Source organism: Dermacentor andersoni, chromosome 8, assembly GCF_023375885.2.
Source record: "Dermacentor andersoni chromosome 8, qqDerAnde1_hic_scaffold, whole genome shotgun sequence".
NCBI lineage: Eukaryota > Metazoa > Arthropoda > Arachnida > Ixodida > Ixodidae > Dermacentor > Dermacentor andersoni.
The window spans coordinates 143340832-143412920 of record NC_092821.1 but is presented as its reverse complement, the minus strand read 5'-3'; positions in this window follow the sequence as shown (position 1 = coordinate 143412920).

Sequence of the window (72089 nt, the reverse complement as noted above, 5' to 3'; positions counted from 1 at the left end):
ACACTGAATGTGGGCGAAGTTTGCCTATAATGGCATAGCAATGGCGGAATCGTTTTCGTCGTTTAACGCAGCAGCACAGTGCTCTAGCAATTACGCCCCGATCGCAAGCATAATTTTGCAATGCGAAAGTCGCTCTTTGAAAGATCACGCACGTTGGTGACGCTCCAGTTTCTCTAACACTTTCCTTGTGAGAGCTATCTTTTTGAGACACTGTGTTAGACAGAATACTGGCTTCAGTCTCAGCCATTGCACTTATGCTAGACTGTTATAAAGGTGCTTCATTACAAGTTATTAGGGAATTGCAGTTAGGACGGTAATACATTTTATCGCTTGCGACAATTTCGTATCAACTCGAGTGGGCACATTGTCAAACCTGCAGGCGATGTGCTAATGGAGACGATGAATGCACCTTTTGGTAAGATACGGTAGCATAGAAAACCCCCCTGCTGCTCGAGGTAGAATTTGCATTTTATCCAAATTATTTACTTATGTTATCCGCAGAGAAAAGTGTACACTACAGGCGATGCGACACTTCATGCCTTCTTTATTATTTTTAGGCTTACGTTTTCTAGGACAAATTCAAGAATGCGTGATGATATGATGTATTATTTCAGTCTAGATATTACCAAAAAGACCTGAAAAGCACAAAAAGGACAAAAATGCCTGAGCGACTGAGCAGAATCACCGCCCAGTTTAGAGCAAAACTATTTCTTTTAAAAACTTGCATTACAATCTAAAATGTTTGTAGAGATCTTGCACAATTATTGCACTTTATTGCGAAATTTTGCGGTTAAATACCTCTTTTCCCGAAGCCCTTCGCAGCATTGCGTTCTACGGAAACTGCGTCATCGACGTAATCTGTCCACCCATGACCGCGCACACACAGCCATCTATACACCATGACCGCGCACATACAACCATCGATACGACCACTTTAAATGAGCCGGTCACTGGATGTGTTCTCTACGGAATTACTGTACAAAAGAACAAACTCTACCTAATTATTATGACTGTAAGTAAGAACGACGACTTCAGCCACGTCTTACCTCACTTCGTTACTCTGGCAGCAGCATTCTTCCACAGTGGAGACTACAGTCCTACTTTTCCTAGCTTGGCTTCTTTCTCAAATAATTGTGAGCTCCGACATTGGCAAACTAGACAAGAACCCAGCGATTACACGGCAGGTCTTTCAAAGGGGAGAGTTGCAGTTGTTTATTATTGCAATAATATGATGTTGCAATAAGAAGAACAATATTATTATTCTTTTGGAGGGTATACATAACTGCCTCGTACTTTTTATGTGTATCTGTGGTGTACTCAACGTCCTTTAGTATGATGTAATAGTGCAAGCTCTGGAATTTGAACTACCTATAGATGCAGACATAACCGCTTTGAAACGCCCAGCTATAAGTCCCGTCTTCTATTTCCCCCTCCCTCTCTCTCTCTCCGCTCTAAGTAGGGTAGATTTACTTTAGTAAAATGTAAATCATTTGGGAGCCATTTATTAGCAATGGTCGGGACAAAGGCTTATTCTGATCATTTGCTCTTTTTAGGTAGATATGCACTTAATTATTTGAACACAATATTTCTCGACAATTGTTTCGCATCATGGTTATTTTTGTTCCCTTTGCGTGCTACCAATGTGAGGTGGCGTTATGATGGCAGCGTAACTAGTTTTTAGCACTTGTGTAATACATAAACATTTCTATTGCCATCGTTCTATGGAGCGAGCTTCTAACACAAACCCGACGGACATGACGGCAGCGCGGTACTTGAAGAAACCTGCCAATTTTAAGTCCTCTTACACTACTTTTTTCCAACCTAAGTTCTAGTATGAATCATTATTTAGGGTCCCAAGTGAGGAGGCATTTACTGCGTTAAACAATTTTTTTTCGTTTTAGGCTGGACGAGTTGTTTCGAAGGTCTCGTCAGGGCATCATAACCCTCTAAGATCCAGAATTCTTCTAAAACGGACGTAATGAGAGCAATGAATCAGCGTCATGTACCAAATTAGAGCTATTTCATGTTTGCTGTACATCTCCGGTGCAGCTTTGCAAAGCACATTGCGGTTCACCATTCTTTGAGCCATAGTGTAAAGTAACTGGTGTTGTCGTTCTGAAATCGCCGTTGCGATTGATGTTTGAAATTCTTTCGACGTTGTATTTCACCAACGAGTCTATTCTAGGCATTACACCTTTATGGGCATCTTGAATGTTTGAAGCTTGTCATCATCGCTGTCACGTACACATCTGCTAGAGCGCCTATGCTGTTTCTGTGAGAACGATAGCGAAGAATTTCACCCATACACACCGCCACCTTCTCAGCAAGGATTGCGAGGCGGTACGCGTAATGTAGTGCCCGTCCAACAAAGTGTTCTTCAGTTTGGACACTGGATCTTATGTGCAGAAGCCACTACTCTCGCAGCCTATGTGAAGACCAAGCCTCTCAGTAAATTCCCTGTACGGTTCACTAATATAAAAGCCCAAAAATAATCAAGCCAAGGAGACCGTAGGGCAACTTGTTTGTCGGGGTAATTGATGTATAGAAATGGTGAAATGGAAGAGAAACTAAAGTGAACGAAAAGGCAACCTTCCACCGGTGGGAGCCAAACCCAAAACCTTAGCATCACGCGTGCAATGCAAAAACATTTCAGTTCTTACTAAATATTTGCATAAAGCGAGAATAGTGCGTTGGTCTCGTTAAGAGGTGCTGTTGCCAGAATGCATTTGCAAGGCTAAATTCGCCTGAATAGTTCACAACCTGTTCCTCCTCTGTGCGGGTGCTACATACTTGGTTTCGTCTAACTTGGAACAGTAGAAGAATGGTTGATGCTCTATTACCCTGAACCAGCTGGAGGAGTGTTGTTGGAGCCACAGTTAATAAGTTTTTGCGCGCACTCCTCCTCTCATGCTGACTTGGCACTGAATCACAGTAGTTCATCGATCGAAAGTATAGTTCTATCACTCATTTGGAGGGCATTCCTAGACTACGAAGATGCCGCACGTGAACTCCTCCATGCTCAAGGCGATAAGTATTTCGCAAATAGTGGCTAATTTAGTTTGCACAGCAAAGAGTGCGTTTAACGAGCGTGTTACTTTGCACTATCGGGACGTGAACCGCGATGCAAAATTTTGGTAAGGCTATAGCCGCACTTAGCGGACATTTTTTATTTTTTTTGCAATTTGAGAAAGAAATGGGGGGGGGGGGAGGCACGTCCCTGTACTTAAATGTTGATATCTGCAAATCTGAACCCGTGTGCGCTCTTCGCAAACTCTCAATTATCTGAGCCACCTGTCTACACCTTGCATCTCTCACAAAATTTCGCTATCGCGCATATTACGCTGCTCGTTCAACACACCTCAACTTTTGTGGTAGATACAGTGAAAAGTAGGAGACGCGCTTCTGCATTGGTAAAGGCAAATTACCCGAGCGGAAGTGGAATCGTTTCTATTTTTCATCGCAGCAGCACAGTGCTCTATCTATTATGTCACGAATGCAAACGTGCATCTGCCCCGCCGAAGTCTGTGTTTTTAACGTAAGGCGCCTGCGTCCTAATCTATTTTTCAGAACTCTTTCCTCGTGAGAGCTTAGTGCTTTCAGTCGCTGTGTTCGACAGTACTGCCTTTGCACCACCCCGTTATTTAAGCCAAGCAGTTATACGAATGTCCTTTATAAATGCTTATACGTCTCAATTTGGTAAGTCCACCTACGGCGCTAATGCATATCGCTATTAAAATTGCGACCATATCATATAAGCTTGACTGGGCACTTACGACTCAGGAAAGAAAATAAAAAGGGGCACACGACGAGGTGCTAATACAACCTAAACACGTACGCTCTGCTAAGATGCGGTAGCTTAGAAAACCCACATAACTATTCAATGAATCATTGAACGTTTTTTTTTTGATAATTGCTTTATAAAAATGTCTTCACCAGAAAAAATGTGTAAATGGCTAATGATGCAGTACTTTATGCGTTCTTCGTGCTTTATATTCTAGCGTTTACTAATGCAACCTGATAAATACCTGAAGCTGTGATCTATTATTTGCCGTCTAGATATTACCAGAAAGGACGGCTGGCCTGTGAGACTTAGCAGAATAACGGCCCAGTTCTCAGTGAAGCTGTTTCTTTATTAAAGCAATTGCATTACCAGTTCAAAATATTGGCAAATATCTTGCACAATGTTATTCGTTACCCGTATATACCACTTTGGAGCATTTTATTCTGGGATTAAACTGCATAAAACATCTCTTCTTGATGTATTGCGCAGATTTCTCTTTTAATGAAGCTACGTCATCGATGTTATCGCCCACCCATGATCACTGAAATGCAGCCATCTGCGCTGTACAGAGAAAGATGTGTCGGACACCGGCTGTCTTCTCCGCATAAATACTCAACCAGACAACAAATGCAACCAAAATATTCTCACCGTCAGAGAAAGGCACGACTTCAGCATTTGATTCAGCAATGAATTCTTTACTGCGACAGCAGCATTCTTTAAAAGTGTAGATTGCCGTGGCATTTTCGCCAGCTTGTCTTCTTTCTCATATCAATTTGTTCGCAAACTACAGCAAACTGGACAAAAGTGGTTTCTTAGATGGGGGGGAGGTTGCAGTCATTTAATATTCTATTAATAAGGATTACCTAACAATATGTAAAAATACCATAATAATATTTATGCGTATATATTTGCTTGATAGTACAACATTAATACTGTGAATTGGATAAATCGGTTTCATTCTCCTTTCTCCTTTTGTGACGTATTGAACATCAATTAGAACGATGTAGTGGTGTAAGTTGCGGAATTCCAACTACCGATATGGATAGGCATTAGCTCACTCAGACTGCCCCAGTCTAAGTCGGCTTGATTTATTTTTTTTAAGTCTATATCTTAGGGGAACTATTTATTCTCTGTTGCTCCGAAAATTGTTTATTCTAGGTTTTTACTTCTTTTAGATTGTTGTTTAAACATTTTATTATTTGAACGTAATTGCTGCACGTAGTCCTTGTGCATCACGTTTATGTTTATTTAATTTGTGTGCCATCAATGTGAGGCGGCTTTTTCGGGTCAGTGTAACAGGTTTTTTATAACTTGTGTTAAAGACACTTTCGTGTTTCCATCGCTTGCTTGGGGCGATCTCCTAAGACCGACCCGACTAACATGACGGCAGCGTAGCATTTGAAACTACCTTGAAGCTTCCAGTCAACTTTAATCGCTTTTCTCTTCAATTCACTTCTAGTATTGATGATCCCCTCGCACGTAATTTGGTGGTAGCTGTGTTAGCCTCTCCTTCGCTTCCAGGACAGACGAATCTTTTATGAAGGCCCCGCTGCAAATTAACCCAATTTGAGACCAGAACTTCTATAACGATTGATATTACGAGAGCATTCCTACAGTGCCAACTAGAATATTCGTGCTCTTTCATGTTTCCTGTACATTTGCCGTTGGTGCTATACAGAGTACTTTGCGACTCTCAATCCTGTGGGCTACTGTGTAAATTAAGTGGTGTTGGTGCTTTGAAGGCGCCGTTGTGATTTATGTTGTAGAAGCTTTTTGACGTTGTATTCCACCAACTAGTCTATTCTCGGCGGTCCCTCCTAGTGGGTATGTGCCTAGTTTGTAGCTTGTTAGTATCCTTTTCGTGTGGATTCTTTTGCGCCGCCTGTGCTGTTTCACGAGCCCGACAACGAAGAATTGCACACGCACAGCCCGCCATCTTGTCCAAGAGAACTGCTATGCCAGTCAGCATCTATAGCACGAACAGGAGTACATTTATCTAAGTACACCTCTTTAGGTTTATCTAGGGTACCCACAGCGGACCCTCATTAGAAGAAGGAAATTTAGAGATGAGTAAAAGTGGGTTGGAGACCATGCGGCAGGCGTTATCAAATCTTGACTAATGATTACCGCTTTCGTTGAAAAGAAACGTGCGCGCTCAATGCATTCCACCGGTGCTAACATACCGGGCAGAAACTGGGAGGATTACGAATAATCTAGAGGACAATTTAAAGGCCTTGCGAAGAGCGGTGGAACGAAGAATATTAAGCGAAATGTTAAGGGACAGGAAGTGAGCAGTGTGGCTCAGAATGCAAATGAGTATAGCCAATATTCTAGTCGACATTAACAGGAAAAGACGGAGTTGGGCAGGCCACGAAATGCGTAGGGCACATAACCGGTGGACCATTAGAGGTAGAGAATTAGGGCTAAGTGAAGGGAAGCGTAGTCTAGGACGGCATAAAATAAAATGGGGTGATTTAATAAGGAATTAGGAATAATAATAAAAAGGAATACATCGTTAAGCTGCATTAGCAAGTTACGCGCCTACGTAACCCCAACTGGCACTCTTTGCGTTAGCGGGCGCTTGGTACGCCTGAGAAGACACAAAATTGAAACAGGTCAGGTTACTCCACCCGACAGCTTCCGCACAAGGTTACCTTAAATTAATGCGTCTGATAGTATCTAGTGGAGTCCAGATATTTTCTTTTCTGTTACAAATAAAGCGGACGCTACGCTGTATTGAAGCCCCAAAGGAAGTAGGTTTTCAGAACTCTTCTCGCGCCAGAATTACTGAAATACTTTAAAATCCGTCAAACGCACTGTTGTTCCAGCGTGGAACTTTCCGCGCGGTAGCAACCAAAGTGCGATCACCCTTATTTTGATTTGTCAAATCAAATTCATATCTTGTATTTCTTGTACACGCCTTAGTGGGTTGGTACACGGAATAATTTTTGCCCCTGGGATTTTTAAACAGGCACATATATATATATGTACAAGAGCATTCTTGCATTCCATCTCAAGTGGGGAAAGTTGACAGAAACAGCGACCTAATAAGCCCAAGCTAAACGCGACGGCTCCCAAACCGCCAGAAGAGTGTAGTAATCCACGTTTTAATCAGCGTACAGAAATATAATAGGCTTCTGAAAAAGAAACGCCCCGCAATCTAAACTCGATAATTGTTACACTTACTGGGAACTGTTTCACTGGTACTGTGAAGCATTCAAGCTACTCTCAATAAACTGCATTTTTAGAGTCGCTAATTCGGTACGTAAGGAAACTAAGAAATAAAGATTGATGTGATGTGATCTGTAGCGTCCCAGTGTTGACGACATTGGAATCGACGCGCGATTGAACTCTGCATGTGTGAGTATCTGATTACTGCAGGTATTTAAAACTGCTATTATAGTAACGTAATTTCCGGTGGTTACCGTGTCACTCTGAAGCTTAGTTCTAAATATTATTATGCTTCATAATTTTTGCTTGCATTCTCATCCGGTATGTCCTACGCTGTGCGAATTTCGCGTCACCGACGTAAACCAGGCCTCATTCAAGCCTTTATATCGGCATCTCACGGGCGGCCGTAACATATTCTGGTGATGCGCAAGTACAGTTCATTTTTCTCTGCTCTAACTTCACTAGACTTCAAGTACGAATAACTGGCTGTGCTGGTCCTTACTTTATTTTTTGTATTATAAATATTGGCACTCCGATAGCTATTTATTATCGTTCACTCTACAATACGGTACAAAACAATAAAATACAGAACAACTTCGTTTCCATCAAAAACGATGAAAGAGACTGTGGGTAAAAGCTGCCACCGACAGCAGCTCGACAGGAACCCCCTCAGTTCATTCCTATCGGCAATAGCAGCAAACGTGATACACTTCATTAATTACCTATCAACCAAATGGCCGAATTAAAAAGAACGTTCGCAACCATTTTTACTAAATAATAATACGATTCCGGGCCAAGGTAGCGCGTGGTTCAGCAGTAGAAGCGAAAAAAATTAATAAATGCTGCGCCGAAAAGCGGAGCTGACGTGGCGTGTACCAACTGGTGTTCAAAACGCGCGCGCAGAAAACCGAAACAGGAGGGTGTAAATACCATCCGCTTGGAGCGCCACTGTCACCTCAGCCGCTGGGATCTATGGGAGTGTCCGCTCTTGTTGCCTTTACTGGGTGTGGGTTTAGCCTTTGTCTAGTACATTCGTAAAGATGTGAAAAGTGGCAGAATCATACGCAGCATGTCGCAGTGCTCATGGAGCCAAAGGTTGTAAACTCTGGTAACATACGGTAGCTTTCAAAAGCCCCATTGTTGCTCCAGATACCCTTGAGATTGTTTCAGTTACCCAGTAAAGATTATCTCCCGTGGAAAGTGTGATGATGAAGGCATGCAATACTTTATGCGTCCGTTGTTTTTTTTAGGCTAGCGCTTACTAATACGATATGATAAATGTTTGAAGCTATGCTGTATTATTTGCCACCTCTATATCACCGAATAGGAATGCAGGCTTGAGCGACTCAATAGAATCACAGCGCAGTTTTCAGCGCAGCTGCTTCTTTTAAGCAGTTGCTTTACGAACGTAAAATGCTTGTAATCACCTTGCACAATTGAATACATCGCCCGCACATGGCGTTTGGGCGCAACTGTTGCGCAGATTTTGGTTTTACGGAAGCTACGTCATCGACGTATTATATCCATACCCATGACCAGCACACACAACCATCTATACTAAAACTATAGATGCGCTGTCCACCGGTGATGTTCTCTGCGAAATTACTTCACCAAAAAGAAAAAAACCGTTAACTAATTATTCTCACGGCAAGAAAAAGACATAACTTCAGTCACTACTTCACGGACATCTTAGCCACCGTAGCACCATTCCTCCATTGTGGAGACAACCGTCCTATTTTCGCTAGCTTGCTTTTTTCTCGAAGAATTGCGCTCGGCCAGTACATCAAACTGGACAAGAACTCAGGGGTTTTGGGGCGGTTTCGTAGACCATGGGAGGCATATTCATTATTATTGTATGATGTAAAGTATGAATATGAGAAAAAGTACTGTTATGTTTAAAGGACACGAAATACAAAGAGCAAGTCAAGCTAAATAGATATAGTCATGCTCCAGAAAGCTTGCGTCATTATTATCGCGAGCACGGTTTTAGTAACTCAGAAATTGAGGTAAATGTAGAACACGGTTTGCGATTCGCCTGCGACATTCAACTACAAGGCCGATCACAAAGACAGTCCACATTTTATTTCTTTCATCGTCACTCAACCTCTCTCAATAAAAAGATGACTGCATTGCGTTAAAAGACGAAAAAAAAAATGCTACTTGTAGAGTTCTATTCGTGTTTAAGAAAAAGGACTCATTGACGTTACTCTTGACAACAATGCGAGCGGTCGAAATGTTTCGCTTTCCCTGGACTCTCTGCCGCCCACGTGTTCGCGTTTCAGTTGTTTCACAATCACCTAGTACTGCGCTGGATTTGTTGGCTCGCGAAACTCCCACAAAATGTAACCAGAAAATATTTCAATGTCCACGTGATGTCGCGGGATGCCCGAACGGTCCGCGCCAGTTGACCAAGTGCAGCTACAGCGCAAAGCTGTGGAAAAAGTAAAAAAAAAAATAAGGAGAGGCCCTGCCACCTCCGCTCACTAGCAGAAAAGTGTGGCGGAAATGACTTGGTGGGCTTTCCTCCTTTTTCTTTTTTCTTCTTTCTTTCCCTGTAGCGGTTATTATTTCAGGCCACAATGGTTCTGCGCGCTGCCACGTGTTACGCATTAGCTTTGGCATCGTTTCAAAGGCGTCGTGTGGGCAAGCTTGCGTTTGTCTCCGTGTTTTCTGAATCGTGCTCTCCCGGATGTTGCTGTGGCCAGGCGGGAGAGCAGGAACTGCAGCTTCTGAAATGAACGCACAGGCAAAGCTGTACGCAATGTAGCTGGCCACGTCACTGGCAACGGACGAAGGAATATCCGTGGGAAATTTTGCCCTCTTCGGCGAAATCATGATAGCGTGCCATCGCAGGTCAAAAGGGATCCGTTTCTGAATCGGTCAGTGAACGCCTTGGAGGTCAGTGATTCCTGCTCTTGACAGGGCATGGTGCATTTGCGGTACGTAGAACGTACCGTATTAAAGAATGCATAATGCTGGTTTTAGAACTTCGCGTTCAGTAAGAACTTTCTTTTCTGCATATTAAAAAACATGTTGCTCAACTGTTGCTTGTTTCTTGCAATACTCGCGACAGCACGAAGTATTTTAAGCAGCGCACGTTCGAGGGTCATACACACCTGCACAGGTGTACAACAAACGTGCTGCTGATAGAACGTTAGGCCGAATATGTGCATTTTGCAACCCTCGGCACCGTGCGCCGGCCAGTCAACGCTTCATCCGGGAAGGAGGGGAAGAAGCGGCTGCTTTGACGTATTATGGAACGAATCCTTCGCAGGGAAGTGAAGATTAGCGGATCCGCTGCAAGAGTAAGCAAGACTCCACAGTTTGATGTGCTCCGCCACTGAGCACATCAAACGATGGTTCCATGATGGCACGTAGGCCACGTCTACGCGCGTAGGGTTCTGCACCGTGCGCCAACTATCACAAAAATGTGGTTCCGTGAAGCTTCACGTGCCTTCGGAAGAAGGCACCTCAGGCTGCAGTCACTGAATCTAAACGCTTAGTCAGAAATGACATTCTGCTTCGTCGGCGGCGCGCTGTCGTAGTGATGTGCGGTCACCGGAAATTTGTTCAACAAAACACGACGATACCTCGAGCCACAGCGAGAATACGTGTTTGTGCTCATAAACTCCAGATGGATCGCAAGTGGGTCAGTGTGTCGTACGTGTCTCCAGTTTATTCTTGTAATTCAGTGGGAATGCGTACATTTTTCCCGTATCGCCAGACGTCTAGCACGCTTGTCCGCCCGAGAATCCCACGAATTTCAAGCAGAGAAAAACAAGTAAAAGTGAGTCATGTTGGTGACTTCTTTTAAAAAAAAACACCGAATAATTGGGTAGCTGCTGGTACCTGCGGTTGATGAGAACAATTCAGTTGGCGGGGGTAATAAAGCATGTTTATTTTCAGAAACGCCGGTAAAAACAGCCGAGTTGACCCCAAGTCCATATTTGCGAAGTTCATTATGAACTTCTTAAACATGTCTTCGGCAACGGTAATGCGATGAGACATCGCGATTACATCCTTTTGTTTAGTATTGCTGCGGAGCGCGCGCGCCCAAGAAGCCCGGTGGCCCGCAGCGCGGCGTGGCTTCCCGAGAAATGTAAACAAGAGACGAGAACTGGTGCGACATGATGGTGGAGCAATGCCAACTTCCGGTTTCACTTAGCCTTACAAAGGGTGACGTCAGGGCCCCTCCTCAGTTTTCTTCCTTTCTCCATGGGAAAACCCATGGCGCGGTTTGCCTCGGATTCCTCGGTCTTGGCTCGGTTTCTCCGTCGGCGCAACAAAGTGTAGCGCCGTCTGTCGGGTGCTGTTTTACTGACAGACGGCTGCAAAGGCGTGCATGGCGTATGCAACGTCACCAGTCCCCCACTCGGAGGCGGGCGATCTGAACTGCGCTAAAGGTATCCCGACCCTTCATAGGCGATTTTCTCCAATTTATGTATTTTCATAGCTCGAAACAAGCGTTGTGAGGTGTCTGGAATGATATTTCAACAGTCCATGCTCACTCGATGTTTACCTTTAGCGTCTCTTTAAAGATATAAATCATTGTGACATAGTACAGAAATGACGGTGTGAATTGGAAAAAACTGGTCGTGACTTTCTTTTTTGTGATGAACTCAAAATATATTATTATGAAATAGTGCAAGTCATCACCTTCGTGCGTTCAATATCGCTCGCCCAGCTAAAAGGAGTAGCCGGCGCCAATAAAAGCGTTCACCTCACCTATATTGGACATCATTCAAAAAAGATGGTGCCACTTTGGGCTGGTCGCTGATACATTGCAAGTAATTGTTTCAGCGTGATGCGAACGAGGAAGAAACTATAAGGGACAGGACTCATGCACTTGCCGGTAACTGACAAGAGGCATTGTCCAGGAAGTCGCTCAAGTGTGCACTCTATCGTTAACAGTGGCATTAAACGTTCCATTTCTCCTCTGGGGTTCTGTGCGCATTTAAGGCTTCGGAATGTGGGCTAGTCACGGCGGCAAGCCCACATTGCTGGCCCAATCTGTCCCGTATAGTTCAGAACCCGAGTGGACCACGGTGAAAGTTCGACAGAACCACTCCAGCGCGGCTTGTAGCAATGAACGTGGCCCCTTCCCTAAGGTCACACGCCGGACGTAACCTTGGCGTGAGTTGAAGGCCCCCTGTTAGACGCTGCTACTGGCAAAGAATGCCGTGAATTAATTCGGGAAAGGCTATAGGATGCTGGGTGGATGGAAAAGTCATTTAAGCGGAGAGTACGATGCTCTTGTGCGCTATTCCTTCTTAAACCTCGGCCCATGCAATTACTACACATAATGTTTATTTATTCATCTCTCTGGATTCTACTTCGCCTGACAGCCGACACGGAACCACTCACGGCAATCTCCGTGCCCGCTGAAACCCTTATTTCGCAACAACGAATACGTTTCTGAATCCCGTGCTATACATATGGTACTTGAAAGCTTGTTCTATGTAGGGTTCACTGATTTTTCCTTACGTGTTTTGCGCTATGCTGTAGCAAAACTACCCATTACAATATAGCGATATCTAATCCTACATCTTTTATCTTATCAAGATAGAGTATTTATCACGCCCTGTTCATGAGAATAATAGATGGCGCCGCACAACGAATATTGTGTTGAAACTTTTTATTTATTGTCGTCGTCTCTAGGTTACACAATGAAAAAAAAAACATAGCTAAATATGAATTTTTACGCTGCTTTTTCCATTTATGAAAGCGCGACAAAATCATTCGTATTTCTTTTTTTTTTTAAGTTCAGTGAGCAATATCTGCCTTTCGTTCGTTAAAAGAGAGTGTGTGTTGAAGTTGTGCTTGTTGTATGACAGTATTTATATTACAAAGTTTTTGTCGTTGGTTCTATTTAATGATGCAAGGACATGTATACCGGCAGTTTAGAACACAATGTGCGGCGTACCATGTTTACGCAGTCATAATGCTTTTCGGGAAATGCACACGCATTTATTCCTTGCAGTCTTCATGAGAATTTTATTCCTTTTAATTAATGCCTTAAGCAGTGAGAGGTTCCGGCTTCCTTTCTATACGTGTTTGAGAAATCTCTCGAATAATGGCAGCTTAACATACAGGATTAACGACCTACACATGTATACCTCCTACAAACAGCGTTTATTTCAATATAAAACAAAAAAATAAAAACAAATTAAGGCACCGTTACATAGTCGTTTCATGTCACTATTTTTTTTAGTCTGATCGAGACGTGCCGTAAGGATAATACATGGTATACATTATATGCCGTTGTATTATCCACCTCATCTTCGTTAGAGGATTGGAAATTGCGTTGCATCGCTATCATTCACTTCACTGCAACGCTAAGTCAGTGGCGAGAACACCGGCGGGAAACTAGAGAAAGCAGTAAGGCTGACATTGGTTCTACAACACGCTTTTCGAGGACGTCTACATCAGGCCACACTTGTTGTTTCTGCCGTTAAAACGTGACGTCCGTAGAGTAAAATGCCGGTGCGGTTAACAGTTGTGGATGGCGATTTAAGTGCACGCCCGGTAACATGTAATGAGCTTTTGTGCCAAGAAAATAGCAGGCGGGTTCGCGCGCAGCCCACCGATCACGCTGTAACAGGCAGAGCAGAAATCGCAGAGCAAGCAGCCGGCAGCGGATAGACACGGATGGGAACGTGAACCGATCGCGAGTGCGTAGTTGACTAAGCGCAGTGCGAGAAGTCAGTTGATTTATCCCAAGGGCAATACAGAGCTTCGTCCCAGTATGCGCCGGTATTTCTAGCGTACTTCGTCTAAGTGCACGTCCTTCAACTGAACAATGGAGACGCCACTGCACCTTGAGCGCGTCCCATTACTCTGGGTCAGATCAAGAAAGAGAGGCGCTCAAGACTCTTGACAAGAGCGCGAGCGCGCGTCATGAAGAACGCGGATATCTCGAACCAAAGGTTTCACAGATGAGGAAGCAGGGGAGCAAACATCAGGTATAACTGGTGTGATCGGAAGCATAAAGAGGGGATGAAGGTAAAACAGTGGTGTTTAGAAAAGGTTTATTTCAACATGAGAAGATATGAACGCTTAGTTGAGGCGGACGCTCAAGTTACAGTCAGGATTTTCACGGTGCTTGTATATATGTTTTGGAAGACCAACGCTCCGACGGAACACAAACAAAAGAGCGACAGATACACTATATACTCTAGGTGTCTCAAAGCGTGCATAGGGCAACGTGTGTGTGGTTTTCTTATGTGTATTTAGTCCAAGTGCTGGTCTCCCTTAGACTATGCTAAACTAAGTGGCCCAAAGGTTCTGCCTTAGGGAAGTTCCTTGTCTTCGTCCGGTCGTCCTCGACGTGCGCCGTGATTTGCAGTAGTGAGCCGTGGCTGCAGTGGCATTCACGCTGTTGGCGCAGCCGCTGCGGACGTCGTTGTGCTGTCCACTGCAACGGTTCGTGCGCGGAGGGTTATACCTGGCCTCCATAGTTGCGGATTACCTTTGCCTGCAAAAACGACGAAGCGAATCGCCCGCACCACCACCGCTACGCTCAGCTACTTCGCTGGCGTAGAAATGTTACCTGCGCACGCAGCTGTGATCACACTGAAGCGTTCCTGCTGAGCTGCTGCATGTCGGCACTAGTTTGAGACGAAAACCTTAAACATTATAATAGCGTTTTATATTATTCCACTGAGCGTTGAATAGCGCCAACGGTTCCCCATTGGTCTCCCCTGACACGCCACAAATGTGTGACACCTGCGACGCGACCTGATTGCAATCATCGCGCCTACGTTGTGATACACCTAGTACCAGCCTGAGACCTGTTCCTTCTGCCAAGTAGGAGTTCTTTTTTGTGCTGCCGTTGCGCCATCATGTCGCTCTCGTTTCTCGATCCTCTCGAACACGCGGCAAACCAACAGGAATGGTTTCTTTATTCAGCGGCCAAGAGACGGCGACCCAAACTTATGCTAGCGCCGCCTTTGCGGCAGCTGGGTTTCCCATGGACAAAGCGAGGGTCTCATTTCAGCAATCGCCAGCCGCTTTTGCGCAGGCGTGAGTACAAGCATGCGCTCGGAAGAATATTATGATCCTTTTGCTCCTTGAATGTCTCATTTTGCCTGGGTACTGCGGAGAAGTTTCTTGCGTGCAAGCATTGCGGTTTGAAGGCCTGCGTGCGTGCGTGCGTGCGTGCGTGCGTGCGTGCGTGCGTGCGTGCGTGCGTGCGTGCGTGCGTGCGTGCGTGCGTGCGTGGTTATGCGTTCATGAGCGTGTGTATGCGTGTGCTTGTGTATGGGTCTGTGTGTGTGCTTGCGTGCGTGTGCCTGTGTGCGTATGTGTACGTGTGTGGGCATGTGTGTGCGCGTACGCGTGCGTGTGTGTGCGTGTGTGCGTTTTTTGTGTGGGTGGCAACGATAACATAGGAAACCTTTGCAAAATATGTGAGATCAACGAAGAATCCGAAAACGTTAACGCTGTGTCTAAAGGTATATCGCACGTGAAGAAGGAGCATTTTCTCGCTCTTGCGAAGTCAGTAATGCAGGATTATACCTTTCTCGCGCCTCACGGCGCTCTACCTACAAAATAACATCAGTGATTTTCCCAGCGGAGCAGTAGGAGCCGTAGTAGAGACCGGGCCTCCTCTCCTAGAGCAGTGTCTTCACTCGTGCAAGGCATATCGTGTCTAGCTCTCCGTGACTTTTCTTTAAGAGAAAGGAGAACGTCTCTGTACCTTAATGGTGATACCTGGAAAGATGGACACGTTTGCAATCTATGCAAACTTTCCTTCATCAAAGTGGCCTGTCTATACCTCGCATCTCTAAAAAAATTTGCGATTTCGCTCATATTGTGTCGCTGGCTCGACACACATTAAGTTTTGTATAAGACACTTTGAAAGTGCGAGAAGTCTACTATAACGGTATTACGAAATTACCCTAGTCAAGGTGGAATAGATACTGTCTTTTAGTGCAGCATCACAATGCTCTAGCAATTACGCCATGAGCCCAACCAAGCTTCTGCCGTGCTGGAGTGGCTCTTCGAACGCCTGTATCGCGTTCTAGTTTCTCGAACTTTTTCCTCGTGATAGCTAGTTCTTGCGACGCTGTGTTCGGAGCACTGCCCTTGGTATCGACTCCGGTACTTAAGCCAAGCAGCTACACCAGAGTCCTCTATTACTGGTTATACCTTTAGTTTTGCGCTAATGCATGATTATAGACACGAAAATTCCGGCGACTACATAGGTGGAAGCATAGTGCTAATGGAGCCAGTGACTGTAAGCTCTGGTAACAAACGGTATCTTTCAAAATCCCCATTGCTCCTCCAAGTATTCTCGAGCTTCTTTTATAATTATCCTACAAAGGTGGCCTCCCGCGAAAAGTGTAAATAAACAGCGGTGCAATACATTACGCGTTCTTCGTTCTTTTTAGGCTAGCGTTTACTAATACGCTATGATAAATGTCTGAATCTATGGTGTATTATACTTGCCACATGGATATTACCAAAAAGGACTGCAGGTTTGAGCTTCCTTATAGAATCACGGTCCAGTTTTCAGTGGAGCTGCTTCTTTTAAGCAGTTGCATTACGGACGTGAAATGCTTGTAGTCAGTCACCTTGCACAAATGAATACATCGCCCGCACATGGCGTTTAGCAGCACTTCACTACGGAATTCTGTAGCGGAAAACGCCTCATCGCGATATCTTACGCAGATTTTCGTTTTACGGAAGCTACATCATCGACGTAATCTGCTCACCCATGACCAGCACATACAACCATCTATACTACAACTATAGGTGCGCCGATCACCGGCTATGTAAACTACGGAATTACTTCACAAAAAAAAAACGCTACCCAATTATTCTCGCCGTAAGGAAAAGACGTAATTTCAGTGACTCCTTCTTCACTGACTTCTTAACTGCGGCAGTAGCATTCTTCCACGGTGGAGGCACCCATCTTATTTTTGCTAGTTTCTTTTCTTTCCTCGAATAATTGCGCTCAGTCAGGACAACAAACTGGACAAGAACCCAGGGGTTATGGGGTGGTTTAATAGACCATGCGAGGCGCAGTCTTTTACTATTGTATAAGTATAAATTTGAAAAAAATATATATTATTATATATACGTTACACTACATACAAAAAGCAAGTTAACTAAATTGATATATTCATGCTCAAGGAAGCCTACGGCATCAGTATTATCACGAACATGATTTTAGTAATCGAGAAATTAAGGTAAATGTAAGACAATTTGCAATTATCCTGAGACATTCAAGTATTAGGCCGATGACAAAGACACTCCTGATTTTATTTCTGTCATCGGCAGTCAACTTCTAATAAAAAGATGACTGCAGTGCGTTGTAAGACGCAAAAAGATTGCTACTTGTCCAGTTCTATTCGTGTTTAGGAAAAAGGACTCATTGACGTTACTCTTGACAACGATGCGAGTGGACGAAATGTTTCGCTTTCGCTCTACTCTCTGCCACCCACGGCTTCGCGTTTCAGTTGTTTCACAATCGCCTACTACTGCAAGGTTTTTTCGGCGCGCGAAACTCCCACAAATTGCAAGCAGCAGATATTTCCACGTCCACGTGATGTCGCGCGATGCCCGAACGGTCCACGCCACTTGACCAAGTGCAGCTGCAGCGCCTACCGATTGAGGAAGGAAAAAAAATTAATAAGGAGATGCCCTAACCCCTGCGTCTGTAGGAGAAAAGTGTGGAGGAAACGACGTGTTTGCCTTTCCTCTTTTTGTTCTTTTTTTCTTCTTTCTTTTGCGGTAGCGGCCATTCTTTGAGGTCACAATGGTTCTGTGCGCTCACACATGTTGCTCCTTAGGTTTCGCATCGTTACAAAGGCGTCGTGTGGGCAAGTTTGCGTTAGTCTCCCTGTTTTTTTGCGCCCTGTTTATCTGGACCGTGCTCTCCCGGATGTTGCTGTGGCAAAGTGGCACAGCAGGAACTAGAACTCGTAAACTGAACGCGCATCTAACGCTGTAAACAATGTACCTCGCCACGGCAATGGCAACAGACGAAGGAATATCGGCGGGAAATTTTGCGGCGGAATGTGTACAGAAACGTACTATCGCAGGCCGAAAGCGATGCGTTTCAGAATCTGTTAATGAACGCCTTGGAGGTCAGTGATTTCTGCTCTTGACAGCGCGTGGTGAATTCATGGCACGTAGAACGTACGTTATTCAAGAATGCAGAATCCTGGATTTACAACTTAGCGTTCAGTAAAAACTTGCTTTTGTGCATATTAAAACACATGTTGCTCAACTGTTGCTTGTTCCGTGCACTACTTGCGGCAATACGAAGACTTTTAAGCATAGCGCGTTCGATGTTCTTACACACCTGCACAGGTGTGCGACAACACACGCGCTGATAGAGCGTTGCACCTAACATGTGCATTTTCCTGCCGTCGGAACTGTGTGCCGGCCAGTCAACGCTTCATGCGGGAAGGAGGCAAACAAGCGGCTGTTTTGACGTATTAAGAAGCGAATCCTTCCTATCGCAGGCGTATCTTATCTGTGCGCGCGAGAAGCGCAAGGGAAGTGAAGAATAGCGGATCCGCTGCAAGAGTTAGCAAGGCTCCACAGGACGTACACAAGCAAACACATCAAACGGCTGTTCCATGGTCGCACGTAGGCCAGGTCTAAGCGCGTACTGTTCGGCACCGTGCGCAAACTATCACAAAAATTTGGTTCCGTGAAGCTTCACTTGCCGCGGGAAAAAAAAAATTATGGGGTTTTACGTGCCAAAACCACTTTCTGATTATGAGGCACGCCGTAGTCGAGGACTGCGGAAATTTCGACCTGGGGTTCTTTAACGTGCACCTAAATCTAAGTACACGCGTGTTTTCGCATTTCGCCCCCATCGAAATGCGGCCGCCGTGGCCGGGTTTCGATCCCGCCACCTCGTGCTCAGCAGCCTAACGCCATAGCCACTGAGCAACCACGGCGGGTCGCCGTGGAAAGAAGGCACCTCAGGCTGCAGTCATTGAATCTAAACGCGTAGTCAGAAATGACGCTTTGCTTCGTCACCCGTATGCTGTCGTAGTGGTGGGCGGCCATCTGAAGTTTGTTCAAAAAAGCTCGACGATTCCTCAAGCCACAGCGAGAATACCTGTTTGTGTTCATAAACTCCAGATGGATCGCGAGTGGGTCAGTGTGTCGTACGTGTCTCCAGTGCGTTCTTGTAATTCAGTGGGAATGTGTACATTCTTGTTTCGTATCGCCAGACGTCGAGCCTGCTAGTCCGTCCGAGAGCCCCAGGTGTTCCAAGCAGAGAAAAGCAAGTAGAAGTGAGCCATGAAGGTGACCTTTTTCGAAAGAACACTGAGGAACTGGGCAGCTGCAGGCATCTGTGGTTCATGAGAACAATTCAGTTGGCGGGCTAATAAAGCATGTTTATTTTCGTGAAACCGGTAAAAAAAGCCGATTTGACCCCACGTCCCCATTCGTGAAGTTCATTATGAACTTCTTGCAACACGTCTTCGGCAACGGTAATACGATGAGACATCTCGATTACATCCTCTTGTTTAGTAAGGCTGCGCAGCGCGCGCGTCCGTGAATCCCGCTTGCGAGCACAGGGGCGTGGTTTCGCAAGAAATGTAAACAAGAGAGGAGAACTTGTCCGACATGATGGCGGAGCAATATCAACTTCCCGCTTCGCTTAGCTTCACAAAGAGTAGGGTGAGGGCCCCTCCTCAGTTTTCATCCTTCCTCCATGGGCAAACCTAACGATCTGTCTTGGCTCGGATTCTCCGTGATCGCGCTGTTGCGTTTCGCTCGAAAAACCGTACCACCGTCTGCCGGGCGCTGTTTTACTGACAGACGGCTGCAAAGGCGGGCATGGCGTATGCAACGTCACCAGTCCCCCACTCGGGGGGCGGGCGATTTGAATTGCGCTAAAGGTATCCCGACCCTTGAGAGGCGATTTTAACCAAATAAAGTATCTTCATGGCTCGAAACAACCGTTGTGAGGATTCTGGAATGGTATTTCAACAATCCACGCTGACTCGACGTTTGTCTTTAGCGTCCCTTTAAAGATATATATCATTGCGACATAGTACAGAACTGACGGTGTGAATTGGAAAAAGTGGTCGTGACTTTTTTTTTTAGTGATGAACTTATATTATGATAAGATAGTGCAAGTCGTCACCTTCGTACTTTCAATATCTCTCGCCCTGCTAAAAGCAGTAGCCAGCGCCAATCAAAGTGTTTACCTCACCTGTATTAGACATCATCGAATAAGGATGGTGGCTGTTTGGGCTTGTCAGTGATTCATTGCGAGTAATTGTCTCAGCGTAATGCGATCAAGGAAGAGACTATAAGTGACAGGACTCACGCACCTGCCGATCACTCCCAAGAGTCATTGTCCGCGTAGTCGCTCAAGTGGGCACTCTATCGTTAACAGTGGCATTGAACGTTCCCTGTCTCCGCTGGGGTATTGTGCGCATTTAAGGCTTGGGGATGTGGGCTACTCACGTTGTCAAGCCCACACTGCTGGCCCAATTTCTCCCGTAGTTCAGAACCCGAATGAACAACGGTGAAAGTTCGACAGAATCACTACCGCGCGGCTGGTAGCAAAGAACGCGGAAACTGCCAAAGCTCACAAGCCGGTCAGAACCTCAGCGTGAGTTAACGCCACCTGTTAGGCGCTGCTACTGGCAAGAAATGCCGTGAATTAATTCGGGAAGGGCTATAGGAGCTTGGGTGGACGGAAAAGTCTTTTAATCGGAGAGTACGACGCTCTCACGGGCTTTTCCTTCTAAACCTCGGCATCTAAATACTACACATAAAATGCAATTATTCATTTTTCTTGACTCTACTTCGCCTGACACCTGGCACGGCACCACTCATGGCAATTGCTCAATCCCTGATTTCGCAAGAACGAATACTTTTCTGAATCACGTGCTATACTGATCGTAATTGAAAGCTGATTCTATGTAGGGTTATCGAATATTTTCCTTGAATATTTGACGCTTTGCTGTAACAAAACTGCCCGTTACATTATAACAATATCTGTAATCTTATATCTCTTATCTTATCAAGATATAGTATTTATGACTCCACGTTCAGGAGGATAATATATGGCGCTGCACAAGGAATATCGTATTGAAACTTTCTGTTTCTTATCGTCGTCTCTAAATTATACAGTGTGAAAAAAAATTCCTAATCATTGTTTTATACATTCACTTTTCCACTAATGAAACCAGGAGAAAATCCTTCGTATTTCTTCTTGTTTTTAGGTTCAGTAAGCAATGTATGTATTTTGTTCGTTATAAGAGAGTATGTGGTGAAGGCTGTGAAGGCGTGAAGAGAGTATGTAGTGAAGGCTGTCACCTTCACACCACCGCCACCAGGCAGTGGGAGACAGCGCACGTAAGGATCTCTCAGTACCGAGCCCAGAAATGGCTCCAGGCGTAGCACAAGGAGTACTGCGGACAAAACACACCCCTGACGAACACTACGAGTGACGCGAAATGACGCACTGTCCCGACGATCAAGAAATAATGTACTTTGGGCATTTTAATGCTCATGCCTAGTAAGTTCGACAAATTTTTGATTAAAAGCCGAACCAAGTCAGTACATTGAATATGTATCTATGTTCAAGGCGATCGAATGCCTTTTCTTGATCTAGAGAAACCAAGGGACCTCGTGCTGACTCGGTCAGCGAGTGCGTCATTACGCCACGCGTGGCGAAGGAAAGACCGTGTATCTCTCTCCCAGGGACCGAGCATGCCTCATGGGGTCCTATTAATTAAGGCATCAGGCTTCCCGAGCGTCGAGTGACAACAACTGTGAAGATTTTGTAGTCAACATTTGGAAGCGTGATTGGCCTCCATTCCTCTGGACGAACTGATGATAGATAGTACTCAACTATCAGCAGAATACGGTAGTCGCGAAAACTAGCCGGGAATTCAATGTTATCGAAGCAGCGGCTGATAAGAGATAGGAAAGTGGCACCAATACCTTCCCAGAGCATTAGATAAATCTCAACGGGTAACGCGTCCGACCCTGGAGCCGAGCCACGCTTCACGGAAGATAATGCTGTCTTCACCTCATCAGCTGATCGTCGTGCACAAAGACAGTCAGCTAGCTCGGGTGGAACCCCAGGCAGCCCACTAAGCATTGTGCGAGATCCTCGAAAACCAGCATCTATTTGCATGGTCGTAAGCGCCATGTTTTCAAAATGTGTTACAAAGAGCGAATAATCTTGCGCAGGAGCCGACGTAACAAGAAATCATCTTGGGACCGCAGAACCGAATGCATTCGGCTCTCTAACGATCGAGTTTCATGCAATGCGTAGATCTTCAGGATGTGCACACGGACTATGTCTGCATAGCCAAGCAGTAACTGACAAAGACGACACTGCGATGAGGCGTTGGAAACGCCTGCGTGGCTCGTGTCTCCATGACCGCATTAGCGAAGTCAGTTGATTGCGCAGAAGTATCCACCAGTTCTTGTGACATACGTCGTCTGAGTGCACCTCCATCAACAATGCAGACGCCACTGCACTTTGAGCGCGTGCCATGATTATGGGTCAGATCTAGAGAGATAAGCGCGCAAGACTTGACAAGAGCGCGTGCGCGCGTGATGTAGAGGGCGGATGTCTAGACGCCAAGTTTCGTGATGAGGAAGCAGGGAAGCGAATTCCAGGCTTAAGTAGCCTGTGATCGGAAATATAAACAGGACATAAAAGTAACGCAATAATACAAAATTGGATCCATCCATTGTCCTCATGGAGCCAATCTGCGTAGCTCTGGTAACATAAATTACGTTAGCAATCCCCAATTTCCGCTCACGGTATTCTTTAACTTTCGTTCTAATATCTTCATAAAGATTATCTCCAGCGAAAATTGTACTGGCCTACTTATAAATACTTCATTCGTTCATGCTTCTTTTTAAACTAGTGTTTGCTAGGACAAATTAATAAGTGCGTGAAGCTTTCATGTAGTTCTTGCCCCTTAGATATCAACCAAAAAGAGAACAGGTCTCAGCGACTTTGCAGAATCACGGCCCAGTTTTCAGCGAAACTGTTTCTTTCAAACAGTTGCATTACAAATCTAAAACATTTGTAATTACATTCCACAATTTATGGCGCTCACGCATAAATCTTTTTAAGCACTTGATTGCACAAGACTGCCGCTGAAAATGTATGTTCTTGAGGTCACGCGCAGATTTTCGTTTTACGGAAGCTACGTCGTCGACGTAACCTCTCCACTATATGACCGCGCACATACAACCTTCTGTACTGCCGATGGCGAGGCGCCGGTCACCGGCTGTGTTATCTACGGAACTACTGGAAAAACCAACAAGCGCTACCTAATTTTTCTCAGTCTAAGAAAAAGACGTATCTTCAGCGACACCACCTGCTCTGTATTCTCTCCTGCGACCGTAGCATTCTTGTCCAGTAGACAGTAGCGTCCTATTTTTGCTAGCCTGCCTTTTTTTCTCAAATAATTGCGTTCACCCACTTTAGCAAATTTGACAATAACCTAATGATTATACCGCGGTTCATTAAAAGGGAGAGCTGCGGTCGTTTATTATTCTCTTAATATTATGTTGCAGCATGACAAAATATTAATATTATATTTAAAAACATATTTAATTGCTTCTGACTTTTTTTGTGTGTGTGATGTACTCAAGACCCTTTAGTACGGTGTCATGGTGCAAGTTGTGGAATTAAAGCCATCTATATGGGTAGACATATTAGCTCATTTAGACTGCCCGCTCTAAGTTGGCTAGGTTTAGTTTGCTAAATTGTTAATCACCCTGGTGTCATTTATTCGCAGTCTCTCGCTTCTCAATAATTATCTATTATAAATAATTTAAAATAATTTTTATGTAATTAAGCGCACTATGACAGGCCAAGTCGTGCCTCTTTTGGCTGAGCAGTCGAGACAACGTGAAAACTTAGTGTGAGAAGCGTAGTACCAGCTTATCTTGCAGTTTATGGAATACATGAACAAGGGAGGCGCGCACGGCAGTGCGAATGCCAGTGCTGCCATCTTGTGAGGCTGAGTTCAACCAAAGCACACGGAAAATAATTCTCAATGACAGCTCTGCTTAGCTCTTGTTGCTGTCAGCAGCAATAATAATTTACGCATAACGGCTTTGTCCCTGTCACACGCTCACGATTTCAGTGCGCTTGTCTCTTTGTTCTGGAAGACGAGAACTTCGACGGAACACGTACAAAAGAGCGACACGCAGAGATTACGCTGTGTGTCACACTGGTTGTAGGTCAATACGTGTGTCGCTCTATTCTGTGTACTTAGTCTCAGCGCAGGTCTTCCTTAATTTGAAGAATGCTACACTAACTCGCCCAAAGTTTCTACCACAGCAAAATTGTTTGCCTTTGTCTTTTCTTGTCTTTGTCCAAGTGTGTGCTGTGTTTTGTAGTAGAAACCGCGCCGTCGGCGCCGCCGCAGCTTCCGTTGTAGTGCTGTCCCACGCGACAGCACGTTCGAGGCTCGCTCGACGAGGATTATTGAGGGCGTTTAGGGACTCGGTGTAGGTTTGACAGCAAAAACGAAGAAGGCATGCGCGCGCACTACCAACTCAGTCGCCTCGGTGACATAGAAGTGCCATCAGCTTTGTTTGCTCGCGGCTATAACCACAGTGTAGCTTTCCTGTTAAGCTGCTGCATGTTTGCACTGGTCCGAGAAGAAGGCACCGTAAACGTCAAAATAACCTTGCGCACTTTCCACTGAGTGCTGAATGGCGCCAGCAGTTCCCCATTTGTCTCATGTCGCACACCACAAATGTGCGACGCCTGCGATGCCACACGGTGGCTGCTCATCATGCGATTGTATCGAGATGAACGGAACCAGGCTGAAAATTGTTCCTTCTGCCAAGTAGGAGTCTCTTTGAGCACTGCGTTGCGTGAAAATGTCGCTCGTTTTTCTCACTCCTCTCGAACACTCGGCAACCATCGTGGCGTGGATGCTTTCCTCAGCAGCCGATGGACGGCGACACAAACTTATGCTAGTGCCACATTCCGGGTGACAAACTTGCCAATGGACAAAACCTACTTTGCATTCTTCTTCTTAAAATGAGGCAAGTAACTGTGATAAGTGTTACATTGAACTATCTGGACGACAAGACACGACGTATCGATAAGTTTTCTTAAGATTAGAGCAGCAGTGAGCACAAAACCTCCTTTTTCTGCGGTTTTAAGAGAAAGGCGTACGTCCGTATAGTTACATGCTGATATGTTAACAGCTGGTCAAGTGTGGGGCCTTTAAGAGTGCGGAAATTATGCCTGTAATGATATAGAGGAATGCCTGAGCGAAGGTGCAGTCGATTCTATCCTTCAACTCACGAGCACAATGGTGTCGATATTATGATGCGATCGTAAGCATGATTCTGCCGCGCCGAAATTGCTTTTTGAAGCAGTCTTGCGCTTCAGGTTCAAGTTTCTCGAATTCTCACTTCGTCAGCGCTAGCGCTTCGAGACGCAATCTTACGGCATCTTCGGATGGCCGTTTCGGAGCGGCGCTCCAGACCGCTCACCCGAGCGGCGTTGCCTTCAGCTCGTTGAAATTAAGCGCGTCCTGCGTTCGCCTGGTTCTCGATCACTCAGCGCCACCTGCGAGCGCTCTGAGCGGCTCCGAGCCAAAGCCACCTAGAAAAATTTTCCAGGTGGCATTGTCCGAGCACCGTCTTCGGAGCAGTCGTAGAGATGCAGAGCGTTTCTCGCAACGCCACAACAACAAAGAATCGCCGCTGTCGGCTACGGTCCCCTGTAACCTGGGCAACCTAGGCCGTTGCATGCTGGCGTCTCAACGAACGCTCGTCCCACCGGCGCGTCCACCGGTTTTACCGGCGATGCTGGGAGCTTTGTACAGGCGGAACCCTGCCTCAAATTTCGGGTAGTGACAGTAGTCACGTGGTTTGGCATCTGCGATTTGCTGTGCCGAGAGCGAGTAACATGTTTGGCTTGCGCGCTTGTCCGTTAGCGCTGAGGTAGGGGAACGCGGAATCTGGCTGCCTCCGGCTCGGGGGCTGGAGGTAGAGCAGTCGAAGATATGATTAGACAGCACTGCTCTCGGTATGGCCCCTACTATTTAGGACAACCGTTCACACCAGAATCGTTTATTGTTGGTTATACGTGTAAATTTGGCAAGCCTACCTATGGCGTTATACATTATTTTTGCTTAAAAAATGTGGTATTGTCTTAACAATACAGGACACTTTACGATTCAGGACCCTGCGATGATGAAACCTCAAGATGCAGGTGCTTATGGAACCAATAGGTGTAGGCTCTTTTAACGTGCGGTAGCTTAGCAAACTTCCATTGCTTCTTGAGGCATTCTTTTGATGTTTTTCTAATGACTTCATCATGATTATATCCACAGGAAATTATTACTCATTGAACACTTCATTCGTTGTTCATTCTTTTTACACTGGCCTTTACTAATACGGACTAACAAATGCCTGAAGGTATGTATCTTATGTCGCCTAGATTTTGCCAAAAAGCAAACAGGCCTGAGCCAAGCCCCTTGAATAAAAGAAAAAGTAGCGACATTTCTTTATCTTGCCGCCGCAGCGGCTGCGAGGAGCATGAAAAGAGGCAGGGGGGGGTCTTCGTCTTCCAATTGGTTGAGCCCAGTCACCTGATATTTTTCGCAGCCTTCGCTCTATTTTTTATTTTTTACGCGTCTTCGCGCACTTGCCACCATCACAGTTGGCCATCGAATTGATGCGGCGAGGTATTCGCAAGGAATTTCACATGTTTTAGCTAAGTTTCGGGGCTACCAGCGTCATTGAAGAACTATGTTTTTGTTTTGTTTTCTTAGTGATTGCTTTTATGGTTACTGAAGGTGTGGAGCTATACGAACAGAGCTTTTTACAGCGACGCTGTTTGAGGCTAGGGTTCCATACATTTTTGCTCTGCGCGTGCAAAAGCTGTGAGCCTATCCTGAGGTGGAGGTTACTCAGGCTTCGAGCACTCCGCGAACTTGCCAAAATAAGTTTGTCATCTTGGGTCCAAATAGAACCCGCATCAGGTATTAGGTTGATAAGAAGAGATACTACACTTTGACCCACGTCGGCCATGTATTCGTTCGAACCGCACTCTCTTTGTCGGCGTTCCAAACGCTAGCGTATCTACTTTCCTATCCTTCCGCTCTCACGTGGTGTCTGTCGGTGCCGTTCAAATGTGATGCGTGTTTTGTGTACCCCGCCTACTAGGGACGGCGGTCCCGGCGCCCACGCGAATGCATATAAAAATCAGGGTAAATGAATTCATACCTTTCTTGAAATTTTGTGGCACCTCTGTGTCGTGTGCTGAAAAGCTTCACTTGTCATCCACTTTCGCGGAGTGGAATGGCTCACGATTTTTTCTTCCTGCACGAGGTACAGAGCTCAGGTATTGGTAAGCTGATCCATGGACGGTATTCTCGGTGCTCATTCAAGTCTTCGTTCCTCGTTGCGCTATGGTCTAAAAGTTTAAGAAGCTTTGGGGTGCGTAGGCTTTGTTTGGCATATATCGTGCTAAAAACATAGCACGCGTTTTTATTATTATTATTATTATTATTATTATTATTATCGCTGCTTGCAGAGATGACAGAGTCACGACGGTACGAGCTCAGATGCTCCGCATTGATAGCGCACATTCCTACGTGGCGCTCGCGTTATTAAGGCTAATACGTCACGCACCTTACGTTCGGTCCTCGCGTTGGTAACATAATCGCATTATGAAGTTCCACAACATCCACAAGCATCAGCCGATTGTGTACACGCAGGTATACAAGTACGCTCTTTTGAGCAGCACAAACACATCGAATTGTTTAATCATGCAGGTGCTATATAGTGCTATACACAAGCAAGCGCATCGCCTTTCGCGTGTGCCGCCAAAACCTTGACTTAACCGCAGCCATTTCACGCCTGGCAAGAGTCTTCAGATAACTAAATCAAGTATCTGATCAATGCAGCAGAAAAAAAAAACCCGCGAAGCGGTTTGGTCGCTACAAACCACGACATCGCTTTTGCGTGCAGGTCACTGGTCGTGGATTACGTAACACTCAAATAAAGCTCTGGCAGGTGTCGGAACATCGTCTGCATTACGTAGACATTATTGCCGAGAAAAATGAGCTTTGATTTTGGAATTTGTCATGAAACTAGCCTCCAAAGGCGTGTAGCTGGAAGCAGGCAGCCAACTCGAAGCGGCAGAACAAGCGCGTAGAGCCTCTCGCGAAGACGCACAAAAATCATCTGCTGCTTCCAGGTTCATAGCGTTTCGTCGTCGCTCCTACCACAACACACAATAAACAAGCTTGAAATATGGTATAAACCCATGCGAAAACACGCAATAACTTTTAATCTCTCACGTCGCTCATTATTATGTGCGAATCTGTGGTCCTCGGATAGAACCACCAAACTTTGATGGTGTTCGATGAGAGAAAGCCCGAGCGGCGAGGAGATCAGGAGAAGGAGAGGCTCCGCGAGGAGAAATGTCGCTGCCTCTCAGGGGAATAAGCCTGAGCGACTTAGCAGAAAGGCGGCCCAGTTCAGCGAAGCTCTTTTATTCAAGCAGTTGCATCACAAATCCAAAATCTTCGTAATTACTTTGAACAATTCAATACTTTACCCGCATATAGCGTTTTGGAGCCCTTGATTGTGGCATTCTACCGCGCAAAACGTCTTTCCCCGAGGTTTAGCGCAAAAGCGCTGCAAATGTAGAGAACATATAAGTGAGACGATGTCGTGCAAGGCTCAAAACTTTCTATCTGATATATCTTTATTAGCTTGGAAAACATAAACATATTTAAACCCATTTCCACACCGCCCCAACCATTATGTTCACTCCCGAAACGTAAGTGACCTGTTTTGCAGAATTAACCTCTTTAGGAATTCGTTTTTCGCCCGATCCAATCGCGAATGACACAGCATAAACAAAGATAAAGTCGAGTGCCCTTGTCCTTCCGTATTCTCCTCCGCTTTTGATAATATATGTATTGGACATGTCCTTATCGCCATGCGTCGAACAACGCCTCAACTAATTCTTCGCAGGTTTTTCTTTTTCGTTGTTGCTTTTGCTATCATGATGCTTTCTGGATGGTCATCTTTCATTGAACGCCTTTCTTTTCTTGTGTTTGTGAATAGTTTAAATGTATCCGCGTATGCGCTGCATGCCTGACATATCTATCGAAATCCACAGATTGATTTTCCAAAGCTCCATTGTCTCTCTTTAACCTTATCGCCATGTCTCAAACAAGCATCATCTCGATAGTCAGGATTACTTGACTCCTCGAAGCTTTTCTCGATGGTGGTGCCTTGTCCATGCTCTTTCGAGTGTTTTACGCTATTTTTTTCTTTCTCTCTATTTATTGAGTTTCCATGTGTAAGCATTTCTATGTCCACACACTAAGGCAAGCCGTCGCTGACGCGTGGCACATGACGTTCGGAAGCCAAGTGTCTTACCCACCCGGCTATCTTAACTTTTTTAAATTTTTTTGGTGTTACGTGCCAAAACCACGATCTGATTATGAGGCAGGCCGTAGTGGGGGACACTGCATTAATTTTGACGACCTGGGGTTCTTTAACGTCACCTCAATCTAAGTACACAGGTGTTTTTGCGCGTAGGCCCTATCCAAATGCAGCCGCCATGGTCGGGCTTTGATACCGCCAGCTGTTGCTGAGCAACGCAACCCCAAAGCCACCAAGCAAGCACGGCGGGTCCCACCGAGCTAAACATCCACGCTTGCAGAAGGCGAATATATCTGAAGCATAAGAATGTGTTGTACCGCGTTGTCTGTGCTGTCCCGCAACATGGACAGGTACGCGGTCAATGACTCGCAGATCTTTCCGCAAAATTTCATTAGGATTGCCGCAGCGGTGAGCGCTAAACTTTTCTTTCTGCGAGTTTGAAAGAAGGGTGCACGTCCCTGTGTTTAAATAGTGAAGTCTGCACAGCTGGACACGTGTGCCGTCTTCGCAAACTGCCATTTATCAAAGCGACGTGTCGTTACCTCGCATCTCTCACAAAACTGCGATGCCGCGTATATGGCGTCGCTGGCTCAACGCACCTAAATTTTGGGTTAAATACCCTGATAGTGAGGGAAGTCTCCCTAACAGAGAAATGCCTGAGCGACTGTGGAATCGATCCTGTCTTTCCGCGTGGCCGCACAGTGCACTAGCAATTAAGTCACGGTCGCAAGCATGTGCTTCTACGATGGCGAAGACGCTCTTTGAAACGCCAGGCGCCTGCGCTGCATTCCAGTTTCTGGAACTCTTCCCTCGTGAGAGCTAGCCCTTTGAGACGTTGTGTTAGACAGCAGACTGTCTTTGGTATCGAAACCGTTATTTAGACCAAACAGTTATACAAAACTTGTTAATTACTGGTTAAACTTCGAAATTGATTTTTTTAGGCTATTATTATAGATTTATGCTCGACAGTGCCCTAATAATACAGGAAACGAAATACATGGCGTTCCACTGTTGCCTAATGGAGCCAATGAATGTAGGTCCTGGAAACACAAGGTAACTTGGAAAACCCCTATTGATGCTCGAAGCACTTTTTAGATTTTTTTCTCCTTACTTTTTGAAGGTTGTGTCCAGTGAAAATTTTAAATAGCTAGTGATGCAATACTCCATGCCCTCCTCGTTTTTTAAAGCTAGCCATTAGTAACGCAAATCGATAAATTTGTGAAGATATGACGTAATATTTGCCGCCTAGGTATTAGAAACACGAAAGCAAGCCCGGAGAGGCCTCGCAGAATCATGGCCCAGTTTTCGGCAAATATATCTTTTGAGCAGTTGCATTACAAGCTAAAATGCTTGTTGGTAACTTGCAGAAATAAATACGTTCCTCGAACGTGGTGTTTTGGATCACTTCACTCTGGAATTATACAGCAGAAAGCGTCTTCGCGCGAGGCCTTGCGCAGACTATCATTTTACAACAGCTACGACATCGACGTAATCTCTCCACCCATGACCACGTACTTACGTACAACCATCTGTACTATACGGCTAGAGATGCGCGGATCACCGGCTGTATTCTCTACAGAATTACTCAACAAACCAAGAAACGCTACCTAATTATTGTCAGTGTAAGAAAAAGGCACAACTTCAGCGACTGCATCTGCACTGAATTCTGTACTGCTACGGTAGCTTTATTCCACAGTGGGGACTACCGTCGTATGTGTGCTAGATGGCTTTCCTTTTCATATGTATGCAGTTACTTTAGCAAACAACAGGGAACTGGACCAGAAAGCCCTAATTATAGGACGGTTTATTAGAAGCGGGGAAGCGCAGTGGTTTATTGTAGTAATAATGTAAAGGACCAATGCAAGAAAATATTATACTCAAATTATATATAATAGCGCAATAGTACAGAAATTTTTGTGTGAATTGGATAAATTGCTTCTGACCCCCCTTTCTTGTGGGTGTGTGATGTACTCAGTATTTTTTAGTGCGATATAATGCAACTTGTGCCATTAAAGCTACCTTTATGTGTAGGCATTACTGCTCTTCGGATCTCCCACACTAATTATGCTAGAATTATTTTGTTAAAATGCATATTGTAATCGGATCATTTCTCGCAGTTTTCGGTAAAGGGCTTACTCAAACCTTTTACTTTTTTAGGTGGTTATGCATTTTAATAAATGAACGTAATGGTTCGAGTTAATCTTGGGGAATCATGTTTATATGTGTTCCCTTTTCGTCCTACCAATGTGAGGTATACCGTTGGGATATATGTATAACATATGTTTTGAACTTGTGTAAAACATACACATTTATCTTTACATCGTTTACTGGAGCAAGTTCCTGAAACCAACTTCAATGACATAGTTAAAAGTCCGCTTACACACCTTTTTTTAAAGTTCAGTTCTAGTATAAATCATTATTTAGTGTCGCAGGTGAGGACGCAGTCACTGCGCTAAACACTTCTTGCAGATCAGGTTGGACGATTTGTTTCGAAGGTCCCGCGTGAGATTTTGATGCACTTCGAGACCTAGAATTTTACCACCACTGATGCCACGAGAGCACTTGCACAGTGCCACCTACAAGGTTTGACCTGCTTCTTATTTTTTTTCTGTACATTTCCGATGCAGCTATACACATAAATGAACGTTAGCAGTGTGTTCAAAGGGTCTGGTTGGTTTATCTTTAGAATGAAAAATAGAAACAATCCCACACTGGACGAGCAAGTAAAGAGCACAGGACAGAGCGCTGACTACCAACCAAATGCTTTATTTGCAGAAGCAGCATATAGGCACATCATTGAAGGTAACATAAAGAAGAGAAAAATAAGGATAAGCGTTAGCCTAGGAGATAATCCACTTCTTTTGTTGATAGCGTGGGGGACGCAGAACTGACGCATGTGTCGCCAATTGTGAATAGGCAAAATGCCTCAAAGATATCTTCCAATTATTTCGCACTTCTTAAAGATGGGGATGCAACCACACGTGTTACACTGGGCAGATAGATGTCGGTGTGGGTTTTCTTTTAATAGCAATATATAGATTAGGTTATCTCCGTGGATAACATATAACATAGATTATCTCAATATAGATTATCTCCATGGCTAATATTTATACTTCTTTTTCTGTCCATTATGCCGCCTTCGATGATGTCCTTATACGGTGCTTCTTCCAATGAAGCATCTGATTGCTAGTAGGCCCTCTGTCCTGTGCTCATTACCCTCTCGTACTTTGTCGCGCTGTATCAATTTTTTTTTATTCTATACACAGAACTTCGCAGCTGTGAATCCATTGAGCTGCTGTGTAAACTAAGTGTCGTTGTCACCCTGAGGGTACTGTTGGGATTAACGCTGTAAATGCATTCGACGTTGTAATGAACCAACCACTCTATTCCCTTCATTACTTATATATGGTCATCTGCGAAGTTTTAAGCTTATCATCATCATTGTGTTGTGCGCAGGTTCTTGGCCACCGACGCTGTTTGCAAGAGCACGACAGCGAAACATTCCACACATAGACACCGCCATCTTGACAAACACAGTTGCTATGCGGGACCAACAATGTAGCGCCCGTGCAATACAGTGCGGCTCATTTTGGCTGCCGAAGTGCATGTGCAGAAGCCGCCCCTCTCACAGTCTTTGTGAAGCACCAAGCCTGGCACTAAATCCCCTGCACAATGCCCTCACAACTATAGAAGCCCCAAAATAATCAAGCCAAGAAAAGCATCAGACTATTTGTTGGTAGTTTTCATTGGCGCATAGAAATTATGAAATAAAGGCGAATGTAAGTGAACGAATTTGCCACGGGTGGGAACCGAAACCAAAATATTCGCATTACGCGTGCACTGCACTACCACTTGAGTTCTGCCACAATATTCGCGTAATGCGAAGATGGTGAGATGGGCCTTTCAAGTGGAGCTGTTGCCAGCTTGCATTTGTAAGGTTAGATACGCCTCAATAGCTAACAACCTGAACCTCGCTCAATTTGTTGCTTTACGATGATGATAGTGACGAGGGCATCACTGCCTCAATAGGCACAAGGCTGGCTCACGTCATCTATCAAGCGTACTATGACAGGCCAAGCCGTGTTTCTTTCGGTCACACCATCGTGACAGTATAAAAACTTCGTATGAGAAATGTAGTACGAATTCAGATTGGACTTAATGGAACACAAGAACAACGGAGACGGGGGGGGCAGTGGCTGTGCTGCCATATCGTGAGGCCGAGTTCAACAAGTGGACACGTAAAAGAATCCTTGACGACTGCTCTGCTTAGCTTCTAGGGTTCTGAACAGCAAGAATCGTCACGTATAACTGCTCTGCCTCTTTACACTGCGATATTGATTATGTGGACGTTCAAGACGCAATCACGGTTTCACTGCACTTCTCTTCTTCCTGGAACAACAGTGCTGTAAAGTGCGAAAGGCCAATGTGTGTGTCGCTCTTTTCTGTGCAGTTATTCTGACCGTACGTGTTCCTTATTGGCTCCAGAGTTTCTACCTTAGTGAAGTTTTTTGCCTTCGTCTTTTCTTGTTTTTGTCTAAGTGCGAGCTGGGGTTTGTAGTAGCATTCATATTTAGTAGTAATTAGTAGCTGCTCCATAATATTCTTGTATCGACAACACTGAATTGTCGAAACATGCTATCGTATTGAGCATCGCGATTGATTGCTCAATCGCATTTCATAGTTTTCTCTGACCAGATCTGTCTCTGTACCGCCAACGCTACGCTCAGTCGCTTCAGTGGCGCAGCAATGTCGTCAAATTTGTGCGCACGCCGCTATGATCACACTACAGCGTTTCCGCTGAGCTGCAGCATGGCTGCACTGGTTTAAGTGGAACGAACAGTAAACGTCAAAATAATGTTGCGTACTATACCACTGGGCGTTAAATAACGCCAACGTTTGCCCATTTGTCTCATCTCATACAGCACAAATGTGCGACACCTCCAACACCATATGGCGGCTGCTCATCATGCCTGCGTTGCAAGACGCATAGTACAAGGCTGGAAAATGTTCCTTCCGACAAGTAGGAGTTGTGCACGCGTACTGTGTTCATCAAGATGTCGCTGGTGTTTCTCGCTCCTCTCGAACACGCGGCGACCCTCCTGGAATGGCTGCTGTCTCCAGCGGCCGACAGACGGCAGACAGACGACAGGCATAAGTTGACGAAAGCTGCTTTGTATTTCTCTGCTTAAACTGAGGCAAGCAACAGTGACTAGTGTTATGTTGAACTATCGGGGCGGCTAGACGCGACCTATCTGCAAATTTTTACTGAGGATAAAGGTTTAGTAAATACAACACATTTTTCTGCGAGTTTGAGAAAAGGGCGCACGACCCTGTACTTAAATGGTGATGTCCGGATAGCTTCGCAAGTATGCCGTCTTCACAAGATCTCAGTTTTCAAAGCGACCTGTCTATAACTCGCATCTCTTTCAAAATTGCAATAGCACGCATATTCTGTCGCTCGCTCAACACACCTGAACGTTCGTGTTATATACCTTGAAAGTAAGGGAAGTCCGCCTACAATTGTATAGAGAAGTGAATGAGGGAACTCAACCCTGTCTTTAGGCGCAGCGGCCCAATTCTCTAGATATAACGCCATGGTCGCAAGAATGCTTGTTCCTTGGCGAAGTTGCTCTTTGAAAGGTCAGGCGCGTTCGTCACGTTACACTTTCTCGAACCTTTTCTTTGTGAGAGCTAGCGCTTCGAGATGCTGTGTTAGACAGCCCTGCCTTCGGTATCGACCCTGCTTTTTAAGTCAGACAGTTATACGCGACTCCTTCATTACTGGTTGTACATCCAAATTCGCTAAATTCACCTATGACGTTAATTGCGTTAAAAATTGCAACTCCTTATCAACTAGACAGGGCATATTATGACCCAGCACTTGGAAGAAACACAAAGACCCTCCATGCACTGCTTCTGGAGCCAAAATTTGTAAGCTCTGGTAACATGAGGTAGCTCAGAAAATCCTCATTTCTGTTCAAAGTATTTGTTAGGTGTTATCTATTTCATTTATAAACATTGTCTCTAGCGAAAAGCGTAAATAACTTGCGATGCAACACTTCATTGGTGCTCATATCTTTTTAAGCTAGCTTTTACTAATACGAAGTGCTAAATGCCTGAAGCTATGATGTACCGCTTGCCGCCTAGATGTTATCAAAAAGGAAAGCTGGCCTTAGCTGCTTGGCAGAATCACCGCCCAGTTTTCAGCGAAGCTATGTCTTTTCAGCAGTTGCATTACAAATCTGGAATGTTTGTAACTATATAGCTTAAATTATTGCTTTGCCCACAGATAGCGTTTTGCAACAGTCCATTGTGGTATCCTACCACGGAAAACGCATTTCCTCGAGATCTCGCGCAGAAGCTCTGCAAATTAGGGTCCCTGCAAAGAAAGCACTATCTAAGAGGCTGAAAGCATTCGATCAGATATACATATGAATTTGGAATAAAAAACACATATTTCAATCCATTTCTCAGCGTCCCGCCCATTAGTTTCGCTGCGAAAACGACAGTGATATTTTTTTACAGTAGTATCAGTTTTAGGAATTTGTTTTTCCCTCTTAACAATTTGCGAATGGTACAGCTTACCTAGATATGTAGCGAGTGCCCTTTGTCTTTCACTTTTCACAACTTCACCAGATAATACATGATTTGGACAAGTCCTCATCGCCATGCGTGGAGAAATGCCTCATCTAATTCGTCACACCTTTATGTGCTTCGTAGTTGCTTATTCGATGATGTTGTTTTCTCGTTGCTCATGCGTGCTTTGTCCACCCTTTTGAGTCATTCTTTATTTCTGAATTGTTAAATCACATGTCTATCGTAATATACAGATTGATGTTACAGAGCTCCAATGTGTGTTTTTGCTTTTATCCTTATCGACATGTATGGAACAAGCGCCGTGTAAATCGTCACAATTTCTCTATATTGCACGACGCTTTTCTCGTTGCTGGTGCCTTGTCAAGGCTCCTTCGAATGCTATACATGATCTTTGTTTCTTTTCGTACTGCATTCATTTTTGTTCCATTTAAATGCGTAAGCATTTCTATGTGGACACACTGACGAGAACCGTCGCAGTCCGCAGACGCTTAGACGCCGAGTTTCGTACCCACCAGGATTAACACCCACGCTTGCTGAAGGCGAATATATCTGAACCACGTGACAGAGTCGCACAGTGTTGTCTGTGTGTTCGCGCAACATAGATAAGCGGTGAATTAGTTGATCAAGCAACTTTCTTTTGCATATCCGAGTATTACGCAAATTTTTCATGAGCTTGATAGGCAACAAGACCGGAATACAATTCCGGGAATGGCTACGAATTTTCCTATGTCTTTCTCTCTCTCTCTCTTTGATACTGCAGTTTTGCTATCACATCGTGAAACGTAGCTTTGTGGCTGGCACTGCGAGTGCTTCAATATCGAGTAATATTGAACTCCTGATTATTCGGATAGCGAGCGCTAACGTATTTATTTGCCTAGTGAATATTGATACGATTTGAACCGCAAGCATAAGTATTCCTCGTATTAATCCCTCTGCAGGCGGACTGGCCCACCATTGCAAGACCATTCGCTTCTCTCCAATGCTAAAAATACGCTCAATGCGGCAGAAATTCATTGCTTTAGGCCAAACAAGGGACCCATACCACTTGTTAGCAGAAGACGTGAGCATTTGAGGCGTAATTATATTTAAGCGGATCTAATTACCAGCGTATGGCCACCTGAGCTCTGAGTCGTATGGGAAATCGAATAGACCCAGCAGGCCTTCAGGCACATCTGAATGCACTAACAGCTAAGCTTCATATATTTTGCATATTACTGAGTTTTCTGCGCAAGTCAATGTGTGAGAAATCTGAACCTCTAAGTCCGTTATGATTTCCAACAGTTCCTATTTGATTCCAGCTGATTGGTTTAATGCTCCAATATCTAAATCATTGTTTTGCGACATTATATCTGAGAACTTGGAATAAACCGTCTGGTAAAAGTTGTTTTCAGCAGGCATTAAGAAAGTAAACAAATTTCCGGCCGTAGGCGGTTGATTACTGTTTTCAAGACAGCCGTAATGAAGCCAGGCCGCAGCGGTCAGATACTGCTGCCTGTTGCCGGGACGATGATCCTAATGCCTCGTAAAATTATGCTGGCGAAGGCATAGGGCTTCTAGCTCGGTTCAATAAATAATAAATCCCTGTCGTGTATACAGGGCATTGCTTAAGCGGTAAAGGAAGTCTAAAAGGCACCAGTGTCTAACGCATGAGGCTCATCAAATGTTGTTTCAAAACTACGACCGGTTCAACGTAGGAACTCATTTTGTTGGATTCTGCTTCTTTCTTGTCCCCCAGCGTTTCAAAGGCGGCGATAAAATGGCCGTAGCGGCACTCAGGCCACTGAAAAAAAATTCTTTTGGAAGGAAAGGTATGGATTTCAAAAGGAATGGTTTTCGAAGTGAAGGAACGGTTTCGAATGTGAAGGGATGCTTTTGTAAAAGAATAATCTGGAAGTAAATGAATGATTTTGAAAAGGAATGGTTTTGGAAGTAGAAGAATGTTTCTGAAAAGGAGTGGCTTTGGAAGAGAAGGAATGGTTTTGGGAGTGGAGGAATGGTTTTGAAAAGGAATGGTATTAGAAGTGAAGCGCCAGATTATTCTGGCCCGCATCTGTATTCACTTAATAGAAAAGCATCGGCCGACAACGTCGAAAATGAACGCCGAAATGGCAAATATTTCTTTTCCTTTGAGGAACGATGAAACATTTCAGACAGTATATATCTTAGGGCGTCGGCGACACGCAATCCCGGAAATTTCTATCGTATTTCTGCAGATTCATCACCCGACGTGAACGCTTGGGGCGGTTGAAGGACGAACGCTTCGGTATGCGTCTGTTGTACGTGTGTGCTGTGAATTTCGGCCTTCTGCTAGATTTCAGCGCGTCACTCTCGTTCCCCTTTCCCTAGCTCAGCTTAGCAAACAGAGTTCCTTTAGACTTGCGTTACCTTAATTATATTTCTCTCTCCCGTGTCTAAGGCGCAGCTCCGATATGCGACAGTCGTTCCGAATTTCGAGTATTGTTCGCATTTTGGGACAGGCTTGCCCAAATTTCCCAAAGCTCCTAAAGAAGAGTATACGGATTGTTTAGAATACAAATGCATAACCTTTAGTTATTCAAAGTAGAATGCAGCACATTTTAACATTCGGTCTATTATGCAACTACAGACAGGTTCATGTTTCAATAAAACTTTGCCCCAATCGAGTTCAATGTCACAGTTATTTGCCTCGTTTTAGGAAGAAGAATGCGAAGTAGCTTTTGTTATTTGGGAATTTAGCTACCGCGCTCTCTAATCTCTTAAAGACGAATTATACGAATGATTTAGAATGTAAAGTCATTACAGTTTGTATTTGAACGTAGAATGCAACTAATCTTACCACTTCGTCTAATATGCAGGTACAGACAGGTTGTTGTTTCAATAAAACTTTAGCTAAAACTTTAATACCTTAGAGTTTTTTCTCACTTCGCAACCAAAAAGTGCGCCTGAAAACTTATTCAGTTTCAAATATCGGGCGGTTATTTCAGTACGTGAAAAAAGATGCCTAGAATATAGTAGAAGTTTCCGCAAAACTGGTTATTAATTGACGTGACATCTTTAGTCAAAGATCTACCTTTCATTGCGAAGACAGATCACAAATCAGATATCCTGAATAGCCTTGTACATTATGTTTAAATTTTCGTGGTGCCCAGATGTGTTTATTCTGTTCTCTGAAACCACTGATTCCTGATGTGATCGCTATCAATCACATTGTTACAATCATATTCATTTGGGGAGGGGCATCATGTTGCGTTATCTTTTTTTCACGTAGGACAACTTATTTATAAGCGGTATCTCTCACTTTCTCTCTCTCTCTCTCTCTCTCTATATATATATATATGTATATATATATATATATATATATATCTCTATATATATATATATATATATGTATATATATATATATATATATATATATATATATATATATATATATATATATATATATAATGATTGATGTTTAATGGCGCAAGGGCATCTAAGGCCAGAGCACCAGGACATTATAGGACGTTGCGCATGTTGGCACACTAACTTCGAAAACACATTTAGCGCCAGCGCACGAGGACGGAAGGCAGACGTTGACAACTCAATGCGCTAACCTCAAGAAATTTATTCCCAGTAAAAAAAAAAAAACACCATAATAAACGACCCACAGAAGCGCCACACCTGACCAATATGCCAAACTCAGTTTTCCGAAAAGGCCGTTTTTTTTTATCGAACAGTTCGATAGACGGAGTGTTTACACAGCTTTGGCTACTCCGTTTGATGGCCTGTGCCTCAATAATTTCGTGCGCATCTTCATTTCTGTGCCTGCCGAGAACCGCACAATCACAAAACAAAGGTGCGCTGCCGCGTTCCTAGCTGACAGTGAACCTACGGATGAGCGTCACGGTAATTCTTCACACTTAAACAATGCTCTCTTAAGCGGTCACTAAGACTTTGTCACGTCGGTAATGTGTTCTTATCGCGGGACGGCGGTAAGAAGAAGTTTAAACGATGTGTAGGGCCGACTCGTACACCGCTGACCTTCAAATTGCTCGAAAGAATTCCCATGTTTCTAGAAACACCCAACCGCACCTTTTCTGCCCGGGTCTGTGAACTAAACACTCTGCTAAGTTTCTTCTGGACGTGAAAATCAACGCTCCTGTTCACACGACTACCAATCTTTTTTGAGACTGTGCATCGCCCTTTGTATAGGCAGGGCACAACCGCTATACCTTCTGTTTGTTTTGCGTCTGTTCATTTGCTGTCGTTCCAGATTTGTGTTCTAGACACCTTTTCTTCAACCCCTCTGCTATATGCAAACCTGCAACGAGTTCGGAAACCCTGCTTTACACAGCTATTCCGATTCATTCTTGGATGCACCATGGCTGTGATAGAGTTTCTGGTTGAATAATTAACGTTGGTGCTTGTGTGCGCATCCGTATACCGTGTCCTTTACTTACTTTCATGGCTCGAATGCAGCGCGTGAAGCGAGACTTAGCGGGAATACCGTTGTGTGTCGTACCACTTCTAGGTATTTCAGCTCACCAGAAACCTATCCTCCCTCGCTTCGGAGTTTTGCGCTTAATTCAAGCCATGAACTCAGACCAATTCGCACAAATCGCTATCCTAATTGAGTACTTTTCTTCCGTCGTTATAGTCATATTTTACTCCCCTCTCTTCCATTCCCCAGTGCAAGATAGTGAAACCGCGATTCAGCCTGGGTAAGTTTGCCTACCTTTTCCTTGTCTCTCCTGCCTCTCTCGAGTCTTGTTCATGCCACAAGAGTGCCTTTGCGCTTATTGAAGGCATTCGCCCTCTGCGAGCACTTTTGAGTACATTTGAATGAACTCGCCAGCTCAAGTGCGTGCGGTCCCTCTCCTTCCTTGTTCTTGCTTTCCTTCCCCCTTTCTCATTCTCCACGTGTAGGTTCTCGAAACACACGCCGAAATTGGCAAGCGCCGGTTGCGTTTGTTTGCTTTTTCGCCTCTCTCTCTCTCTCTCTCTCTTGAAGTCTCTAGGAGGTATACCTGGGGCGGTATTTTCTTGTTTACCGTGTCTCTCTTGTATAAGATGCGTCCGATGGAGCTGGCACAGGCAGCTTGCGCAGAAGTTCAATATAAGGGAAGACTTACGAAAGACCTAAGCTGAAGGTTTACCACGCTTCTTCCACCCTGTGCCTGACAGGAATGTATGCATCCACAGGCACGTCCAGCTTTCGAATGAGCCTTTATGGAAATTTTCATTGGAAAACTGCCTCAACGAAGATTTATAAACATAGGCCTAAAACCTTGAGTGAAAGCCTGAACGCACAAGAAACCCGCGTAAGCTCTTCAGTGTCCGTTGAAAGCTTACGAGGTCAGCTTTTTGGATGATCGATAATGGCAGCTGCCAAGTGAGTTCTCCGAAGCATCGGCCGAGAGCTGAGACTGAGGGCTAGTTCGCGCAATACGAATCCGGTAGAGACCCCAAGTCCCTCGAAAGAGCCCGATTCAGCAGTGTTCATTGCTGTCATCGCTTCAGTAACTCTCGATTGGACTTGGGTCGCTGCCATCCCAAAAGAGTGCGGGTGTCGGGTAACGCCATGGAGTGAAGGATCGCTCGAAATGCGTCAGACGTTGGGAAATTGCATTAGAAACGATATGTTACGGCATACAGCAAGAACTTTATTTTAGGGAAGAAGCCTATAGAAGACAATCTAGGCTGAACCGTAACACATCCACAGCATCGGTGCCGCTTTCAGAGGAGTTCCAATACGAGCGTCATCATTGCGAAAGGGTCTTTATCGCATTACCAAAACAAACAGGGATCCGTAACATACAAAGGATACCCACAATGCTGTACCAGTCGAAATGTTATAACCTGACATGTGTAAGTATAAGTTTTTCACCGCTCCTGCTGTCCCTCAATTAAGGCCACTCTACTACAGTGTTGTCTTGAAAACTCAAACAAATGTCAGTGGTGTGCGGGTATTGAGAGTAATGCTATAGGCTGGATGATGCACCCGACAAAGGGAGCAAATATTGAATGCAAAAGGAAAGGCATTATACAGAGCCAGCGCGCATGTAGGAAACCGTGTGAAGCAAAACATTAGTCAAGCAGTTTGCATTGAATCCTGTACAACCAACGGCGATGCGTAAAATTGTGTTCATTTTCATTCTGTGCAGCGTGCATTCTGTGCAGCGCGCTGCAGTTAGCATATCTTTTGTGCAGGTGCGTTCGTTCATAACTGTTCTGGCAACGTTCTTAAGCAAGGCGGTATAATTTAAAAAAAAACAATTATTAGCGTACAGCGCAGTTCAAACAATTCCAATAAAACACATTGCGAAATTAGACATTGCTTATGCTTCCACATTTCGCTTGCGTTTTCGAGCGCTTCAAGTGGCAAGGAAGAGGAGGGAGAACTTTATTTTCGTGAAATGTTAGAGTTGCCTCTAATCGGTCGTAGGAAATATGGATCTTTTGATAGCACTACTGTTATCCTTCCAGCTACAAGCTTCGGAGTAATACTACAGTGCATAATTAAGCCAGGCGGTTGAAGATTTCTTGCTGTCCAAGAAGTTGAGACGACGTGTGAGGTCACGAATTTTACTCCCTCAGGCTAGTGCGTTTCAAACACTTCGCGCATTGTTAATCTCATTTCACTTACGTTCCACTATGTAATCGAAACATTTTTGCAAATATGTTCCAGGTAGCTGAAAAAAAAAACCTATGTGAATCGAGATTAAGATTAAAACTTACTTAGCAAAACACGTGAAGGGATATTCAAAGCGATATGCCGTAACGGGGACGACAAGCTTGTTCGAATGAAAAGCCAATCGACTAGGACATTCACAGAAGTTGAAGTTTAGAAGTGGATCCACATTGCAAATATGTTCCATTTAGTGGCACCTAAGTGAAACGAAATTGCGAGCGTAACACCCACATCCGTTTCAATGTTTCCACGTGCTTTCTGCCTTGCATACGTCCTCTTGTCAACGCTAATGACTTAAGACGCGCGTGAAGCGCTGTTTAAGCGTTGACCTAAGCGTCAAGCATGGACGGAGTGACGGGGTCATCCTTATGCCTCCGGACTCCTCCGTAGTCAACCAATGAAACTATGCTTACTGATGTTGTGCTACACACTATGGTATTTACGAACCGGCTTTTTCTTGTACGTTTGGTAATCTTACAGGTTATCCATCTATTTCTCTTTTGAAAAAAAAAAAAGATTAGGACGGACCCAGCAAGTGTTCCTTTCTTTTCGTGTTTTTACTGTATTTAATCTAGATATAAAAATGTCAACAACCGTATTTACATTTTGTTTGAGCGATTTAGACTGTGCAGAAATACTTCAGAGGCTGTACACAGTGCCCGAACAGTTAGTTCTTGCTTCCTACAAAATCGTCAAATGCAACAACACTGTACAAAAACAAAAAAAAAAAACACGGCGGTAACTGGAAAACAATAAAGAGAGAAATAAACAAGAACACAAACGAAGTTTAATAACGCATTGGCACCGTCAGAATAAAATGTTTCTGCCGCTGCCCTCCAGAAGGCACAATGTTCAGGCTAATCTGTCACGGAAAATGCTGTACAAACAACAAATTGCAGCGTTTTTATACTCCTTAAGTGTTTAAAGTAATCAATCGCACACATTACCCCAGACATGGCCCCAAAAATACCAAACTGCCCTTCTTCATGCTATACATAGTCCAACATGTCTCACATGCAGCGTTATGGTGATTCCTAGCCAGTGCTGCGTGACTTGCGACTTCAGAATGAAATTTATTTAGGAATAGTCGTGGTATTACCGCTTGAGGCTCCAAGAGAGGGGCGGCGGTTTCGACTGATCAGATGACGAGTCCGAGTAACTATCGGTTTATTAACAGCCAACCAACTTTACTCAGGTAATAAATACTTCTCTTCCATAGAAAATAGATCGCTTTATGTAACGTGTATATCTTATCGACGTTCGTATGGTTGTTGGGCACTTGTGCTATAATCGCTTCGTTTCTAACCCAGAGAGAGTTTTTAGTAAAACGCCGATTTCAAAAAAAAAAAATATGTGATCTAGAAAACAGTACACAAGTGGTTTATCTATGGCACGACTAAATGACCTTCTCCCATTGACCTTGATGTAACAAGAGTAACTTACAATTCACGCACCCATGCATTAGGCTCGCAGGCAGATTTATAGATCGATACTAACTTTTCTTATGAATTTTTCTGCCCTCTAATCTCAACCTGCCTACTCTCTTTCTGTGCGGAACTTATACCATAAATTATGAATAATATTACCTATATATGCCTTCGGTGCAGCGCCTCATTTCAATGCTGTTCCAAGGAATGAGCGATCTGATCTCTATAAAAATTGGGCTTCATGAATAATTTAATAATCGAACGCTGCATCATTTTTCCTTGCTAAAGATGACCTGGAAGCACATATAACGGCTTCTTTAGGGAAGAGTGCAAAGTTCTTTTTTCTTCTTCATTTGCCTCAAGATAGCCTTGTTCTTGTTCTTCGGCGGGATTTCTAGTTGAAGCGGACATTATTTGCACGAGAAACCAAAGTGCAGACCTGATGGATTACTAGACTTAAACAACCTTACCAATTAGTTTCAAAGATATGGCACCAATCTACAGATATTCATTCTGGAAGTGTGCAACAAAGTACGCGAATTCATAATACAACGTTTTGCGCGAAAAGTGGAGCAGTGCACTGTTAGTGCGAATTTGTCGGCGCATATGTTGAATGTAGTGTCATCCTTAGCATTCTTTGCATGCCTAGCAATACCAGCGAAGAGAATTCGTAAATTACAATGTGTACCTTAAGTTATGCATTTATACCTAATTCAGGAATTTTTCTTTGGTAAATTGTAAACTTTGTCAGTAAGTAATGTCCGCCTCTTCACGTAATCCAGATCGAGGACTAGAATTGTGCTATCTGCCACATTTTTTTAAAGAAAATGGCGGTTTTTGAAACAACACATAGTATTTCGCTTAAAAAAAGATAACGTCATTTATAAAAAGCTGTATGCTCAATACTTGCAGTGGTGTGCTACACTATTAAACAGGTACCGACTTTCTCCTTACTTTTTGTCCGACCTTCGTCCGGAATTCGAGCTTTTGCAGCGAAGCTGTTTATTGGCTAGGTTCTGGCGGATCTCGTCTCCGTGGACATAGACAAACAATTTTTCATACCTGGGCCGATCACGAAGAAATTTTATTTATCTTGAGGCATGTAAATAACAAAAATAAAAACCTCAAGCCCGATACCGAAGATAGTGCCAGGCGGCCCCACCCAAGTCGGAGGTGCATTTCTCCATTAAGGAGCACACATTACACAGCTTCGCTGGTTATCTTTCTTCACAGAGTGGAAGGGCATTGAGCTTTTTATTGACGAAAAATGACTATATTGTATGCCAAATGAGCTATAGATGAACCTAGCAAGTTTCAAGTACATTTAAAGAGATAAAATGGCCCAAATACGAACAGAAAGGCCACATCGAAGTTCGGGATATCGCTGTGCACGTGGCGACAGTAAAATTATCAAAAACGCTAGATATTCAAAATCCGGAACTTATACCTTCATTTCCTCTTTTATTATTCAGACTATTACCGCGATGTTAAAAAAAGATAGAGGTTTAAAGAAAGACGTTATCAGTCTGAGTTGATTCAATGCTTTTCTCTACTCTGACCTTAAAAAATATGTATTTCACTCCCAAAGAAAATAGGAGACGGCGGCTTCAATGCACAAATCAGATGAAATGGCCTTTCTGCTGCGAAGCCTTTCTTTTTTTCTCTTTTTTTTATGCGGAACTTGCACCATTGTACAAGTTCAGGGTGGTATAAAATAATCTTTTACGAATATTTGGGATTTCCGTAAAGCTCATTTTAGAAATCATAAACGGGTACCCAGTATCTTGATCCTCAGAGAAAGAAATGCGTCTACTAGACAGGCTTCCTTTACTGATTACTAATAAATATGTAATTCAACCTTGACTGTATTTTATTCATTTGACACCTAGGCATACCAGACACTAGCAATTTGAGTTTCTGACCCCATATTTTAAACGTACAGGTATTTTTCAACGTGCCACAAAATATCTTTTCACGTGCAAGTGACCGAAAATCTTCCTGGCATGAAATTATTCCCATTATCAAGTGATGTGAATCTTTCAGCGTTGACATGGATTTTAGAGTTTATATTCGTCGACGCTGCTTTGACATGCATGTGGGGCAAATTAAACTAAAATAAAATACGTAACATAAATTATAACCATGACCTTCTACAAAGTGCTAGCCTGCTGGTGAAAAGCTAATAAAGCTTACTGGACATGGGAGAAATGATTATTCGACCGTGAAAAGAAAAAAAATAATGGTTTAGCTAACAAAAATAACAGAAATCAATACCATCTTGATGCAAGTGTTACCTCACTTGTTTAACTGGTTGCCGGAGTCCCACCAATGAGATACCGAGAAAGGCACATCAGACGTAAAGCACTTGGGGTAAGAAATGCGGCTGTCTTTTCAAATAGCTAGTTTGCGATAACGGCTTTCATTCAGGTATAGAGTGGTACGCCATTTCCCGGTCTCCTTAATCAAATTGTCTAGAACTCTCTGATGCGGTTGCTTGCACTTCGGGAGTCAGCGAACTGACGATAAGCAGCTTTGATCAAAGGGGCTCTGAAATCGCCCTTCGGTTAAAGTTCAGAGGTAGAAATGATGCACTTTGGAATCCACAGAGTTCCAGGAAGCAAATAAATAAACAACATGGCCCAAATGTGTGTGGTCACATTTCAGGCTTAGCCATTGCCGCCCTATTCTTGCTTTATTGAGGAGCCAAAAAAGAAAAGCTAGAACTCGACGCAAGACTTCAGAAGTGTTTTGGAAGAAAGCACCTTTATATACGAGTGAACATAATAAATTTCAATGCGGACAGAAATTTTCGAAGAACCTGTAAAAACACACAAGCAGCATTCATATGCTCTTTTCCCTATTATTCGAAAATGTCCTTCCTGCATGCTTTTTCTGTGCGGGTGTTTCTACCAGAAGTGCCAAGAGAACCCTTTGTCGGAAAACTGAATGTTGAATATTTAAAAATTCTGGCAATATATTTTTGAGGTTGTAATATAGCATGTGCTTTCGATAAAGAAAACGAAAATTGTACAGAAACCATCAACGATGATTGACCAATATAGGCAAATATACCGGAACACTTTAAGTAAGTTATTCACTTTATTTGAAAGATGGTGCGTTTCACGACATACATTTGCTGCAGCGAGCGTATTTACGTTGTACTGTGTTGGTTCATCGCGTAATTCCTTACAAGGGAGAGCCGTTTGTCAGAATATCTCTAGCGGTAGGATAGGTGGCCAGCCCGCCCGTCTCAAAGGTTTATGAATCGTGGCGTTCGAAGATGAACGCGCCTGTAAAATGAGCGAGCATATACTCTGCGTAGGTGCCTTTGCTCCAATTTTTTTTTTTATCTCATGCGAACTAAGATGTGTAAAAACTGCGGCTGCCAACTACTGACCAGAAAAACGGGCGAAAAAGCCTAATAAAGCCATTAGCTTTAATATCTAATACTCTTGAGTCTAGAAAATGGCTTGTCACTAGTAAAACTCGACACAAACATGAAAGCTAATGCTTTTTTTAGAATTACAGTCGTTTTCATGAGTCAACTATATCCTACATCAGCCCTTTCCGAATGAGAGCCTCAGATACTAATTATGTTTCGTAATATGCTTTCAATCGGATACCCCACTGATAAGAATCGCTATCATTTGTCTTACGGAACATCTTTGTTTGCTATGTGTTTCACTTGTGGCCTTCATTATATAAGCATTGATTTCAATGATTTCAATGATTTCAAAGATCTGCAGTGACCAAAACAATGGCCCAGGACATCTTGCTAGACGTAATAAATAAAACTTGGTCTTCATACAATACATCAGGGCAAGCCGCATCCCTATGGTGACTTCAGTGTTCTGAACAGGTTTACTCTCTTGAGAGAAAGTTACAGTAGCATTGAGGCATTCTAGCAGTCATTGAACGTATGGATTGTTTGAAGTTTTTGAACTCGTCATAGCAACTTCTCTGGAGCTATAATTGAAAACTTGTTGCACTAACCATGAAATGTTTGCTTTATTAGCACATCCGTCTCCTTCTAGTGAGGTACTGTTAAACGCGGCGTATTGCAAGAAAAGAGAAACAAAACATAACAAATCATGTTAAACTTCTTGCTAACATTTTTTTTTTTTTGTGGGATTGACTGGGTCCTGCGTGGTAAGTACAAAAAGTATATGCCTGGAATAATACAGCTGTATTTATTATTACCATAAATATATAAAGTATGCATTACATATTACAATGAAGGTCTTTAGCTAAGTTACCACTCCTCCAAAACTTAAGTGATTGTAAACCTTTATATAAATTTAACTGCTGAGGTTCAAATAAATCTTCAGCCTTATTCTCGAAGCTGTCCTTGACATAGATGTTTGTCACTCACTCGAATCTCTACTCTCGCCAGCGTGGGTATTGTATACACAAACTAAGTTAGTGGAATTCGTTCTTGCCTAGACTTGCATCACCGAGGTGACCCAGATAATCAAACGAAAGCCTTATGTGGACTCTAGAATGTGTACACTTCACTGCAAGCCCCAGCCGAAGGGGTACATTCTGCGCAGGTGGGCTATGTGTAGTACAAAATCCATATCTTGAGGACGACATCGAAGTGCGAGACATTCAGTGTACGCGTCTGCCTACTAGAAAGCAGGGTGTGTTTACTGACCTCCACCAAGAACCTCGGTGCACGGTGGTCAGCTGGGGTGACCACCTCACTCTGTCCGAGTGATAAGTGAATGAAACAAATTTCATTGTGACAGCATCATTTTCTTAACAGGTGCTTACCATATTTGAAATAAAGCTCAGTTTTACTCTAAAAGTAAACTTCTGTCAATGAAAGATTTAATGCGATCTGCCCATTGCGGTTAGGGACCGAACCGGCGACCTTTTGCTCAGCAGCAGAGTGTTTGAACCTTGACTGGTCATAGAGCAGGGAATGCATTTCTTCCTGCAAGTAATGTCGATGGGATGACACGGTAAGTTGTGTAGCTGATGGCATATATAAAAGTGGATCATCAATGACGTACGAGGCACGACGGACTAAAACATAACTTTTAAAAGAGGAAGGTTTGTTTTATTGGGAGTTCTTAGCGTGGAAGTAAAACGAGGGCGTAGATGGGAGAAGCAGAAGCGCTAACTTTGCGACCGCTGATGTAATCACCATTATGTCAATCGCTAATAAGTGAAATAAACAACTAAAATTATTGTAACATTTTCATTACACGCAATATGTAGTCAGAGGTAATGTTGAGATAAATCAGCCGGATAGCAGAATGGGTAGCGGTGGTACACAAATTTTCTAGGTATCCTGCCCAAGTCCGCAGTTCGCAATAACGAGTGTGAATTTCTGGAGAAAGTAGTGTCTGCAGAGAGGTAAGCGGTGTTATAAAATTGAAAATTTGTAGTAAGAAAATTACGTCAACATGCACAAGGCAGGGATAATTGCAGATTGCTTCGTCCTGAAGCGGACGTATGCACGCTGATGATGATGACGGTTGTGTCCGTGAAATAGGAAATTGTGAACCACTTGATAACTACTAGAAGGCATGAAGCAAATAATTGGGCCCAAATGAAAAAAAAACCTGATTTTCACCCTTTGAAAACTCACGCTTCTCCGAGTATCAGACACATTGCCAGAGACACCAAACAATTTTACCTTGTCAACTTCATGAAACGATTTAATGATGAAATCTATGGAGCGATGACACAGGAGGTGAGACGTGCTCTCAATAGTTGTTCCACTTTTTTGGCAAGCCTTTCCAAAACGAATTGCAAGCATATTATATACTGCCCTGTAGAATACGCATACATTTCTTCTCATTCTAGTACAGCTGAATCTTCATAGCACATGCGAATTATTTATTTATTTATAGATACTGCGATCTGAACTCAGATCATAGCAGGGTGGGTATACACGGAAATATGCAAGTATGTAAACATACACAAAATTCATCAGATATGGAAACATTTTCAAACATTGGTGAAGAATACATAACATACAAGCAAATAAAGCACAGAAATTCATAACATTTGCAAGCATTTTTCAAACATTGATAAGGAATTCTGGGTAACAATATCATAATTAACATTATTCCAGTCTGGTATTGTCCTAGGAAAAAAAGGTTATTTGAAACAGTTATTCCTTGCGTTCATGGGGCTTATTGATAAAGCATGCCTTCGTCTCGTGTTATAACCTGATGAGTAAGTAAAAAACTTGGAAGTGTTAACCTTATAATGGCCGTTTACTTTACTGTACTGGACAGATACGGTTGCGCACAGTCACCGGAGGTATTCCACTGCGTCTTACGAGCTCACCAACAGACGCACCGCCGTATGAATTAAAAACAAACCTAATATTATACTTATGCTGTACACGTTCCAGTTTTTTTAATTTTGGTTAAAGTGAATGGGTCCCAAATAATCATGGCACATTCCAACAACGACCGAATGTAGGAATTGTACGCCAGTAAACGAACACTAGACGTAGATGAATTTCAAATAGGAGGTTGTTCTTTTTTTTTTGCCTATACGTCTTTCGATCTACAGCTGACGCGCTACGTTTCAGAGTAGTTGTTTTCGGAACACATCTAGAAAATTGCCGATCCTAACTGCATATCTAAAGGCCGATATATATTTTAAAGATAGTCTACAAATCTCATAAAAAAAGCATTTAGAGTTTTCTGTATTCGGCTGAAATAAAGTTTGCAACAAAACATTTTTCAGAAGATGACACTGTCTTTTTTCTTTTTGAAACAGGTAGTGATGGTAACAAAAAAAAAAAAAAAAAATATGCGGGCCCCATGCACTTTTGGAATCGACCTCAGCGAAGCTGTGTAGGCTGTTTGCTTGCATTGACGACAATTAGCGGTGATGCTAGCGGCAAATGTGTAATTTCTTCACACTTTAGTCCAATACGAGAGTGGCGAGTTGATGTTAAACGTTGCATTATGGGCATGCACTTTGCATTACCTCGCGCGTCTGTCCGCGTAGTCCACGGCACACACAGGCAGACGTGCTTGCTTGAGGCGTTGTTGTGCGTCATTGTTCGTAATCTCGGAGACGGTTCAACATTATCATCGTCTCACATGGCACATCGCAACGTAGAAGCAGCGGTCTGCACCCCGTTTCGCTGCGTAAAGCGAAGCCGCTCCTGTTCCGCGCGACACTTCTTTCGGGCCTGGGTGTCCTCGACGCCGAGCGCAGGCTTTTGAGCCATTTTTCTGGCGCATGTTCACGTGCTCCTTCTCCTCTGTTGTGTGTACAGCACGCTGCTGACACGAAAGCTCCAAGCGCTCTCTTTAGGCTATGAGCGATTGTAATGGCTACACCGTCACAGCCCAGCACACGCCCTCCATAGTCCAGCACCTCCAGCAAGTGCACACAGCGCTTGTCTGTGGTATTTGTTTCTTCGTGCCTTTCTTTTATTCGAGCTGTTCAACCTCAGTTCTTGATTTCAGCCGCATAGGAAAACACGCGCAGCATGTACCATACGCACAAACTGTGAAACGCTGCCGCGGCGGCGCCGGCCGCAATAAGCGGAAGCGGGCGCCATGTGGTGGTATCGCAAGAAGCCCAGAGGCACGCGCGAATGTGCGTGGATAGATGGATGCTATGAACCTCTCCTTTGGAACAGGGTGGTGGGTTGCGCCACCAAGCTCTTGTTATTCTATTGTCTGAGGTCCTACCTATATCTTTAAAAAATGCGAAGAATTCCTGCCGTCAAACTTCCTGAACGCCTGTTGGGAACGTTGTTTTTGTACGCCTCCGTTGTTTGTCATTTCCCTAGTTTTCTTCCACCAATCTTCCAATCGCCTATTACTAATCTCTCGTACGGAAATGTTTGCTTTCCCCCTATTCTCGCTGAACGCAAGAGCTCCAAGGAGGCCAGAGGTGCCTAAATCGACCACTGGGAAGAAATTTTCTGATTCTAATAAAACGTGCTCAATCGTTTCCCTAGTTTTACCGCAACAAGCACATTCTTCTTCTTCCTTGTTGTATCTCGCTTTATAAGTGCATTTTCTAAGGCATCCTTATCTTGCTTCGAAAAGTTAAGAGCTAATTCCATATGAGTTACCGTAAATTGCTACTTTACCAATTTCGTTTTTTTCACTTAGAATAGTTACTCATACCAGGTTTCTTTCCATTGTCACCACCCATGAGATTGTCTCAGTCCTTCTGACTTTCCGCAACGTTCTTTGTTGCCATGTTGCTCACCATACCGGTCGCATACTTGCTGGTAAGCTTACTTTCCTCCAGTGTGACTCAATATTTTTTCTGTACAAATATCTGAACACTCTCCCTGCCCACTTACTTTCTTACAAATTTTTCAGTCGTTCTTTATAATCGATTTCACTCTGAGCACTCCTCACTTCAAAACTTGTCCAGCCCGTATCACCCGGCACAGCTTCGCTTGATGTCTTCCCGAGAGCGGCTAATGCGAGACGCCCCGCTGGCCTTTGCTTGCCATTGCCACCGAGTCCTGATTGTACCCCTGACTTCAAGCAAACAACCGCATTTCTAAATGGAAGTCCTAGAACCATTACATTTTCCGCATACCTGGCAGCACCTCGTACCTACTGTATACCCATAGCACTTTGTGTTTCATTGTAGCCACATTTCTCTTCCCCTTTGCTGTTATTGTTTTTTCCTGTGTTTTAATATATCGATTGGCCTCGTTTATCCATATACCAAGACATTATGATCCTTTTATTCGAGGTATTTGCCATGCCTGTATTGACAGTGCTTACTCTTTTCATTGAATACCACAACACCTGATACTATGACGCTAAATTTCAGACCTAAATTCTCGCCTTCCTGTTCACAGATAATAACCAGACGTTGCATATCACTTTGCTTGATAGTTACAACACAATTTCGTTCGCGTAAAGCAAACCTGGAAGCTGCTGCTCTACTACTGTACGCGCCTGTTTCTAGGGGAAATTAAACCCGATGTTACTTCCCTCTAGCACTGTTGCCTACCTGACCATGCACCAGGACACCAAAAGGCGCGCGCCATCTGGTGGTGTTGCAAGAAACCCAGTGGCGCGCGCAAGCAAAGACCACAGCAGCAGCAGAAGCGCCCGGAAAGCCGGGAGAAGAGACGAAGAAAGCTTCGCCTTTCAGCGTGCGTTGGAATGAGAGAACATTCATTATGGTTTCCCCGATCTCGCACAGAGGTTGGTTAGCCCGTTTTGATGGCTGCGTGGGCATGTGTACGGCTTCGATATTCTGAATGCAGCCGCCATTAAAAAAATAAGAAGACATCCAGTGCTGCGGTTTGCAGATAATGGGATTCTCTTTAAACGCGATAAATAGCGACCACAATGCTTCTGGTTGATGCATTCCCGCGCTTCGGAGGTTTAGCAATATTGCCCCCGAACCTCCTTTCTCGTGCAATATGCTTCCGCATTGGGCAGCACGTTACTGGCATGGTAATGACTGGTTCTGTCGCGATAACCGAACGAGTCAGCTGCCTTCTTTTATATTTTGTGTCTGTGGTAGAGCGTAAAAATGAAATAGCGGTAACAGCGGCAGACTATGGTGTGCGAACATTTAAGCGCTGCTTAAACCACATACTATAATTGAGAAAATAAAAAAAAGCTCCGCTATCAAGGACACAGAACCGTCATATCCCTTTAATGACCACGAACGTAGATGCTGTATAATGTAACGATTGATTTCGCTAGTTTCCATTACTTTTTTATCATTCACCGCTCATAGCGGACCAATTTCTCTGATCACGTGGGCGGAGCGCCACTCGGATTTTTGACGAAGCTAGAAACATAATTGCATTTAAATAGAATCACTGCTTTATGATAACGTTAAGAGTTATCTTTCTATAGCTTGCAAGATTTCTTCCTTTTCGCTACGGCGTGTTTCTCAGTGTTACATTGTAGGGAAAGAAATGTAGGTATATCTGGAAGCCACTGTCACTTGCTTGCTCAGTGTGGCTCGATGCTTTAAATTCCAAAGATCTTGCTACACAGGTTTCGCTTGATCATTGCGTATAATCAACATGTGCGAAGAACTTGAATCCACGTCTTCCAGTTGTAAAGAAAGAAAAATCACAAATACTACATATTTGCTTATATTCAGTGCAGAACCTGACAGAAAATCTATTAAATTGTGCCTAAGCAGTGCGTATCCGCTTACCGCTTTATAGTCCCCCCATCCTCCTTTTTTATGCTTCCCTTTATTTGTCTATACATGATTTCCACGTATCCATACATATTTCCATATTCTTTTACATATGCATTGGGACTGTATATTGAGTGCCTCTCAAAACTAAAATTAATTTTTTAATCAACACTCGATCTTACTACCGCGTATCTGCAGGTTCGCTTCATCAAGATGCTTCGACTTGTAATCGCTTGGTCTCGTTCCACTGCAACAAACTTAAAGTGGAATAAATATATTGCATATGTCGCTCTAAAGTCATCCCATATATTCAACTTTATCAGACGCAATTTGTATCAGGCTCCTCTAAATGTAAAAGAACAACTTTACGTTACAAATGTGCGTCCAATTTCATGAACACGCTTGTGAAGCGTGGGACCCTCAAACCTCGTACCTTGTTGAAAACCACGAACGAAATCAAAATCGTGTCACCAGATTTGTTTTTGCCAATTATGACTTTCGCAGCAGTGTAGCGGTAATTAATGAAAATCTAGGCTGGAAATTGCTATAGCACATCGTCGAATGACCGCAATACTGCAACTGTTTTTTCAGATATACTCTGGTGTCACAGGAATAGGCAAAGATCTGTACATTTTGCCTCCCCACTTTGTCTGTCAGCGATGCGATCGTGATTATAAAGTTCTTGAATTGGGCTGTCGCACTGAAGTTTTCGGGGAATTCATTTGTACCGCACACTTCAGCTCTATGGAATAGGTTCCCTAAGAGCATCAATAAATGTAAAACCTATTCGAAGTTTAAATCTCTCTTATTGGTAAATTTTTTATAGCTGCATATTACTCTGTTCCATTTTTTCACTTGTGTCTTCGTTTAAGGTTTGCCTATTGCAATAACTTATGTTGAATTCGAATGGCGGAGTCGGAGCAGCCGACGGACTCCGCGAGCGAGCACTCGACTCTGGCGTAGAGCAACGCCTCCAAATCCGCGAGTGGTACACAACCTGCGCCGCTGGAGCAAGGCGGAAGCGGAAGTTCTATCACCGAGTTACCCAGGGTACCTTGCGTGTTGTCATTTCCTTCCGCTGTTTGCTCCCAGCACCGCCGCACCGGTCAGTTGTCTCTTCAGCGCCGTTCACCTGTTTTGTTTTTTTAAAGTGCGGAATGGATATCTCGCCAAGCGTGCAGGAGCTTTTGCTTCCTCGCGAGTCGAGACTGGTGGCGCCTCCCAGCAGACAAACGTGGTAAAAGAAATACGTCACGCAGAGTTCTGGTCCACTCCGGATTCTGGCGGAGCATCTTTTTCTGCTCCAGGGAGTGACTCCCGCTCTGAATCCCCTCCGACTCTCTCATTGGAACACCTTACTCCCGCCCTCACTCTGTCATTGGTACAAACTTGCTCCGAATCGAGAAGAAACACTTGCTCCTACTCTGCCATTGGAATTCAACATTATATTTTCGTTCAACTATCTTCTCCGTTACCTTTGCATAAGTTTTCATGCTGATGTTAGTCTCGCTTTTGTTTACTTAAGCTTTCTGTATGTGTATATTTTCTTTCTGGAGTCAGTCATTTCTGTACCAATGTATCCCTGTAGTGCCGTTCTGCTACAATGCCCTTGTGGCGCCACCAGGTATTCACATTAATAAATATAATAAAAAATACATCATAATAAAGAAACACTGTGCCACTCCAGCACACCCGCTGGAACATAGGTGGAGCGAATCTATCGTAATGCGAGTACATACAAGCTATACAGTTAGATTAAATGGCTACAGTTGTCATTACTGCCTTTTTTACGCAAGCTGTAATCGGACGCAATCTTTACGTTAAGACATTAAATTGCTCCCAAGCTATCTTGAAATGTGAACAGCTGTTCATTCGAATGCAAGCATTCAGACGTAGGTGTTGATTCCGTGATGTTATGGTGATGGAGACGATGTTTGATGTTTGTTAAGAGAGCACTGGCGGGAAGATCTGTATTCTTAGTGGCGTACGCCGCAAAAGAAAGTGGTGCGGTTGGCTATTATTTGCCAGTTTCGTTCCTTCGCCTGTGCTCTATTGGAAAACGGTGCGCGGGCACGTGCCTTAAGTCAAGGTACATGTTAGATTTAGAAATTTTAGACCTTCAAGTATGGCACGCAGTCTTGTCACCCTCTATTCGCTCCTCTCAGGATTATTCCGCTTGCATAATGTTAAATCAAAGCAACAAAAGAAAACAAAAAAAAACGAGCTAGCATTTCTTCAACTTTGTCAAAAAGGCCTGCCGGCGTCGCCCATCCAACCACGCGTTTCAAAGTATTTTTTCTATGAAGTACATTGACAGCTTTGTTGCTTGTTTATAGACCATTGTGCAAATTTCTATAACCAGAGCCCCCTTCTTTAAAGGAAAAAAAAAACAGAATCTTACTCAGTTACTCTCTACTGTGCATACTCTCCCGTGCACCAAGACACTAAACATAAAAAAAGCTCTCGTCCGGAAAAGAGCACCTTATGCAGTGGAGAAGCCAAGGTAACTTCCCCAAGGGAATAAGTCATCAGGAGAAGCTTATTTGAATTGCTTAGCATGAAAGCGCTAAACCCACTTATGCGACCACCACCACGACAACGAAAACAAAAACAAACGTAGCTTCATGCCCTTGATGCGTGTTTTCTTTTCACGGGGAACAGATTCGCATGCTAAAAGGCGCCAGTCGAATCACGCCTGCATACGCGCGCGGATGACGCCACCGCTGTACACACACGGTACTCATCTTACGCTTTGCGCACGTAGAACATCATACACGCCGTGCAGCTGGGAGCGAACAAAATTAATGTTGGCACCGAGCGTGGTGTTAAGCTTGTTCGCTGTTTTTGGCGTGGTTGGGAGGGACAGGACACGCATTCTGCTTTCGCTGGCTTGCTCTATTGAAAAAAAAAATGCTATACTTCGAGCGGTAGGCGCAGCTGTAGAGAGTTGTTAAACGCTGAAAGGTTTGTGACGCTGTTTCTCGTGCCAGCTTTGGCGCAAAAATTAAAAAAAAAGAAGAACTTGCAGAAGATCACCCCCGTATTTCTCAGTTTCTCTACTCAACACTCCGCCTCGTCTCTGGAATGTTGATGGCAGCGCAGTGACTCGACGTAAATAGTCGCTGCGCATTAGTGACAATCCCCCACAATTCTTGAGAAGCATAGTGTCTTTTGAATAGCGGGGTGGTACTGTGCTGCGTTGATGAGCTTCTAGAAGAGGATAATAAGGAGGTTAGTCATATTTGCACTTAATCCAATAATGCGTATTCTTTTTTTAGTTTTACAGTGCCTGGTTGTACTCTATGTTTGTTGTTGCCTTTAACGCATGCGTTAGCTCCCTACACTTCCCTCTCCTTCCTTTGCGGATCATATGCTTAGCGTGCGGACTATTTTTGTTTTGCTTTGTGCCGTGTGTTTTTCTATACATCAACGTTACGAGATGTAAGGTCGACTACTAATCCTTTTAAGTTCGTTGAAACACGAATAAAATAATTATGAGGATGCATAACACAATGTCGCCCTGAACAAAAAGGCAACTACATATTAACAAACAGAACTCACAAAGCATGCATAAACGGAAAGAACTAAATACTTAGAAACCACCAAATCACAAGCATACCACTTTTGTCCTTTGTTTTGGGCACAGGTATTGCCCGCTTAGCGGTTTCATGACAAGCCGAAACTGGACACTGTTCGCATTCCGTATAAAATACTGGTTATCGCAATGCTGAGGAACTGAGCTGCTGTACTACGCCTGGAGGTATGTCATTCTATAAAACTGGCTGTCCTGACTTGTTAAATTATTTTTATATATATTTATTCCCAAAAGCATCAAAATATCGGCTATATTTTTGTATAGCGAAATTTTCTTGGTGTACACCTCGGAGGTACTTGTTCCAAGAGAACTGTGTTCTTTTGAAAATAATACACCTGCTAGTAAAAGGCCTGCTACAGTAAGATTATCAAGCCACAAGTTGTTTCGTGCTGACTACCTCCTAAAATGAAACAAAGGGCCTTGCTGCTACTAATACTTTTCTTTGTTTCATTTTATCTCAGAACGATTCTTTATCTTGTCTCATTCGACCTATAGTTCTGACAATTGTCTCAAGACTATGTTGACTACCAGTCGAGAACTTATTTCTGTTTACTTCGTTTTAATAATTGCCTGCAACGTTTTTCCTAATATAATCAGCTGACACCAACACGATCGAAAGGGTCAACAGTGCACCACGATGACCGCCTATCGGCTCGGCGCATCATCAAGACTAGGCACGTCAGAACAGGCAGGTCAAGCGGAAGATGTTCGTAAGCTAAGTCTCCCATCCAGGAGACATGTCACGTTTGCGCGAAGAAATGATACAAGTGGCAGAGCAAGTTTCCCGTCACGTCGCGTCTATATATGAAGGACTTCCCCCACCCCAACCCACTGCTGTCATAACGCGGAGCTGCATGACTTTTAACAAGCTCCACTACTGACCTCTCCCGCACGAAACCTATGGTGTGCGGATGTTTACCCAGAGGATGATAGAGCAATTCTGATCAGTCGTCTCATAACAGAAGGGACTGAAGGGCTAAACAGAGTACTTGGCCACATGCGAGGGAAAGGAACAATGACAGGTAAATGGAGAAGGAATGGGCTCTTAACATGTGACCGCAAATGTGCCCTGGAACATGTCAGTAATAATGGAAGGCATCTACTCGACCACTTCTTTCTTTTGTAAGTGTGCTATGTGGGATGTCTTGCTACGGAAACGGCCATTTAAAAAAGAACGTTGGCTACAAAAATCAACAAATTCAAAGGAATAACTAAAATGCAAAGCACTGCCAAAAGTTTATAACGAAAGAGCAGAACTCAAGCAAAGCAAGTCCGAGAACCACGAAGTAAAGGGGAAAACATGAACAGTAAAGGAAAAATGGCCAGGCTTAGCTTGGTTAAGCCAAGAATGCGTTGCATATTGTGTTGGGGCCCAGCTTTTCCTCCGGCTGTCGTGACGTCACGTCACGTGGTTGCGCTAAAGGTCAATGGTCGCTGCCCGGCCGCGCCCAAGGGCTGAACTGAGTGATTGCAATATGCAACGCATAAAACTAGTGTAGGGGTATGAGCCACTATGGTGGCTCATACCCCCAATGGTGGCTGCCCGACCGCGCCCAAGGGCTGAACTGAGTGATTGCAATATGCAACGCATAAAAACAATGGGTTACAGAACTGCAGAATCAAGATAAGCGTGAACAGGTCACGGGATCGTGGGGGAAACTAAAATTCACCTAAAACACTGTTCACAACAAATTTCTAAAGCCACTGCCTCGCAGGAAATCTCGTAAACCCTTTAGAGCTAATCTCCGTTGGTTTGGTCGGTAACCAGGGTCGAACTATTTTTGCACAAAGGAAAGTTACCCATCGTAATCGTTCGGATGACCACGAAAGGCCCGCTGTTTTCGGTGGCACGCTGAAGAGTGTCGACGTCGCCGTGTTGTGACTTGCGTCATATCCGCTAACCGTCTCGGGCATGTGTCGTCTATTTAGGCAGTATTTAAAAATCACTGATAAAAAATTTGACAACTGGAAGCACTGCAGATTTTTTAAGATTGCTCCAGTGATATACACGACCCACTTGTTAGAAATTTAGACAAATTTAATTATTGTTGCAGGCGTCCTTTAAAAGAAGAACAGCGCTTGCTTCCGATCATCTGCAAGTTAAAATTTTCGCAGCAAAATTATTATCCCACATTTCTTGGCGGTCGCCCAGTATAATGTGTGTGATATCTATTAGAGTAGCACATAGGTGAACGTGGTCATTGGATAGTTTTACTGAGTGTACTTGAAAAGGGAGTACCAGCATATATGATAAAATAAGAAGAACACAGCGCGTGTAGACACGTGTTTACACACGGACGCGCATGCTGTGAAATGGCGTAAGACACGGACGATTTTTTTTTATTAGGATCATACGGCATTCGGGATTTCTTAGTACGGGGTGCAAACATCCAGCAGACATTGTCATTGTCGTGAAAGGTTAGTTGTAAGTCGAGGAACCTAATGCCTTTGTTATGCGGCAGTTTGTAGGCGAAATTTAAACCGCGAAAGCAGCCTTTAAAAACAGATGAAATATTCTGTGCAGCGCTATCTACTATGTCCCTTGGTGAAAACCTTAAAAACTAAAGAACACGTCAAAATATCTAAACACACGGATCACAGACCTTCAAATGAGGTTTTGAACGAAAGTAACGGTGTGTTAGGCTTTTTTCATTCAAGTGTGTCGCTTAGAAGTGCAATACAGAAAACAACATTATGACTTTCAAATTTGAAGTAAATGTCCCAAATGTTTATGTCGCTTTAACTGACATTACCAAAGGCATCCAACGTACACCTAACGCATTTTAATATCAGGTGAACAAAAAACCTGGCAAGGATTACAAGCTGATTTAGCCATCACTGACAACACGTATGTAAACTTCTCACGCAGTTTTTTTTTTTTTTTTTTTTTACACGGTGACGTTAAGGAGAGGCCTTGAAGAGGGGAATGTTTTCGCGACGCTCTTGCACGACTTACTGTCATGCATAAGTCGTTGTCCTAGGTGCATATCAGATGAACCATCTGTGGGCGCTGGTGTTCAAGGATGAAGAAGGGCAAAGATTCTCACTGCAGACGCCTTTTATGTCCGTCTTTCAACAACTTGTGATAGACCTGCTGTAAGTGTACTAATTAGGCATTGCTCTAGGTCTTGGCTCTTCTTGGTTCATCTTGGTTCGTCTGGTTCACGCTCTACGCAGTCAAAAATATCGCAAAGGCCTTGAGTTCACTCAAATTTTGCATAATAATTTGTGCGATTCAACATCTAATAAGCACGCCACAAGAGAAAACAGCTTCAGCAGCTAATACCAAAAAATATTTTACCTCCACCAAGAAATGCCCTTCTACAAAACTGCTGATGCAAGGACGCTGCTCTAAACAACGTGCGTACAAAAGCAGTACCGTTGCATATGATCAGTGAGACCCACAGGCGTATATCCTGCATGAAAGATACAGGATAGGCAACGCTAAGGTGCGTCTGGTGGTATCAGCCAGCTTTCGCAAGCGCAACTGACGCCAGAGAGTTTTTCGTAAGCTTCACTTTCACCGCACCTTCGGAAGAAAAGTGGTAAAAAGAAAGGCCGACTTTCGCTGACTGAAATCCCTAGAAAGGTAGCAAAGGGACTCATTTTGGATATAAAGAAGACCTGTTTGCAAACTCGTGAACTTTGAACACGTGCTGAATATATGGAGTTCTTTATTATTATTATGCCTCTGTCACTCAATTCTGAACACCCGTACTGTGTAGCACCTAATGGACTTTCCGTGTTTTGACACATACTTGAAAAGTCAAACTACTAGCGCCTGTCTTCTTTGCGATTACTTTGAGTGCTCAAGGCCCTGGGGGCCTTGGCTCTACCTACTTTGAAACGCACATGTAGGCAGGTAACCAAGCTTTCATGCGTGATGCATATGAAGTGCTTTGCGGGGGAGTACCTTCACTGATGCCTCATTTCTCAAAGATCACATCGGAGAGCTAGACAAGTACAACGTAACCATTCTTATTCTTTTGCTATTCTTGCATCGTCAATGGTTTGAGCGGTGCTCCGCCAACGCTATCAACAAGATCAGCTGGTTACATGCGGTGGCTGATTAGGTAGGGCAAAAATAGAACAGAAAAAAACTCTTTAATTGCACGAGATCGCGCCCATGATTTCGTAGTAATACCTCTCAGTTATAACCTATGCCAATCTTATCATCCACTGTTCACGACCGGCTCGTCTCATTGATAACGCGGTTGGTGCGTCACTCTGACCACTACAGAAGCGCGAAAAGCAGGGAACTGACGTGCTTTGTAAAGGACCTGACTATTAGATAAAGGTCCTGCGCCGGGATTCAGGTATTATTTCATTGCAGTTAACTGTTTCGCCGTTGGCTTGGCACCTTAAGTACATGTCCGACATGACGGTTGGCTTGCATCTGCTATCACGATTACATTTAGCGCACAAAAAAGGTTTGTGAATTTCCTGTTTCTAACCACTGCTATCTTCCGAGAACACATAAACGCGAAAGGTGCCTTGTTTTGCCTGTTACTGTCGCGAACCACGGAACAGTGCAGAATTTACGACTGCCCTCTACAACTGCCAAGATGGTTTAACCTTCAAACCTTAGACCAAGTATGCGATATGCGGGCATGTTTTAGTCGAAAAAGCGCTTCGCGATACACCGGTATCTATCAGTACTCTGCGTCCTAGTGGAACGTCTTCTCTACAATCTTATCTAGCTCGGTAATTCTTACGCAAGCGAGAATTCCCAAATTACGCCTTGCTGCGTGAGGCGTAGGTTTCAATTCTTTGAATGAATGCTCCCGGTAAGTTCACCTCTTTGGTGCTAGTAGAAAGTAGAAAACCGAGCTTATCGGATAGATTTTATTTAGATGTGTTCACACCAGATGGTATGCTCGGGCTTTACATTTAAACGGAGGCTCATTCGCGCGTTTTATAACAGCTTCTTGGCGGCTGTTGTCATATACTATGTTGCGCTGCCAACTCAATACTTTGTCGTATATATCAGTGAATCAGTGAACGAAGCGTTCAATTTTAGTTCAAAATTTGTCATACCGTTTATTGTTTTCTACATTGAAGTTGTGATTATACATATTCGCGAAAGAGCAAGCCACGGGAATATTCAGGCATTGGCTTGTGGCTAGGCGGCTTGTTTATGAAGAAGCTTTAGTTCGCTATAACTTTAATGCCGCTCATTCAAATACACGGGAAAAAAAGAAACACTTTGATGAGATATCCTCTTCACCAATCTGGATGAAATCTGACGCTTTTGAGAGGAAAAGGCTGATGAGAGTGACTATAGGAAGCCAAAGCTTGATTTAGGGCATGGATTATTTTACAACAGATGCCGAATATTAGTATGGTAAAAAATTATCGGCATGAAGTACACAAATCTCTAAATAGGCACCAATAGCACATATCACAGTTCTTTAAACTACATGCCTTAAATCATCTAAAGGGGACAGATTTGAAATATGACAATCCAGCTTGCCAGATTTCGCTAGAATGTGTACAAGGGTTTTGCTATACTACTACTACACACGCGTTATCGATATAATTCCGACCCGTGTACGTTACACGAATCGTATCAGGTATCCTTCACAGAATTTCTTTCTGCAGAAGGGTTTCAATATGGAAAAACAGCACAGACGACGGGACCAGGGAAAATGGAAAGGAACGCGGTAAAACAAAATGTCATATTCTTTATTGCTGATTTACAGAGTTGTAAACATGGCAGTTTAGTCTTTATTCTTTATTTGTTTTTAATTTGCGTTATTCAAGAGTTCTAAAAAACTATTTATAGCATAAAAAATTGCTTGCTGCCATCACTAGATTTCAACCCTTTATTTTGATTGCAACACACATAATCAAATTCGGTGCAGTAGTAGCTGAGGAAAACGGTGTCTCTGTTCTAATGTACTTATATCGGAGCTCCCGAGCTCAAGATTTGTCTCAAGAACAGCTACTGTTGGACTCGCAGAAAACGGTGGTGGGCTTCTTCGAGCATAGAATTTATGTTTCGCTTTAGCAACGACATGGTCAAGAGGAAGGCCTGTCCCGTTGGCCCTTCTTGCAGCTGAATTAGCACTAGCCGATTTAGATGCTCACGAGCGATTCCGTTATACCAGACTCCAGTTGAGCTGGGTGAGTGTAAACAGTATCTTAGGAGAGTCCCAACAGTTGCAGATTGAATCGCAATATGCACATCTGTACTGTCGTTTGGATGCATAGGTGGCAATTTTTTCAATAATATCCATTGGTGTTCCAGGACTCGGGAAATATCGGGCTGCGCCAGCATCACATCAACACTGTCTTTGTCATGTCGTATTAAGTGAAAAGACTGACAAATATGCCGCTGTCTCTTGCATCCAGTAGCCACTGCGGATGCACGAGGTGCTAATGTCGCCTCCGATGACCTTGACATCTGGCCAGCAGTCAAAGTGTAAATAAATATGTAGAGATAACGGTTTCGATGAATTACCCTGAGTGTCGTAAAAGTGCTGTCCAATTACCGACCCCTTCCCCATACAAAACCCAAAGCCCAGTTCCTTCGCTCAGATCGACAAAGTAATATGTCTGACCGTAAGTAGGCTGAGGTTAGTCATTTCTCGTTTCCAGACAGCTAAGTGAAGTAGATCGGTTCTACATTGAACGTTGCGTGTGGAGGTGCCACATAACTTCAGAAGTTAGGCCTGCTTTATCTGAGTGTCTTTCCAAATTTTATTTATTTCACACCGAAAGAAGACACTAGTCCCCTTCATCAGGCAAAACAACTCAGCGATTCTGCCTGCAAGCGAATCACGCAAGGTATTCGATCTCGTCAGGTTCACAAAGTTGTACTTGCTTTCAATTTACTCACTTTCACTAAAGAAGAAGCTGCGATAAATGCAGAGAAATGCATTTAGAAACCACCACCCGCTTCGTTTGCGGTGATGATTGGCTCGAAGCATTCGGGGTGTTTTTCGCAGAGCCAGCTTTGGGGTACCCAGACTCGATTTCCTCACAGTCTATCTTCAAGGCCAATATTTTCTGCTAGTGGTTTCTATCTTGAAGTTCTCGTCAATCGACAAAGCACTCGCTAAACAGAAGTCAACCCTAAAAGCTTCCTCTCTAAAACAAAGAATGCCACGATGAAGGATAGACTTTCTTCTTGTCTCTCTGCAGAACAATTGCCAAGACACCGTGGGTCCCACCATGATGCCAAGGATCATCTGCACTTTTTCTACTTGCGGGTAACGATCTCGACACTGCATCGCTTCGTCAGTATTGATGACACTGCGCCGTTCAAGGCTAACGAGATTTCTTTTTCGCTCGATATCGATGGTTAGGCCTCGCCGAAGACGGCACCGAAATCGATCAACCTCGTGCTTTCATCCGGGGTCTGCTTGCGGTCGTTGCTTGTACTGTGTCTGGACATAAGAGACGCCGCCGTGTGACCACTTCCCGTTTGAAGATAGTTTACCTATTCTCTGCTTTATTATGGCTGCGAAAAAGCTGTAGCTCACTCCGTAACAAATTAAAATATGCACCAAGACCAATAATTGCGCAGCTGCTCGCTTTACGCAAATGCTTAAACTAATTTTCTATAAAATCAAACCAACACTACTTGAACGTGGTAGCTGCCAATGAAGCTGCTGTTTTATTGCAAGCTTGGTACACTAAGTACAACACAAAAGATTTAATGACATTATGAGACTAACCTCATCTCTAGTTTGCCTGCTCCAGTAGGTCAGTCTATAGCGCGTCGACGAGATAGAAGATTTATAGGTTGGATAGCATGTTATTGAGCAAATATTGCGTTTACTAATAGATGAACTCATGGGCCTAAAAAGAACTAGATAATATGATGAAGGACTTGCGCTTATTTGTAGTTCGATGTCGGACACGCTGTCTTTATTCCATTACGCTGTTAACGTTTCAGGCATTCCGGCATTGGGGACATCGGCAACATTGGGGACATCTGCTATTTGTCTATCAAAGTACGTATAAAACGCCCGTATGCTTTCATTAGGAACTCACTGGGGTGATCTGAAATAGTAGTTGTTCAACGAAGATAGAGATCTTTGTTCTGCCGGCCATTCGAAGCATAACATTCATTACGGTCTCAACGATTCCAAATTGGGAAATTTGCAACGGTTTCACCATGCACCAAGGAACATGCGTTAGTTATGAATATGATCTTGGTTAGGTATACTAAAATGGACATATGTAACACGTTACGATACGGCTTCACGAAGCCACTCACTGCGCTTTGTAAATTGCTTGCGGTGCTCCAGAAACCTCAAAAGCCACCATGGCCCGTAGTCAAGCGAAAATTAGAATAGAACACTTATTAACAGCAGCTGTCATCTGTAATGACGTATTAGCGAAGGTCAACGGCGAATGGTAAGCCGCCTTTCCGAACGAAAGGCATTGTGAATTTAATCAACTGTTCGTCAAGGTGACCGAATGTATCGGTTTTCAATTGCGGGAGATGTCACGAACATGAGCAGAAGAAAACATTTTATTGGATAGAAGCAGATCATCATTTACTGGATTCGCTTTCTGTTCCAAAAAAGTCATTTTTTTCGCTTCGACTAAGTTGCATAACAAAAATATGCACGCCCTACCAGTGTACTTGAGTATAACATTGAGTTCTATTTATTTATTATTCAGCACAGCGCCACCGTTATATTATTGCAGCTCCTTGTCCTAACGTTCCTTTCTGGTGATAAGCACCGTGGCTCCCGAATGCTATTACGGCTAGTCGCATAATACTTTGAGCAGTCCCAGTTAGCGCCATCTTACGCAATTAAGTAAGTGTGCTCAGCCACAGCTAATGCTTACGATCCCTTTCTTTACTTTTTTTTCCCGCTTGGCTCGCATTGACGCTGGAGCAATTGACTCGACGGTCCCACTTTATATGTTTTCTCACGTATTATCTTGTACATTAAGCGTGCTTAACCTTGCTTCATAATCTAGTTATCCAGAGAAACCTGTACAACGTGACCTTCGTTCAGAGGGGCGGGGAGGCGTGTCTCCGAAACAGATGCGTGGAGTACGGCAATTAGGTAGAGTAGCTTAACCCAGCCGTTGCGCGTTTGCTATGTCATCTTTATTTATTCTTTGCGAAACACATCAGGCGTTGTCGGTCATTAAGCGCAGCACGCAGAACCTCATCCTTCTGAGGCATTTCCCTTCACACCAAGCGAAGGATGCCACTTGGCGTTTGCATTCGCGTCGGCATTCTGCGATGCAGATGGTACAATATCTATGCACAAATGGTCGCGCCGGAATCTCCATTCCCGTAGATATAGCACAAAACTAAATACATTCGCCATCACCTCATTACCAACTGGGTCAACAATTTGGCATATATTATTTTACAGCATCAGCCCTTATGTCAATTTCCCCGTAACTTCAATGCTCTTTTGCTTGTCATTCGAGAGATCTCGGGGGACATGGTCGTTAGTCGAATACCCCAACCAGCGGAAACGAGCAAAAGATGACAAGGCAACGACACGGGACAAAAAAGCAGACCTTTTGTGTACATTTCCAAGAGGAGGCAAGCGTCCACGTCCGCGCAACATGAAGGGAGCCTGGACCAGGACTAACAGTGAAGAACGCGTAGTCTTCCGACAGACTGCAATTGAAGAATGAAGACATATATTGTGCGGGTGTATGTGACCGCGAAGAACACAGCAGCAAATACTGGGAATTACGAAACTAACTGTTTATCGGCCGAGCCTGCGCCTATCAACATCATAATGGTAGCGGCGAGCAGACTCGTCGATCGTCGAAACCAGACGCGTCGGCTACTTATACTTGGCTCAATGAGCCTTCCAGCGTAATCGCTCGTGCTCGTGTAAGTTCTAGAATGTACACCGCTATTTGCGTCACGCACGAAATCAGATTTTTGCGCAAGGTGCCTTCTGCGTCCTTACAAGCGGTGCAAACGGTTGTCGATAAACAGTACATATGAATGATCATAGTAGCCAGTACCCGTTTTACGATAGAATATTTTATTTACGTGACCCTAGTGCGTCATCAGTCCATGCACGATACAGGCTTTTGCAAGATGAATAGATTGCTTTATTTGGTATGATGGTCGATTGTTTGGTTGAACGAACATTTCAGTGTCCGAACACGAGACAGGGGCTAAAGGTGATTGCAGAGTGGAAAATTCTGAAATGTACTACCTGCCCTTCTAAACATGCACCGAAATGTAAAAAAAGAAAAGATTCGCCGGCGATTACGATACTCGCTAATGCGAAATTTGAGCGCAGCTGTATGCGTGTTTTCATAATGCGGTATATTGTTGGCGCGCAAAGACTGTCTTGTGCGGCACGTTCCAAACGGAGCTAAGCGTGGCGTGACTGCCTCCTTAATCGGGAGATCGTGAGAGGCAGCGCATGGGTGGCGCGTGGGGGCGATTCACAACAGCCGCCGCAGACAACCTCCGCTCATGCAGCGCTTTGTTTCCACACAGACGACGTGCGCTACTCTGGCGGCACCGCGTAGCCATCGTCGCCGCGAAGCCCCTCGTGGGCGGCACTGTGCCTTTGTTCTCACGCTGACGCAATACCCTCGTCCTCCGCTTTCCTCCTCGCTCCCTCTCCGCTCTCGCCGCTTTTTTCCACCCCCCTGAGCTCCGCGTTCGCTCTTATTTTTAGCTGTGCTCGCTCGCTCGCTCGGTTACGAGGTAAAAGCCGAAGCCGACGTTCGCAGCAGCAAAGGGCGCTTAAGAGCTCTGCTCTCAAGTTATATTATTAATTTTGGGGTTAAACGTGCCGTACCTTAATCTGTGTTCGCGGCCAGCTTTGCCTTGTTCCTCATTGGGCTGTTCACCGCCACAGAAAGGAATCCAGCCAGCCACCTTAGGTGCAGCAGTTGAGCATCACATATCGACTGAGCAAACCGCAATTACTGCTGGTCACACCTTTGCATTTCTCAGAAAAGAGCACCAGGCTTGCTTCTCTGAGGTCGCAGGTTGTTTCCTAGTAAGTGGAAGTCAAAGAAGTTAGTAAACCACACTCACTGGCGGCCCGTTCTTCGAAAATCCGCGGTCCTGCGGGAAGATTTCTGGGCACCGACCAGATCACCAGCCGGAAAAAGCGCTCGTCGCGTCGATAGGTGCAGGAGCAATAATCAGCCCCGGAAGAAAAGAAGCAAAGCTTATTACAAGCCAATTAGAAAACCGGATCAAGTGAGAACGAATGCATTAGGCGTGAAAGGTGTCCTTACTTGCAAGTATCCGGTATTCCATTTTCAAAATGGCGCCGTGATAAAGTCGGCCGCGCCATAGTTTCCGATAGTTGCAGGCATATTTGCGTTTACGTTGTTCTTTGTACCGTTGCGTTGGTGAGTATCAACGTGGTAAATCCAGCCCGTTGCAAAGCTCTCTGATATGCGATTAAGACCATGTTTGGTATCGCGCTGTGCGTATGTAGGTAAGACTCGGTGCAACTGGTGAGCTCGACCGACGTCACGCCGTACCTAGCGTACAGTCGAGACCGGCAGTACAGTCACGCCCACGCCGTATCCGTGAGCGCGATCGGCAAAGTCTTATTGGGTAATTAACCGCCACTGTAGCTACAATGCAAGTGTTTGCGATGCTAAAACTGCACGAAGCTAAATCAGAGGCGAGTTTGATTCGTGAATTGCTTAGTTGTTATATCACGAGCGGCAAACTCCGTCACGAGCTTCCATGACGGAAGCACATCACCTTATACGCCCACGTTATATTATCAATAAGTTTATGACTGATTTTTGGATACAGACATACCAAATACTCTTGCACAGACCATGAATTCAGAACGAACCTGGGAGAAGAGACATGATGGGCTTCAGAGCACGCACATGAGACTGACATGACCTCTTGCACATGACAGTTTATTTTGTTACAGCAAAAGGATAGAAAATGTTTTCAAGTGTAGCAACTTTTTCTTCATTCTCCGCGAACATTTCGAATAAAGGTACACAAGAGAGATTAATTATACGTTAATATTTACTCAGATTTATGAGTAAATAATTTCTACATATATGCTCAGAAATACTTCCAAGAGTAAATTCATATAGAGTTCCCAAATAAGGTGTAATCTTAAGCTTCCTACTTATAAGTTACGAATTGCTTTGTGTCTATTGTGTTTGTGTGTGCTAAATAGATGTGAACTTGTTTACCTAGAAAATACTGAGTAAGCAAAGTAATAAAATTATAAAAGGAACAAAGCAAATATTTTATAGACTCTCTCTAAGTCTTACCTGCGTGCAATAGCGTAAGCCGCATTTTAACCTTATCCCAGTAAAAGATTGCTCACGTTAAAAAAAAGGCATGCAATGAAACGTAAGGTCCGTTAAGGTGTAGGGATCGATTTTTCTGGTGTAAACATCTTCGTTGAAATACAAAATAGTTCAGACTCCTTGTGACCATCTTTAACAGGGCACGCCATGATGTAAAACTAATAATTTCACATGCTCAAATTATGCCGTATCATCCTAGTATATTTGTTTACATGGACATTAGAATAAAGGTACTGTGCCGCTGTTCACACGTACTGCGTAAGCCATTTCCTTGTTAGGCTTAGCTCTAGCCAAGAAAAATGTCTATGTTAAAAGCCCGATAAAATACTTTAGGTACTGCGGTGCTTGTTTACGGTAGCCTGAGCGCAGTGATTTTGCGTGCAATTGATACAATAAAGTATTATCAATACTTTCACGCTTTTCATTGTCAGCTTTTCATCAAGTATGATGTATTGCGTGTGATGTACTTTATATTGTACTTTTCGTCCAGACCACAGTTGTAAACGCACCTACGGGTCAATAAATTTCCTTGTCAGCCTTTCTATATCATACAATACACAACAGCGCGTGAAGCTTCAGGAGTATTAGTAAGCTTGGACCAAGCCAAAGCGTTCGACTGCTTAGAACACCAGTACTTATTTGAGGTTTTACGATGCTATAACTTCCCTGAAGAGTTTGCAGACATCCTGCGGATGTTGTATTCGCGAACAACAGCTGAGCTACTGCTTAACAGCATTTTAACACCTAGATTTGATGTGACAAGGGGAGTGCGGCAGGGTTGTCCTTTGTCACCCATATTGTTTGTGCTTGCGATTGACCCGTTGTTAAGGCAGTTTAGCGAGAGCCCGCTCATAAGAGGTCTTCCTATGACGGGATCCGGGTGCATAAAAGTATCGGCGTATGCGGATGATAATCACTGTTTTTACGGGATGGGGACAGTCTTGCAGAGGTATTTCGTATTTATAATCAATATGCTTCAATGTCAGGGGGCAAAATAAATATGAGAAAATGTGAAGCATTAAATTTAGGTCGCGGCGAAATAACGCTACCAGGGGACATTAAACAGACCGAGCATATGCAAATACTAGGTATCAAATTTTGTACAAGTGGTGTTTCACCTCACACGTGGCGAGACATTGTCAGCTCCATTAAAGAACAGTCAGAAGCAGTGACTGCGTCGCCACTGCCGCTGGCAGAAAGGGCTTTCTTCATTAAGAACGTATTGTGCAGTAAACTGTGGTTTGCTACAAGGGTAGCTCTCCCGCCGTCACCAACAGTACGAGTAGTACACTCGCTTATTTTCTCGTGGTTATGGCTAAACAAGTCGCAATACGTAGCGCAGCAATTTTTGCGTCTGCCAAAATCCAGCGGAGGATGGAGCTTGCCGTGCATAGTTACATTCGGTAGGCTGTTATGCACTAGGAGTACATGTGATCTACTTGATGATGATGAGTACCCTGGTAGGCCACTGCTCCTTTATTGGCTGGGCCATTACCGTCGAACGCTTATGCCGCAGAGTACAGGCAACTTGCTTCCGACGGCGGTAACGCCAGCACCGCAGTATGCGGCGGCTGCGCGCTTGCAAAGCCAGCTTGTACAACTAAGAATTACAAAATGGCGTGCGACACCAGTTTCCAGGCTTTGTGAAATGTTGTGTGAGACAGCTGTACCTCCACGGACAGCTACTACACAAACATGGACAGCTGTGCTTTCACCTGGTTTGCCCTCTCAAGTGAAGGATTTTCATTGGCAATATCAGTGGGGCATTCTACCTACAAGAGAGAGGCTTGAACGCTGGCATATGGTAGCGAATGATAGCTGCATATATTGCGCACAAACAGAGACCAACGCGCATGTAGTAAAGGACTGCGTTGTAGCACGCACCTTCTGGAAGCTAGTTGCAAGAATGTTCGGAATATCCATCGTGCGGCCCCCGCAGCGCCGAGATCGGTTTGCGAGTCTCGTCTACTACAGCGCTAGCTACATTTTGTGGTGCTTCCGTAACATCGCAGAACGATCTCGGCAGTCAAATAGAGCAATGTACCCCAGAATGCGGAAACTACGGGTGATAATATGTGGTCATCT